Source organism: Vipera berus, assembly GCF_964194415.1.
Source record: "Vipera berus genome assembly, chromosome: 3".
Lineage (NCBI taxonomy): Eukaryota > Metazoa > Chordata > Lepidosauria > Squamata > Viperidae > Vipera > Vipera berus.
The window spans coordinates 54,896,855-54,952,081 of record NC_138204.1 but is presented as its reverse complement, the minus strand read 5'-3'; the positions used below and the strand labels follow the sequence as shown (position 1 = coordinate 54,952,081).

Below are 55,227 nucleotides of genomic sequence, written 5' to 3'. Positions count from 1 at the left end.
GAATAAGTAAGAGCCATATTTCTGGAGAACAAAGGGAAGTAGTTGACTGGCATCGACTACCATCTTTAGGAAATTTGAAGATGAAGATGCTCCATCACTAGAAGTTTTCAAGAAAAGATTGGACAGCAATTTGTCTGAGATGGAATGAGGACTCCTGTCTTGGGCAGAGGATTGGACTAGAAGACCTCCAAGGTGCCTTCCAGCCCTATGATTCTATGAAGAGGAGACCCCAGTCAAGTCTATCCTCTATGCTATTCATTAACACATTACTTTTATTACTTTGGTTGTTACTGTTGTTTTTATATATGCTTTCATAAAACCTCTGAAAAAGTGAGTCTATAGCCTATTCTGCTGAGTTCCTTCCCCAAGCTCTGGAAATCATTCTGCATAGAGAGTACATCCTTTTGGGACAGATTGTTAGTGCCAAGATGTACAATGGCATCCACACCACAGTCCTTGGTGGCATTCTTGACTATTTTAAAAATACGCTTCTTGTCCCTACTGGCAGTAGCACCTGGAAGACACCTAACCTCTTTTGAAACCTCTGTATCCTTTCCTAAATTTACATTCCTTATAATTGAATCGTCAACCAGAAGGTGGCTTCTCTTTTTGGATGCCTTTCTCTTCTTGCAAGACTGATGTGTAATACCTGATTCGCACTTCTCCCTGTCAAAAACAAGTTCTTTGTCTCGGACCACAGTCCCCTGCTTATTTGAGTTATCATCACAACTACTTTGACCTGTTTCCTTAATGTCCCTATTAAGGTCAGCAAGGGCACTGTATCTGTTATGCAGGGACACAGCTCTCACCCTGCCAGATTCCATGGTTGTCCACACTGCCCTTCTCCTGCAGGATCTTTGTGGTAGAGGGGGCTGATAGCGTGGAGGCTCAATAGAGTAGAAGGGCTGAACTGGACACCTAATTTCTGCCTGAAGAGCACAGATTACAGACCCTAGATAAATAATCTGTCCTTGTAGAAATTGAAATGCCAGAGCATCAGACCCATTCTTCATATATCCATGCTTAAGCCCATCACGTAATCTGAATTTGCTCTGTCCTAACTGTGCTGATGAGCTGGGAATAGAAGATAGTTCAAATCTCATAAGGCCCAGAGCTCATAAGAAAAGGAGGGGCAGCATATGTAGATTAATTATCAAAGAGGTTAAATAAAAAGACCATCAGAGAGGACTCTGGGAAGAAGCCTGGAAATAGAAGTGATAGATGGCATCAAAGGATCACCTGCTGTAAAAAAAATCTCAAGCAGATAATATGATTCAAATATGATTTATAGAGGGATGCTAGCCAGTAAAAGTTTAAAAAGATAGAAGTAGTTCTAGTATTTAGAAATAAAAAGGTGCATACATTCTAAGTTCACACATAACTTAAATTTGTACCATCGGTTGCTAAGAGATTCATGTTTAAAATATTGTAGGTTTGAGTTTTAAGAGAGGGGAAAAGCTCATTTTGTACTTCATTAGGTTGAGTAAGGGAGGGGGAAATAGCTACACAAGAATGCAAAACAGAGAGATTAAGGAGGAAAAGTGAAATTGCTTGATTGTTCTGATAAAACATGGCTGGAATTGCTTCATACTAATAATTTCCTTTTAAAATAGTAGAGTGAAAAAACTGGAAAACCAAGATGTCTTTCAGTCAGATGATACAGTGATGATATCTTATTTCTAGATATTTCTTGAGAAACTATGTTTGGGAAGGAGTAAATAACAAATAAAGTCTATTCAGAAGAAACCTAAGCAAATTCTGTGCTGTATCCTATCCTAGAAGTAGTGCAAACAGAAAGCTTAAGCAGGATAGCTGAGAATAGTTGCAGTGATAAGAATCGTTTTAATAAGTTAGTAACCAGCTATCAAATGAAGAAATTCGGTCAATGTGCAAAACATAGTCCATTAGTTCAAGGAAACCAAATTTAGGAGCTGAATAATTGGTTGTTTATAGTAATACTACTAGACAGATACAAAAATTATTTCAGTACTAACCTGCTACCAAGGCAGTGATATCACAAGGTTTATCTTCAGACACAGCTATGGCTTACTAGGGGTTAAAAAAAGTTTGTCAGGAAAAATAATTGGCTTTTCTGTGTAAATGTACATGAGTATTTCTGGCCTCCTTACTTATTGCCACAGGAATTGACTTGTACACTTGCAAGGCCTTGGCAAAGCCTCCATATGTGGGTTGGAATCAGCTGATGGGACATAACAGATGACAACTCTGGCATTGTTTCAAAGCAGAACCCTGATCTAAATTTTCTTGCAGGTGGTAAATTCTTTTTATTAGTTTGTAGTATAAAATATAAAAATACAAAAGAAAATTGTAGGAAAAATAGGGGAGGGAAAGGGAAGGGAAAAGTGTAGGAAAAAAGGGAAGAAGAAAGAAAAGCCATTGACTTCCAACTCCCTTTGGTGCAGTAAAATAAGATAATAACATCAAACATCAACTTTTTACTTTTACATAATAGTATAAACTATCCATTTCTATAACAACAAACCTATCTAATCAGTGAAACTGCAAAACAAAGTTTATCCCATTGTAATAATTCATTCCAATAAGGCACATAGTTATTTTGAAACAGTTTTGCATTTGTATTTGTCACTATAAACCCCAAGTATTTCACCTTTTTCTCAACCTTAAAACCAGACTTTTCAGTCAATGTATCAGACTCCTGAGAGGTCATATTCTGAATAAGCCTTGTTGTTTTCTGTTCGTTTATTTTAAAACCTGCTAAAGCTCAAATTCATTTAATTTCCTCATCAAATTTGGTTCTTGCAAAAGTATAACGAAGTCATCAGCAAATGTCCTTAATTTATAAACTTACTTTTTGATACTTATACCTACTATTTGTCTAATATCTCTAATTAAAGACTTCCAACACCAATATAAAAACAAGGGACATAAGGGGCCTCCTTGTCTCATACCCTTTTGAATTTCACATGAATTGGTTAGATCTCCATTAATGTTTGCTTGCTGTGATATATAAACTGCTTTAATCCCTTGAATAAAATTCTCCCCAAAGTCCAAATGATTCTATAATATATATCTGTAGCTAGTGGGGAAAAAACCACTCAAATTCCTCAGTTTGGACAGGGTATAATACCGGATTCTAAATGGGGCTGGTAATGCAAAAGAAAGTTGATAGACAAAGTAAAGGAAATAGTCAGTGTAAATAAAACTAAATATTTCTCCATCAGCTTGTCCTGAAATAGCCCAAGGAAAATGTATAATTAAGTTGGTAAAAAGTAGTTTACTAACGGTGGTTCTGAAGGGTTGGGTGCTGTGATTCAGGGTTTCGTTGCGTTTGAATAGGTGTGGGTCATTTATCATCCCTTGGAAGCATGACTTAATTATTTGAAGTAGAATTTGTTTCAAAATTTGAAACAAAATTTGTTAAGAAAAACTTATTTATGAAAAAGATGTTTGACACAATTTTTGCATGGAACAGAAGAAAAGGTTTGATAAGGAAGAAGAGATCCACATAACAATGTCCAAAGCATACGTCTGAATTTTCAGCAGCTACTAATTCTTCTACTGAACATTCAGATTGCAGAGCGGGAAGGGAGAGCCAACAAAGAAATGAATCTACATTTCTGCAAAAACATAACAGTGGGGGAAAAACTGCTTTACATGCATGCATTGTTTTTTCCATTTTTTTTAACTTTCCTAAACAGCTGTTCCATTCCTATTCAGCTTTAACAGTTAATTGGTGTAATTACAATGGAGTAAAAGGGAGTGTTCTGTATATTCTACTATTTCCTCCCTCATTTGCTGTTCCAAGTACTTATAAATGTAATAGAAAAAGAGATACTCAGGCAGTATTTCTCAACCTTGAAGACGTGTAGACTTCAGCTCCCAGGATTCTCCTCTCAAATTGCCAATACTGAGAAACACTGCACCTTTCAGTAAACATCACACAATGGCAACTACACTTATTGTATATCATGACAATGAATAGATAGGCTTTTACTAAAATAGGGATTTGGAGATTTCTGGATTATCACTACTACCTCCTGCCTTTATTATAAAAATCTGAAAGTATGATAATGACTCAGTAATACAAGAAATCTTTTCCACCACAAATCCAAATTAGTCTTTTCTGTCCTGGTATCCTAAGAAGATGCATTTAATTTCATTTCCCATTATATGTATGCATTAATACTAGTGAGTAGAGCCATTTTCATATAATAAGGCATGTTGATCAGACCTTAAACCAGCTACATCTTTTCAATCTGGGGGAAACAAACTGCTTTTTCAGATGCTATCCTCTTGCTCCTACACTCTTCAAAACAACTCTTGGATACTGAATTTGAACCTTTGTCCAGCTCTTATCATTTACCTCTTAATGGCAAAGACATTTTTGGAATGTCAGTATCAGGAATCCTGGACGTTATAGAGCAGGGTTGAGTAAGTTGCATTCTTAAGCTGAATAGGATCCTGGCTCATTTTCCCTGTTTCCTTTTAAAATTCTGCCATTAAAATTTAAGTGAAATCACAGTTTTTCTAAACTATAATATTTCCCCCTTTAAAGAGTTAAAGTAGATGATATATTATAGCAGCCATTTCCCAACCCTTCAGCTTTGGAGGGAAAAAAGCTGTAAACATTGCTCCTTTCCACTCTAATAACATCATCCCTGTGGCTCAGGGAACCTAAAAATAATAATAATAAAATAATGTATTCAAAGTTACCTACCCATGGGAACTTCCTCAGAAATATGGCAGACTAAAAACTTTATGCAGAGCTGACAATTGCAGCTAAAAACAATGAGTTGACGAGTGAATCAACACTTTTGATGCTTTCTGGAGAAAGAGAAGATATGAGATAACCAGATGGTTGCTTCTTACAAGGAGACTGCAAACTAGCAGTCTCTAAGAGGGTGGGAAGATTGGAAGAGAAAGGAATATGTCATATTTGCTCCAGCTGTAGTTAGAGCCTTTAAAGCAGGGGTCCCCAACCTTGGCAACTTTAAGACCTGTGGACCTCAACTCCCAGAATTCCCCAGCCAGTCAGCTAGCTAGGGAATTCTGGGAGTTGAAGTCTACAGGTCTTAAAGTTGCCAAGGTTGGGGACCCCTGCTTTAAAGAACACTAAATTCTCACTTCCTTTGCTAACCACATAGTACAGGGGTGTCAAACTCAATTTCATTGAGGGCTGCATCAGCATTGTGGTTGCCCTCAGAGGGCTGGGTGGGTATGGTGGGCGTGGCTAGAGTGCGTATGACCTACTGGGTGGGCATGGCCGACTCTACATCGTTTGCATCAAGGGTGCCTATGGGGGCCTGGGCAGGAGTGGGACAGATCTGAGGGTCTCTGGCAGGAGGAGGGTCTCTGGGCCAGGGCCAAAGCAGTGGGGGCCGTTCCCTCACTGTTTCCAGGATGGCTTTGTGGGCCACATGAAACCACTTTGCGGGCCGGATCTGGCCCCCGGGCCTTGTGTTTGACACGTCTGACATAGTATGTTAAGCAAATCACATGATCCTTAAGTGATTCCATTCTCCTAATGGTATTTTCTGCTGGAAACTGGCAAAAAAAATGCTGGAAACCAGCAAAAAAGTTACAAATTGCATTCATGCAACTGTGAGACTGGTGTAAATGCAACACAATGTTTTTTGGTGCCAGAAGTGCTTTAAGAGCCATAAAGAAGCGTTTATGTTGTAAATCAAGGCTACTTGTATCTTTATAAGCTTTAAGAATTTAAAATAAATAATAAAAAACAAGACAAGGTTTTGGCTATACAGGCTGTCCTCAACTTACGACCACAATTGGGCCCAAAGTTTCTGTTGTTAAGTGAGACATTTGTTAAGTGAATTTTGCCTCATTTTTATGACCTTTCTTGCCTCAGTTGTGAAGTGAATCACTGCAGTTGACAAGTTAGTAACTTGGTTGTTAAGTGAATCTGGCTTCCCCATTGACTTTGCTTGTCAGAAGATTGCAAAGGGGGAATCACGTGACTCTGGGACACTGCAACTGTCATAAAGATGAACCAGTTGCCAAGCATCTGAATTTTGATCACATGATCATGGGGATGCTGGAAAGGTTGTAACTGTGAAAAATCAGTTACACTGCCATTGTAACTTTGAATGGTCACTAAATGACATGTTGTAAATCGAGGATTACCTGTAGATAGTTTTAAATGGATTAAGGGCTCACAAAACATTGGATTATTTGATTTTGAATATTAAAACTTTCAAATTAATTTTAACAAATAAATGCAATTATCAGTTATTTTTGATATTGGAGTCATAACAAGATAAGCAATTTATAATAGCTTTCAGAGACGTTTTTGAGGAATTGCACCAAAACATTGAAACAACAATGTTGATTGTATTGTGTGTTCTTATGAATTGTCTGTTCCCAGAAGAAGCAGTTGCAGAAAAAACATTCCTGGCTGAGGAATTCTGGGAGTTGAAGTCCACAACTCATAAAAGGGCCAAGTTTGAAGACCCCTGGTCCAAAGTAATAGTTCAAAAAACCCGGATCTTTGTTCTCTTTAAAAGAGAAATTATTTTCCTTCTCATGTTAAATTTTACTCTTGTTCATACTAGGTTACTGGGATTACTTTAAGTCTTCTAAATGTGGATTTGCTTACAGTTAAGGGCTGAAAGTTGATGAGTTTTACATTTGCTAGCTAATACTTTAGTTTGTATTATTTTTTATTAGTCCAACTAAAACTTTTAATAACAAGCCTTTAAAAATGTTATTTACCCATGAAAAATAATTTGAATTAGTTTAACCTTGTGAACTCTCAAGCTTCCTCCTTCCGTTATACATTCAAGGTGGACAGTGTTTAATATTTATTTATTATGTATATGTAGGGGTGTGGGTCTATACATATGTTGTATATAGTATGTTTAGGTGTGTGTCATGTATGTGTTCACTTTGAGAGCGGACAACTAAATTTCATTTTTGATGTGTGCCGTTGTGCCCACAGTAAAAAATAACAATAAAGGTTACCTTACCTTACCTTACCTTACCTTACCTTACCTTACCTTACCTTACCTTACCTTACCTTATCTTATCTTTAAATTGTAGGCACCAGGAGGAGCTAACAAATGCCTGTCTATTTTCCTGGTAACCTATTTCCCAAGTTCTAATGATTCTGGGGAACAATTTGAGGCATAGAAGTCTTCAGTTTGAAAGGAATTCCCTGATTATAGTACAGTCAGTTCAGGATCCTTTTTGTTTCTAAGCAAGTGGATGTGGTAAAACTTCATAAATAAAAATTTCTGGAATTCTTTACAGTACTTTACTTACTGATGGCTTCATCTGATCTAACAATCTCTATCAATCATCCCCTTCTCCAAATCCTACTGGAACTCATAGATTTCCTCACTTAGAAAGCTGTCAGAAGAGAGTCAATAGTCAATTTTTAGGTATATTACGTATCTTGGTCTGGTTAACATGTTTACTATCAAAAATTTATTAGTTTATCAAAATATAAAATACAGGAATACAAAGAAAAATGAAAATAATGGTAAAATAAGAGAGGATATATATATTCACTTTAAGAATTTTCTATCTATATTAAGACATGGCTCCTACTCCGATTTTTCTTTGCTTTATCATGGGTCCACCATAAATGGTAAAAAAAAACCTTTACATTTACATTCCCAACATTAATTTGAAATACCTTTATACATTCTTATCCAGTCTTAAATACCAATGATACATCATCTTATGAAATTTTTCTTTTAAGTTATAATTTAGTGTACATTTTAAACCTTTCATGCACATATTCTCCCATTGTTCAAACATTACTTTAGTCATATATCCAAAGTTCTTTCCCACTGAATGATACAATGCTTTACATACTCATTCTCCAAATTCAAATGCAATAACAATTTATAAATCTTAGCAATAATATGTTCATCAGTACTACACAGTAGGATATCCAATTCGTTTTTTACAAAATCAAATCCATAACTCCTTTTGTCTAGTTTAAATCTTTTCTTCAACTGTAAATATGTAAGCCAATGGCAAACATCTCCTCCTAATTCTAACTCCTCTTTATATTTCAGGATAAGGTCACCATAATTGAAATATGTTATTTGGCCATAAGTCCACCAGTCTGACTTTGTTACTATTTCTTTTCTAAAAAAGGCTTCCTGAGGACACACCCAAAAAGGAAGGCAGACCCGCTCAGAATGGAGTTCCGGCACCTTTTTTGGATGGAACCTTGTAGAGTAGGCAAGGCGGGTTGTATGGCATGTGTGAGTTCCGGCACCTTTTTCTTTTACAAAAAAAGCACTGGTAAAATGTATACTTTTACTAAAGCCAAGTGGTTACAGTGTAGGAAAAGCCAGATCTGAAAGTCCCTGCACAAAGCTGGTAAGTTTTCCGTCTCCCAGGCCCTCCCCCTTGGTCAGTTTGCTAGTGTCCAATAAAGTTCAAATTAGCTGTTTTGATAATAGTTCTAAAGTTTGGTGCCTCTTTGGTGGGCGTTCACATTCCTTTCCCATGCCCGTGACCTTGGATCATTCAACTATTGTCCCTGGTTGGCACTTCTGGTTCTTGTCATCCCCTCTTCCCATCTTTTATGGTAGGTTGCCATCAAAGTGAACCAGAGCTGAAGCGGTGTGATGGCAGATCTGCCAGATCTGTCAATCTGTCAATCAGATTCCATAATTATAGTCAGTCTCAATAAAAGTAGCTTTAGTTTTCCTGTGGAGTTGTTTTCCTGATATCAATTAGTTAGTGGGGCTGACAAAACTGATCATTATGGATAGATGTTATTCCTTGGAGAATTGGGTTCTGGAAGGAATTGCACTGTTTGCCAACTGCCCAACCTTTTCAGTAATATTGTCCAAGGAATTTTGCAGTAACATGAGTCTGCCCTTTCTTGTATGGTGTGCATTGTAATCACAATGCCCTTGACTGGGTCCCACACTTCTTAAGGCCTTTTTTCTTCAGTATAGTGGAGCACTTTAGACATGTTCTCCCTTGGAGTGAGGGGCCTCTCTCTTACACAGAAAATACCTTTAATGTTTGATTTTCAAAAGCCCCACATTTTGGAACAATCCATTCAAGGTTACTCTCTTCCACTCTAAGGAAAGTTGACAAGTTAGATTCTTGTAGGATCTCCTAAACTAACAGCATCCAACTGTACACTGTGCCCAGCACAGTATGTATGATAAGCTGTCGATATCTCCAAGAGGCAAACGCATAAGAAAGTCCCAATCACCTGGGCTATATTTATTGCCATTGTTGAAAGTTAAGTCCTCATGCCTCCTCAGCCGTTGCATCAATTCCTGCATAAGTGAAGTTCTCAAATAATGCCATGTTCACATATGCCTGGCAAAGGAGAAACAGAATCATATTAAAGGCTACTCCGTAGGGAGATTTCTTCTCATCCTTGGTTTGAAATTACATTTTCCTCTTAGTTTTGATTACATACTAAAGGATAATAGAAACTCACTATTTAGCCTTACATTGAAATAGTGCTAAAAGTAAACTCTATACCATGCCTTGGGACAATCGCTTGATATAATCCTACTGGTTTATATCTCTAAGGACTACCTGTATCCCATCATTCTGAAGTAAATTGAGAGATACAGTTGACACTGTGTCTTATTTTAAATGAAGCCATGAAAATAGTGCCTTGACTATTCTACTGGTAACATTGGGCAATGATATATGATTATAAACACTCTAGAGCTCACAGTAATTGTTTAGATCACAGTAGGACAATCTTTTGATATCAGTACCTTTCTAGCTTCTAGCATGCGAATGAGCTGCACTGAGATCTGAGCAAATGGTGGACGTTCGTATGGCCGGTCCCGCCAGCATTGACGCATTAATTCATACCTGCAGGAGGAAGTGACAAATTAAAAACAATAATGACAAAACATTGAGGGTAGAGGAAATGCCAGGATGGTCTACTCTGAAAAGCTAGTCTGTTTTCACTTCTCTTAAGCTTTTCTACCAGAATGAAACCATGAGAACATGTGAAAACCAAGTCCTAGTCTGCCAGTTACCAGCAATGGAATATGGTTAAATATGTAATATAATTAGAAGATAAGAGAATGAAATCTGCAGAAAGTGGACGTTTGAACAAGGCTTCCACTTACACTTCATCATCACAATTGAGAGGCTTCTCCATGCGGTATCCTTGTGGCAGCTTTTCATAAAGCTCAGCACATGTCATGCCACAATATGGTGTCCCTCCTAGCAAGAGGAAAGACAGATCATATGCCATTCTACCCATTTGGGGATATAGTGCACATGTATAGCAGCCTTTAATTTCCAGGACAAAGCTGGTATCTTAATACTGCCATCTCTTCCAGCACTGTCCATTTCTACATTAGAACCATCTTATCTTTTGTCTCCACCCACTTAAAAGTGTAGCATGTTTGAAAATATCAAAGCAACAAGCATGAGAGAGGATGCTAGATAGGAACTTATGTACACTTTGTCTTCTCCCTCAAGAGAATCCTCAGATTGTCCACACTTTGTGCTTGCTTCAACCATGAATGTTTTAATCTAATTACTTCATCTTGCTGAGACAAAATGAAAGAAGTTTGTTTTTTTTGCCACAGAGAAATATGAGGAAGCGGAACTTATAAGAAGAACAAGCTGTACAAAGCAGTGTGGGGCCCAAGTAGGATGGAGACTATGGAAGGACAATTGAGGGAACAAAGTCCAGCCTGTTCCCACTAGATAGGAACTTACCCAGGCTCACAATTTCCCACAAAAGGATCCCAAAAGACCACCTGAAACAGAAAGATAAGTTAGGATGTGGGCTGTGGACCTTTAGAACATTTAGCCTACTAATAGAATGTGTTTTGGGGTTTTTTTTTACATTTATTTTGGTTTTGGTTCCTTACTTAATCTACAAAGGAAAAGAAAATATTAAAAACTCAGTATCTTCTGTTTACCAATTGTAAGTCATTTTACATGTCTTTCAACATCTAAAAACTTGCTGGATGTCAGCCCCTATACGTTCTAGCTCAGACATGTCAAACACAAGGCCCGGGGGCTGGATCCGGCCCGCGAAGTGGTTTCATGTGGCCCGCGAAGCCATCCTGGAAACAGTGAGGGAACGGCCCCCACTGCCTTGGCCCTGGCCCAGAGACCCTCCTCCTGCCAGAGACCCTCAGATCTGTCCCACTCCTGCCCAGGCCCCCATAGGTACCCTCGATGCGAACGATGTAGAGCTGGCCATGCCCACCCAGTAGGCCTTAAGCACTTTAGCCATGCCCACCCAGTAGGCCACACCCACCCAGGCCACACCCACCCAGCCCCCTGAGGGCAACTGCAATGCTGATGCGGCCCTCAATGAAATTGAGTTTGACACCCCTGTTCTAGCTAGTATGAACAATCTTCCTAGAGGACAGCTACGTAGTTAGAAATGCTTGAATCAAACATTGGCCACAGCGTACCTTACTTATTATGTCAGCTGAGAAAAGGATCAAAAGACTTTGTGGAAGATGGAGCAGTGCCTACTACTTGAAATGTGAGGTGAACCCTGTTCCCAAAGGATAGGATACTCACACATCACTCTTAGTTGTGTATACACTGTAATTCAAGGATTCAATGGCCATCCAACGAACTGGTAAACGTCCCTGCAACATTTTTTGAAAAATAAGAAGCAGGGGAAGGAGAGACAACAAAGAAAAAGATGTGGAACACTGTTTTCTTCAAAATAGAAAAGAAGCATGGGCAATGTGGGAGAGTGTTTCTCAAGGAATATTCTAGTTATTCTAATTCCCACTTTGCTGTGATTCTCTACCGAACTCACCATTGTCTTCTTTACATAAACTTCTTCTCCTCGGGACAAACCAAAATCAGCAATCTTGGAGGTCAGGTTTTCACCAACCAGTATATTTCTGGCAGCTAGGTCTCGATGAATAAACTAGGAAAGAGGCAACAATAATAATTCATATAGCTATTGGCAAAGAACACCATTGTTTTATAGGCAATGACAACAGTCACATGTTCTCCTGTGAATGGACTGGAATTCCTTGGTGCATCTCAAACCTAACATTTCTCAAGGATTTCTTTGAAAATGCTCGACCATCCGTGATTCAAAATTCTAGCTCATTCAGTTCTAATTCATACTAATTAGGACAATACCCAGTTGCTTCTACCGGTAGCTCTCCAAATTCCCAATAATTCTTTCTGAAAACACTTGCACTATTCTAGTCCTGTGAAGTCATTCTCCAGAATAGTCACAGTTCTACCATTTTGTGTTTGTGAAACACAGCAGAAACAGGAACTGGACACACAAATAACTGATCAGCAAGTCCAGAGACTCGGGCTGCTTGGCATACAGACCTGTTTTTCACTCAGATACTGCATGCCTTTGGCTACATCAGATGCAAACTGCAAGAGCTGCTGGGATGTAAGTGTTGAGGCCGTTCCATGCTCTCTGGCAAAGGCAGGATCTGTCTCCAGCACTCGGCTTTTGCGTAGGAAGTCTAGCAAATTCCCATAGGGTGCATATTCAATAGCGATGTATAGGTAACCTAGAAGTTTAGGCCAAAGTCTGTCAAACTGTGTCATCTCAGTACCTCATCACTTGTAATTATTATAATACGTGTATTATTGATCCTTTTATCAATGTTTCCTAGTATAATAGGAATATACTTTGACCTCCGCCCAAAGGTTTGTTGATTGAGCCACCTACTGCAATCATGACTGGTTTTCCTGACAACTAGCTCATTTAAACAAAGTTTCTGCACTCCATTCTAATCATATGTTTCAATGAATTAGGAAGAGAACAAAAAGTGATCCAACCACTAAATGGTGCCAAGTGAAACACGATCTCTTTCTATAGAATTGATTATTTGTGTGCAGTGGTGTACAGATTCAAAATAACAGTGAATAGGGCAGGTGGAGAAGAATGAAGCCCTTCCAACTGTTTGTCTCTTCCTCTTTTCTCCCTCCACCCAGACAGGAAATGTTTGAAGAGTATAATTTTTGCAAAACTATTGCCTGGAAGGGGTTGAAACTTCTGCACCTAAGGTATTCACCGTTTTCTTACTTGGAATATGTAAACAACATAAATAGTATGCATAACGTTTACAAAATTATGTCATATTTTGCATTTAGAACAGTATTTATGTCCAGTTCACCTTCCTTTTATGCTTTTAGAGCAGAGATGTGCAGATTCTAACTGTTCATGTGCTGCTCCCTGGTGGTCAAAATCTTTGTGATTATTTCAGCTTCCGTTCACTTAAAAATTTACTGAAATAAAAAAGTTTGGACATGGATGCTGTACATCAGACATGTCAAACACAAGGCCCGGGGGAGGGGGGGCAGATCCGGCCCGCAAAGTGGTTTCATGTGGCCCGCGAAGCCATCCTGGAAACAGTGAGGGAATGGCCCCCACTGCCTTGGCCCTGGCCCAGAGACCCTCCTTCTGCCAGAGACCCTCAGATCTGTCCCACTCCTGCCCAGGCCCCCATAGGCACCCTTGATGCGAACCATGTAGAGCTGGCCATGCCCACCCAGTAGGCCATATGCACTCTAGCCACGCCCACCCAGTAGGCCACGCCCACCCAGGCCATACCCACCTGGCCCCTTGAGGGCAACCACAATGCTGATGCGGCCCTCAATGAAATTGAGTTTGACACCCCTGCTGTACATAGATAGGTTTGCTCTAACATAGTTCATTGTATACATTAAAATGCATTTGCTGTTTTAATGCCGTTCCCCCAGTATGGAGAGACAGCTTGGACAATCTTTGCTGGTCTATCAATTCTATGCAGCAGGACCTGTGTGGATTGTATTTGCTTCAGGAGACACATCCTTCTGCCTGGTCATATCAGTTAAATATTGAGCAGTACCATTCTGGGCCAATCAGTTGATGTTCCTCAGGTACCATTTTGTTCGTACAGATGTTGTCTATATTGTAACAACATTTAGGAAGGTCCTACTTAAAAACCACCCTCATGTAAGGTGAGAGGGATGCAGATTAGAAGGCTGGCTTCCGTGATTCAGGTTCTGGGGAAAGAATGTGGACTGAAGACATCTCTGAAAGAGCAGTGTTGATGACCATGGCAAAAATGTGAAATCATTTTTCTTTCCCCTCCTCTTTTCTGCACTTTTTAATTTGCTGTTTTTATTCTTTTGGATTTTCAGTCTATATTATTTTTTATCTGTTTAGTTGTAAGGTTTAATAAAATTACCATAAAAAAGAGATGAAGAGAGAAAGAAATGTTAATGGCCATGTAAGAGATTACTAAAAAAATATATCATTATTTTGGTCTCTTCAGCCATAGATAGCATTTGTGGAACGATACTTCAACCGTTATGCTGTAGTTTAGGAGGAAAAAAAAACCAGACAAATGGAAATAATGGTAAGTAATCTTGTGCTCTTATTTTTTTTTTTTCTTAATCTAAGTCAAGGGTGGAGAACCATGGCCCTTTTATGACTTGTGAACTTCAACTGCCAGCATGGCTGGCTCAGGAATTCTAGAAGTTGAAGCCCGCAAGTCATAAAAGGGCCATGGTTCCCCACCTCTGATCTAAGTCCAGAGATTATTTTGTCTTGAGTCACTGGCACTCACCCTTGTTCTCACAGGCTCCCAGCAAGTTGATGATGTTGGGATGATGCCCCAACTTGCAAAGAACTTCAAGTTCGCCAGCAAAATCCCGATGATCATTCTCAGAGGCAAATTCTGAAATATAGACGAGGATGTCCATTTTGTCCAATTCAGTTAGGAAAGCTAGCTAGCATGAGGATTATAACAGAGGGCCTGTTTGGTAGGAGAGATTTTCAGCTCATAGCCCCTGGCGTCTTCAGGTGTGAATAGTCACAACTATTCCTCCTGTCCAGTGGTGTGATTCAAATATGTGAACAACCGGTTCTCTGTGTGGATGCCACTTCTGGAAGTCCATTCTGGGCCTAGCTACTGGTTCTGCCGAAGTGGTGTGAACCGGCTGAATCCCACCACTGCTCCTGTCTCAGACTCAGCAGAAAATATGTGTGCATAAATTGTACTACTCTCATGGCTCACTGCGGAGCTTACTCAATAAAGATGCCTGTAAGTGGTGCTTTAGGGTAACTCATAGTTTAAGGTAGAACAAGTTAAGAAAAGATATTGGTGGATTTCCTGCCAATTGGAAAAAAAAATCAGCAATTGCTGTTAACAATATAGGTTGGAGATGAGAAAGAAGGAAGATTCTAACCAGAAGGTTTGGACATCTATCTAAACTTGATCAACAAGTGGGTGGAAGCATCATAGTAAACCAGGAGAGGAGCTTTCTTGATTTACTAGAAAGACGCCCCATCCTACAAATTAATGTCCTTAATTTGTTAGACTTACTGGCATTAAGGATGGGAAGATGAGTCTTTTCCTGCCAGATTTCTGACCACATTGGTAAGTTCTGGACAACTAGAGATCTGGCAGAGGAAAAAAAAACCTGACCACTGCCATTCCTCTTAAGCCTTGGTAACTTGCTAAACAGCTTGTTGGGCTGGGAAAGTTGGCAGGAGAAGTGGGGAGAAATGACTTTTTCTTGCCAGGTTTCGAATCCCAAAATTCCATGCTGCACAATCAGAAATGTGGCAGATATAGGGAAAAAGCTCAGTTTGAAAGAGGCAGGCTTTTCCACTGATACATGCAGAATAGCTCTGCAAATTTGCACTTGCTAGAGGGGAGCAGGTGTGTCTATAGCAGTCCTGGGCAGATCCCAGCTCCTGGCCACATCATCAACTGCATCATCAATGAGGCTCTTAAAATTATTTTTACTGTACTACAGATCCGTGGGAGAAGAGAGAAAACATTGTACCGCTGAATTTAAGCTGCCTTTGTTAGGCTGGGGATGAAATAAAGGCTGTCAGAATACGTCCTTCAAAAACAACTAGCAATGCATCTTTGTGTCATGATTTGCAGGCTGTGAAAATGAGCCCACTCCATATCGGAATTGTCAGGACTGAGCTAGATCAACATATTTGTTATCCGATTTGGTATGAAGCAGCTGCATATATTGTCTTAGGACTAGTTACATGATACATAAAATACATATTACGTAAAATTCCTTTGATATTTCTTCACCTAATGTACAATTAAATCTAGATCATAATAAGGGGAGAGGATATCCTTATGATTTTCCCATCCCCTAGTTTATAACTATTACACACATCCAACATTTTCTTATTTTTTACAACTCTGCTGTTTTCCAGGTGAAGTTAATCTAGAAGACATTCTTTCAATGAACCATTTTTATACTGAGTATTTTCCACCTTCTTTTAATTTCAGCTATGGAGGTTGGGCTAGAACATAATCTTTGGAGTGCTATGAAAATAGAAAAGTTTTGGCAATATTAGTTACAATCATTCAGGGGAACAAAGACTTGCTGCATCCATGTGCTACATCTACATGTCTAAATTTTACGATGCAATATATGAAATCAGCTGCGATTGAATGGCTTCCTAAGCTTCTCTTTCTGTAAGAGCAAAGCATCAAATGTATTTCCATACTACTGTCAGTTTTTGAGGAAGGCCAGATCAGGAAACAGACACTTCCTGAACCACTGGATCTCCATTGTTATGGGGTAGTGTTTCTCAACTTTGACAACTTCAAGATGTATGGATTTCAACCTCCAGCATACTGGCTGGAGAATTCTAGGAGCTGAAATTCACACATCTTAAAGTTGTGAAGACTGTTGTTATATAGGGTATAATAATAGGATCTTGAAAGTCTTGCACAATGTTCCTCTTTCCCTCCTATAGCAGAGACTCAGAAGATGGTGGCTGTTCTTAGGTGGCAGAGTCTAAAGGTTAAAGCATTTGAAAAAGGCTGAAGTTTTGATCTTTTACTATCCAGCTATCTTTCAGGAAGGTAGTAAATATTGATTTATTTTATAGGGTCTTTCAAAACTAATAGGTAGTCAGCTTTTTAGGCATAAATAAATTAATCTTGTGTTCTCAGGGAATTCTGAGGTAATTGATTCTTAATAGTGTTATGGTAATTGTTCTGTTTTGCTCGTTTTATCTTCACCTTTTTATAATTAAGAATCCCTTTGTGAAGGAGTTTAAAGATGGTTAATAAGTAAATGAATAATTAAGTAACTAAATAATTCTCTAGTTTCCTACATAGATTTACATTTGAGGTGAGGAATAGAATAGAATAGAATAGAATAGAATAGAATAGAATAGAATAGAATAGAATAGAATAGAATAGAATAGAATAGAATAGAATAGAATAGAATAGAATCAGGGCTTTTTTTGTCATAGAACGCTCAGAACGGAGTTCCAGCACCTTTTTTGGATGGAACCTTGTAGGGTAGGCAAGGCGGGTTGTAAAACATGTGTGAGTTCCGGCACCTTTTTCTTTTACAAAAAAAGCACAGAATAGAATAGAATAGAATAGAATAGAATAGAATAGAATAGAATAGAATAGAATAGAATAGAATAGAATAGAATAGAATAGAATAGAATAGAATAGAATAGAATAGAATAGAATAGAATAGAATGACGGAATTGGAAGGAATCTGGGAGGTCTTCTAGTCCAGCCACCTGTTCAGGCAGAAAACCTTGTACCATTTCAGTCAAATAAGGAATTGTTATGAAACTAGTTTCATCCATTTAACTATGTGATGCCAATACATTTTAAATATCCATGATTTTATAGCCTCAGATACCCTTTAATTTGTCCTCTGAGCAAAGCGCGCTTGGCTTCCTCTTGCATTGTATAGGAATAATTTGTATTTATATTGTTGTTATTAACATTTCTCCATTGACTGCCAGCTAAAAGGTCAGGAATCAGAGCTGGTGGTCTAATCATTCAACCAGTCTGCTAGAGAGGGAAGGGTTATCCAAATAGCCTTAATAGTCATCTCACCTTTCAGCATCTTGATGGCAGCATTCATTCTCAGGCCATCTTTCTTGATCATGGCTCGGATGACTTGTCCAAAGTTTCCTTCCCCTATCATGTCCTCAAACTTGATGTCTTCCCACTCCAGGATGGGATAGCTGAGTGGCTCAGGCTGTGGTTTGGGCCTGCGGGTCAAGGTCAGGGTGCCTGAGTTGAATTGCAGAATAGTTTCTTCTCCCTGTGAGAGGATTTGGGGAGAGAATGGTTGCAGGTAACCCTGTGGACCAGACAGGTCAGCAGCATGGGGACACAAGTACCAGAGGATGTTGATGGAAAGGAGTCAAGATCATTGGAGAAGTGAAGGCGAATGGGCCAGGGACAACAGCACTTACTGAGCCAGACTGGTAGGTAAAGGTGCGGCGGCGATGAAAACAATTCTTCTTGATGAGGAAAAGGGCCAGGAGAGCAAATAATATGGTCAGGCAGGTGACAGAGACAGAGCCCACAATGGCTAATATCAATTTCTGGTCCATGATAGACGGAGGCAAGTTTTTACTTTCTAGGGTAGGCACTTGGCTCAGGGCTCCTGTGGGACAGAAATTAAATGACTGGATTTGTGAACACACCCAACAAACAGTACAATAAAGATGGCTTTTTGCTACTTGTGGGTTCTTAAGCTGTTCTGCCTCCAGGCTAAATTTGCCAAGATCATTGCCAGTGCTTGTTTGGAAAATCTTGGCCAAAGCATGCTAGATGTATGTGAAACTTTCTCTGCCAATATTCTCCCACTTCCAATTTTTCATTGCACCAACCAACCAAATAAGCTTTTGGCCCACTCACCATCACCCAGGATTTCAGCTTTCGCAGGCTGGCTCCACTCGCCCAGTACGTAAGACTTGGCTCGCACCCGAAACTGGTAGATTGTGCTGGCATTAAGCCCTGTGATAATCTTTGTGGTATCCCTGCCATTCTCTGTGTCTATCCAGTGCGGATCACTGCTGCCTCCCAGCTGCTGCACCTCTACAATGTATTTGTTGATGCCCCCATTAGAGTATTCAGGAGCTAGCCAGGATAGCCTGATGGAGTTATCAGAGAGGGGGTTCACCATGAGAGAGCGTGGTGATGAGGGTCCTGAGAGAGGAGGCAAATAGCACAGCTGTTAGCTCTGCAATCGATCTTTTTGGCCAGGAATATATGCCCATGCTGTGCCACAATCATCTGGGCACTTGGGACCCTTCTATTAGGGTAACATAGCACAGGGGTCTTCAAACTTGGTCCTTTTATGACTTGTGGACTTCAACTCCCAGAATTCCTCAGCCAGGCGTGCAAGTCATAAAAGGGCCAAGTTTGAAGACCCCTGGCTTAGCATACAGATAGTCCTCGACTTACAACATTCGTTTAGTGCGTTCGAAGTTACAACAACACTGAAAAAGGTGCTTATGACCGTTTTTTCACACTTATGACCTTTGACACTTGTGAACTTTGCAGGGTCACATTATCAAAATTTGAGCACTTGGCAACTGGCCGGTATTTATGACAGTTGTGCTGTCCTGGGGTCATGTAATCACCATTTGTAATCTTCCCAACTGGCTTCCGAAAAGCAAAGTCAATGGGGGAAGACGGATTCACTTAACAACTGCAGTGATTTGCTTAACAACTGTGGCAAAAAGGTAATAAAGTAGGGCAAAAATCACTTAACAATTGCCTTGCTTAGTAATAGAAATTTCGGCTCAATTGTGGTCATAAATTGAGGACTACCTGCATAAGGAACAGTCTGTTTCGTTTAAGAATTCACTTTTGTGGTTGAATCTCCAATCCAGCACATTTTCTTGCCATTGTTAAACATTACTAAAAATCCACAGAATAATTTTCAGATCAGATCCAAAGATAATAGAAAAGCTATCTACAGTGTCTAAGCTGGCTGAGATATGTCATCTATCCATTTACTTTTAAAGGCCTGGTGTGTTTCTGAAAGCTCTGGGCCCTTTGCAATGTAGTGACTTTTCCCAGCAATTCTTGAAATCGCCATGGAACCAGGCGACATTGTTCTAGTCTTTGAGGAGCCAGAGTTGCTGTAAGAACATCAGGCTTTCGAAAAGTGTTTAAAAAGATATAAAATGTAAGTATAGAGAATAAATGCAATCTTTATATGTTCTTATTACAGACTATTACAGATTATATACTCTAGGTCAGCGTTTCCCAACCTTAGGAACTTGAAGATGCGTGGACTTCAACTCCCAGAATTCCCCAGCCAGCTATGCTGGCTGGGGAATTCTGGGAGTTGAAGTCCACGCATCTTCAAGTTCCTAAGGTTGGGAAACGCTGCTCTAGGTGACTTTCGTTCAATGATCCAATCGTGGAACCGCTGCAGATTCTACACAGAATTCACCTCCTTCTGAGCCAGGGGCTCTGGGGCTCAAACGGATTTAACTAGCCGGGTTGTCATCATGCTGGAATACAATGAGTAGCTACTTCATGATACCCTCAGCTTCCCATAGCAAAACAGGAAATTCAAAGAAATCACTGCAGGAGAAGAGGTCTCTTGTGTTGTACGACAGGTGGCTTAAAAAAAAGCAACCCAAATTCCTTCCCACTGCTGATTGAGATGGACGATAAATAGATGGAGAGATGGAGAGACAGGCAGACAGACTGACAAAGATCAGTGAGAAAGAATTTGGATTTTTTAGGCCATCTGTCATACAACACAAGACTAGTCAAAGTCTGGCATATTTTAAAACTCTGACCTGTGATATAATACTTATTGCGCAAGGGATCACTTGGATTATATTGCGTACCCCACTCTAAAGCCATCCTGTTCCTTTTGGAAGTGACAGATTTCTTACCTTTACTGTTGATCTTGAATGTGTGGAGATCAGATGGTGGTCCCAAGCTGGTACAGTGATAGACCATTACTTCTAGGCTATAGTCCTCCTTGAACTTTAGATTCGGAATATATGCTGACTGGACAATCATGGATGTAACATTTTCTTGATGAACAAGCTCTTTGGATGCATCATAGAGACGGACAAGAAATCCTGAACCCACATTGTCACTTTTGGGCAAATTCCAGTTTACACGTAGATTATTGCTCCCTTCAAAATATGAACCTTCAATTACAGGTTTTGCTGTTGGCTCTGTATGAAATAGAGAAATATATAAACCCATCAATCTGATTCCTTTCTCAAATAGCACAAAGGAGCAAGGAATTCTGGATTCCTCCATCTAGAACTTTGTGTAGAATTCCCTTCTCAATGGTTTTTTAATGCAGCACACAATTACACTTGCTATTTCTGCAATGTCAACAGTATATTAGCTGCTTTACCAAACTTCAGGAAGTCATTATTCCTACCCCAAAGATGGTCAAAGATAGCAACACTCAGCTGCAAGGCATTTTCTTTTCCAGCAATCAGAGAAGGTAATGCTAGCTGAGAAGAGAAGTGAGCAGTTCTCCTTGTATACACCAAAAATGCCATGTAAAGTAAGTGTCTTCTTTTCCTGACCCTTTCACTAATTTTGAGGGTGACATCTCGTCTCCTCTTACTCGAAATATCATATCCTGCAGATAAAACTAAATACAAGCAGATTTTCATTCCACAACTTAAAATGAAGAACATAGCAGAATTGGAGCAATTAGCCAGTTTTTGACTTTATTACAGTGACTTACTAAATTGCTCCATTTTTTCTACATTTTCTGAGTTGCAATTTTTTGGGCAATGTGGAACTGGTTTGCTATTGCCCTCTTCCAGATTTTTTGTTTTTTAAATTCCCAGGTTATCCTATTGATCAATCAAAATACCAATTCTATCAATAGAGACTGTTTGCAGTTCAAGGTTGAAATGAGGGTCCTTGGTGCTCTCTGGGCTTGGTTGTTTTCTTGCAGACGTTTCATTGATGATATTACTTAATTTGAGTAATGAAACATCTGCAAGAAAACAAATCAAGTCCAGAGAGTACCAAAGACCCCTCAAATACCAGTTGTATCTGATCCTGTAAAGCTTTTCAAAATTAGCCAGTTGGGGTAGGTGCCAAACTGCCAAACTGAAAATGCTAGCATGTTATAGGCATATATTTAAAAGATGGATTAAAGCAAATTCAAAGAGCTTGGATCGACGTTAAGAAAAAAAATTGGTTCCAAGCCAGAACAAATAGGGTCTTTTTTTATTCACAATCTGATTGCTCCTAAGAACACATTGTAGACAACATAAAATGCAAAATAAAGTCTACACCCATTGGTAAAAATGGACTTTTTCTCTTTGTCTTATATTTCTTCTTTGCTCTCTCTTTAATCTTTAATCTCATAATCTTTCTCCTTCTCCCCCACCCTAAAACTATAGATCTGAGAAACAATTACTAAGCACTTACCTTTGCAATCTGTGGCCATGATAGCATTTGGGCCTGCGACACCTTCTCCTCCCTCTCCAGGGCGCGTTAGCTGGACCTTAACAATGTAGGCTGTGACAGGTCGCAGGTTCATGAGCGTGATGTTCTGGATGTTATCAACTGCTGAACAGTATAGAAGCCATTAATTCAAGGGTTTCATATAAGGGTACTGTTTTTATCTATTTTCTGTTACAGAAAGCTCAATGGGCAGAACACTTTAACTGGGATCAACAGCTCTCTGCTCCACCTAACAATTTTCTGTTACAATCTACTGCAGAGAGAAACATCATTAGTTCTAGGTTCTCTGCAGTATTCCCTGAGGAATAATATATATTGTGGAGCTCTTGTTTATATTGCTAAATACAACTTGTAGTTTCAAGACTGGCTGGGCAGACACCCTAGGAATCTAGAACCTGGAATCTACTAGTTTTTTGTTGTTTTTTTGTCTGGATGGCTAAGAAGAAGTATAGCCAAATTAGATGTAGGATTAGATCCAAAGGAATATTTAATAGATACTTGTAGTGGAAAGAAAGGGTGAAAAAGTTATTTTATGATTCTTCCAGGCCACTCTAAGAAATGCTTTAGATGGCTGAGGAGCCATCCTCAGAATTAATGCAAAAAGCTGCTGGAGAAACAGATTAGCAATAATATTCTCCATATAGTTTTTCTACAGTGGAAAGGAACTTGTGCTGGTTCCAAGGAAACCTCAGGATGTTTTGATGTTTAGCAAATTGCTGCTTTGAATTGACATGAGACTACAGGCAGTCCTCAACTTACAACCATTGGGTTAGTGGCCATTTGAAGTTACCATGGCACTGAAGAAAGTGACTTACAACCATTTTTACACACTTATGACTGTTGCAGCATCCCCATGGTCACGTGATCCAAATTTGGATGCTTGGCAACTGGTTCACATTTATGACAGCTGCAGTGTCCCGGAGTCATGTGATCACCTTTTGCAACCTTTTGACAAGCAAAGTTAATGGCAAAGCCAAATGCACTTAACAGCCATGTTACTAACTTAACAACTACAGCGATTCACTTAACAACTATGACATGAAAGCTCATAAAATGGGGCAAAATTCACTTAACTGTCTCACTTAGCAACAGAAAGTTTGGGCTCAGTTGTGGTCATAAGTGGAGGATTGCCTGTATTTGCATGTTTGAGCTCTAAAGGGAAGCAGGATACTGAGATCCTACTCTTTACAGAAGATTCCTTTCTTCATTGAAAGCAATCTATGAAATCAAGGCCAGAAGAAATGCCCCATGTAAACATAAACATTTTTGCAATAGTGGCAAATGTAGCTCGGGTGTAGGATGTGGGTGAAGGTTCGTTCTCTGAGCTTGTGGGCTGGTTTCCAAACGTTTCGTTGCCAGGCTAGGTAACTTCTTCAAAGGAGTTTGATCCCCTAAATCAGGGGTATGCAACCTTGGCTCTTTTATGACTCGTGGACTTCAACTCCCAGAATTCCTGAGCCAGCTCTGGAAATTGTAGTCCACGAGTCATAAAAGAGCCAAGGTTGCCTACGCCTGCCCTCAACTCTGCTGAAGATGTTGCTTGCCTGGTAACGAAACTTTCGGAAACCAGCCCACAAGCTTAGAGAGCGAACCTTCGCCCACATAAGCAACCTTAGGGAATTGAAAATCTGTTTAATTGGAATAAAAAGAGATAAATAATAGAGGGAGGATTGGAAGGGATCTGAAAAGTCCAGTTCCAGCCAAGATATCGAGGATATGCCATAAAAAGTCACCTCATTCCAGATACAACAAATTCCTTACCTTCAATAGATGACCAGCTACTTCCCATTTGAGGTTTATATAGAACTTTGATGGAGATGAGGGGTCCATCACCTACAATAGGCCCCACGGGGGATATCACCAGCTGTTGGCTCTTCTTGGCCAGAAGTCTGGGAGGGTATAGCGGCACTGGAGGCACTAACGGAGAGAAAACAGTTCGCAAATTCATTACAAATGAGTACAAAGATTGCATCTCCTGCTTTGATGGGAAAATTTAATTTAATTTAATTTAATAATTTAATTTGTATACCGCCCTTCTCCCGAGGGACTCAGGGCGGTGAACAGGGCAATACATAGTAAAAAACCAAATACAAAAATTAAAAGCGATTAAACCATTATGCCCATAATAATTAATACATCTTAAAATTAGAGCTATTTATAAAAACCCAACCCCATCCCATCAGACCAGGCCAGCTTGTTCGAAAAAGAAGGTTTTAAGATCGCGCCGGAAGGAGCGAAGGTCGGGGGCCATCCGGAGCTCAACCGGTAAGCGGTTCCAAAGGTCTGGCGCGCCCACAGAGAACGCTCTCCCCCTGGGGGCCACCAATCGGCATTCTTTGATCGGCGGCACCCTAAGGAGGCCCTCTCTGTGGGAGCGCACTGGACGGAGGGAAGTTGACGCCGGCCGCAGGTGTTGCCGTAGGTAATCCGGACCCAAAATCACTTGCTCAAAAAAAATCTGGATCAATAATTTCTCAAATCACTGTTGCCCGGACTGTACTTGGCACAATCCTTCTAACAATCCTTACCTGGATTAAAAATCCAATAATATTTTCCTTCGTTGGGAACTAATACTTCAATAAAATAGCAACCTTTCCTTAACAACCACCCTTTGCCTGGACAGGTGTTAGTGGAAAGAAACTACAGATAGAGTTTCCTCTTAAATAGAGAACAATCAGAATAGGACTAAACTTAGAAACTCTGGAAATATTTCAGTTGTTTCTGTATCTCAGAAAAAAGAGGATGAGCTCTAACTGTGATGTGTCATTACCTGTCCTGCCTTCTCACCTTTCACAGTAACTTTGAACTTGCCACTGTCCTGACCCCCAGTGGTAGAGACACGACATTCCCAGAGGCCAGAGTCAGAAGAGACTACTTGTGACACTTGAAACTCACAGGTTGTCATGTCCTTTTCCATGATGGCTTTTGTGGGCTAAGGAGAGACAATAACACCATCGTATCTTGCCAAAATCTGCTAAAAGACATTTGTGAGAAAACAACCATATTGTTGAAGCCCCATTCAGACATGGGACATCCTGAAATACCAATGTAGAAAAAAATAATACAGTAGAAACTAGATGCATTCTGAGAACTTGATCATCTGATCCAGTTTTCATGAACTCATTTGGAATTAGCCATTTTTGCAATTCATGGCACAGCTATGACCGTAGGAGAGAGGGTGGTTCTGTTCATGCCAGAGAACAGGAGGGGTCACCAGTACCTGGTCAGAATTCAGAGACAGGAGATCTTCTCGTCCTTGGTCACTGTTTGCAGTACTCAGAGAAAAGTTTAGCTTAGCCAGACAAAATAGAGAAGGCGATAGACTTCACATGATTGTACAGTATCAGACAGAAAGTAAAGCACATAAATGGGCAAATTCTTACCATTATCACTGTTCCATCGGGCTTGCGTAGTTCAATGTTATCACGCACAGGAGGTGGATTGCCTGTTGCTATACAAGTAACTGTGATCTGGGAGCCTAGGTTAAACTCCAAGTGAGACACCAAGTTGATGATCTGGGGTATGCGGTCTTGGCAGAAAATATCATAATAAGGTTAAATCATTACAATTGCACTGAGAAAGCTTTTTAACATATCTTATGATGTTTATCCACTGTCTCCATTTACATCCAATGACATTTATTGGAGATATACCTTAATTAGAATAGAATAGAATAGAATAGAATAGAATAGAATAGAATAGAATAGAATAGAATAGAATAGAATAGAGTAGAGTAGAGTAGAGTAGAGTAGAGTAGAGTAGAGTAGAGTAGAGTAGAGTAGAGTAGAGTAGAGTAGAGTAGAGTAGAATATTGCTGGAAGGGACCTTTTCAGACAGGTGACTGTCTAGCCTCTTCTTAAAAATCTCCAGTGATGGAGCACCCACAATTTCTGGGGGTAAGCTATTCCACTGATTAATTGTCCTCACCGTCAGGGAGTTTCTCCTTAATTCCAGGTTATATAATGTGTGAATTATTACTCTTATTTTGAAATATATAAAAACAAATTAGCATCCACTAGGATTATGGCAATGGATAAAATGCACGCACGAACAAGAAAATGTCACGGATAGGTTCATAAAATCACTTAGAAGCAAATTTGATGCAAAAGGGAAATGCTTTATATTCACTAAACAGTGTGTCCTATGTGTACTTGTGTGAGGATATCTCTACATGTCTCTCACCAAGATCACAACTATTCATTAGTACTTCCTACTAGGAATGTATGTTTTGCTATTCATAAGCATGTGCCTTTCTAGAAGTGGGGAGAGAGAACTGATAAGTATTAAATGGGCAGGCTTAGTAAACCTTAGTAAACCTTAGTAAATATTTCTAAAATATTTAGAAATGCTGGTTGGGAGAATATAAAAAAAAGGCATGCTGAAGACGGAATGGGACAACTTGCTGCAGCCAACTTGCTGTGTGACAGCTTGCCACAGGGCAATTGAACAATTCAATTTAATTATTTTTTAAAAAATAAAAAATTTTTTAATTTTTGTCATTCACATTTCATTCTATGACTCCTCTTCCACCCTTTCTTTAATGATTGTATTCCACCATTTTTTTTTATATCTTGTCCTGCCGCGAATTGTCCCATGGCAAGTTGGCTGAGGCAAGTTGGCCACAGCAAATTGCCATAGACCCTGCTGGAGATGGCTGGAGAGAAGAAAAAGGGAAAAAAAGAAAGGAAAGGAAAAAGGGCACTTAAAACAGTCCATCAAGACCTACGACAGTCAAAGAAAGAAGCAGAAGCCACTCTGTGGAATCCATGAGGGCTGGAAGAAGGCTGGCAAAAATGATCCAGATATTCATGTTATCGGGTTTCCTGCCTGAGTAGGGGGTTGGACTAGAAGACCTCTAAGGTCACTTCCAACTCTGTTATTCTGTTATTCACTCAAAGGAAAATTTCACTGGCAGAAGAGTGAAGTCTGAGATAGAGGAATGGAGTCATCTCAACAGGAGAACATGAGTGACAGCTGTACCTACTGAGAGAAACTGGACCCACAGCATTTGCTTCCTGAGAAAAGCAAAACAAGACTTTCTGGGGAAATAAAGAGGCAGCAGGGCAGGAAGAAGAGAGAGTAAAAGTAACAGAAATCTAGGAACTAGGCTGTAAAAGCAATGCAAGTCAAGTCAGTCTTAACAGTTAATTCAATGAGGAGTAAAAACAGGATGGGTGAAATGGATTTACAGTCAGAGTGGAGAAAGTTTCAAGGCTAAAAGCTATAAGAAATCAAAAGTATGAAAGGGTTTGAAGTGAAATAAGAAATAAGAAAACAAATAAACATTCTTTTTCAGTATGTGAATGTCTGATATATTTATATATAGTAAAAGGTAAAGGTTCCCCGCACATGTGTGCTAGTCGTTTGCAACTCTAGGGGCTCATCTCTGTTTGAAAGCCGAAGAGCCAGCGCTTGTCCGAGGACATCTCCGTGGTCATGTGGCCGGCATGACTAGACGCCAAAGGCACACAGAACGCTGTTACCTTCCCACCGTAGTGGTCCCTATTTTTCTACTTGCATTTTTACGTGCTTTTGAACTGTTAGGTTGGCAGAAGCTGGGACGAGTAACAGGCGCTCACTCTGTTACGCGGCACTCGGGATTCGACCCGCCAAACTGCCGACCTTCTGATCGACAAGCTCAGCGTCCTAACCCACTGAGCCACCGCGTCCATTTTTATATTTATATATAATTGTATATAATTAGTATTTTTCACTAAAAATCTAATATCCTGCCTGATGTCCACCATAAATTATAAAAGAACCAACCAGTTGAATCTGCAGCAAAGGGTACAAAACAGGGCTGGCAACTTTAAGACTTGTAGACTTCAACTCCCAGAATTCCTCAGCTAGGCATGCTGGCCGGAGAATTCTGAGAGTTGAAGTCCACAAGTTTTAAAGTTGCCAAGTTTGAAGACCCCTGGTCCCAAAGGTCAAGTTGGTAGCCCTGATCATGTAATCAAACCCCACATTTTCTTATGTGTATAGCTGTCATCCTTTTTTTTTTAAACACCTCCTCCCTCTTCCCTGAAACCTAAATCATTTTGGGAAGATCTCAGGTATTCATTCATGTTCTTATCACTCTTGTTTTACCTGACTTTTCACAATGCTGTCCATGCCAACCAGATGAACAGATACAGCCGCTGAATCGATTGCAGGTGCCTCCATTCTGGCAGTTACACTCCAGGGTACAGTCAGGACCGTATTTGCCAAGGGAACAAGCTGTGGAAAGAACAGAGGGATCAGGACCTCAACAATTCTACCCATTTTAAAGACCGGGTTTATTGGTCAAAGATAACATGACCGATTACATTTATTTTAGTTAGAGCATTTATTAATCTTCCTCCTCCTGTTGGATAACAGATGCATGAGTATATTTTACATGTAGTTTATCCCCTTGTTTAACCAATGCAGTGTAACAAGAAAGGAGGATTTACAATAGGCTTCCTTTCTCCCTAAACATAATTTTTGAAAGGACACTTTTAATTTCCTACCTGGATTTTTTTCATACAATTTTCAATGCTGCCAAACACAGTGAGTAGTGTCTTTTTCTGGTTTTAAACTATTACAGAAGCCTGTCAATATGTACACGTTTCTGGGAAGAAGAAAGTGTCAACTTTATCAATGTAGTATTCCTTCACTATTGCTCTTTACTCTCTGTAAAACTGAAACATTCAAGGGAAATCCTTGTCAATTCCTTTTAGAGTACTGTACTGTATATGGAGAACTTGCCAAGACTGGGGGCAATATGGATTGCATAGAAATAGTTGTTGCTTAAAGACCCTCATTCAATGACTGTTTGAAGATACGATAGTGCTGAATGACTGTGCTTCTAGTTGTGGCCATTTCAGCAACCCTGTGGTAATGTTGTCAGAAGAATAATTTGGGGTTCCAACTCGAACTGGGGCTGCGCAAGAATAAATAAAAATGAGATTCAGACAGTTGTGAGGAAAGAAGAAATATTTATTCCTAAAAGCAAAGCAGTTTGCATTTATGGCCAAGCTGCAGAGAAATGAGGTACAGCAGCAAATTTTTATAGTGGGAGCCACGTGCTGACTCTAGGGTGACACATGAGGCATGTATGTGTGTGTGTGTCTCTCTCTGTGTGTAGGCATGTTTATTCTTATGAACATGCAGTTCCTCTGGGAGACCTAATTTAATTAACTCTGTGTTTGCAGTTCTTATCCTTTGATATGTGGATTAAGTCTGGGTAACGTATTTGAGAAAGTTTGCTAATTTTAGTTAATTAACTTAGTTTAGCTTGACTGTTAATTATCTAGTGGAGACACTGATTCTCAGACCATTGTGGATTCTGTTAATATTTTATTTTTATTTATTTATTTATTTACTTATTTACTTATTTATTTATTTATTTATTTATTTATTTATTTATTTATTTATTTATTTATTTATTTATTTATTTAATTTGTATACCGCCCTTCTCCCGAAGGACTCAGGGCAGTGAACAGGGCAATAAATACCGAAATACCGAAATACAAAAATTAAAAACAGATTAAACCCTAGTGCCCAATACAATAAATAAATTACATTAAAAACAATAATTAAAACCCAAACCCATCAGACCAGGCCAGCTTGTTCAAACAAATAGGTTTTCAGATCACGTTGGAAGGAGCAAAGGTCGGGAGCCATCCGGAGCTCAACTGGTAAACGGTTCCACAGGTCAGGCACACCCACAGAGAACGCCCTCCCCCTGGGGGCCACCAGTCGACATTCTCTGACCGGTGGCACCCTGAGGAGGCCCTCTCTGTGGGAGTGCACTGGGCGGAGGGAAGTTGATGCCGGCCGCAGGTGCTCCCTAAGGTACTCCGGACCCATGCCATGTAGGGCTTGTTCTGTACCAGCCTGCTACCGGCCCTGCAGAAAAGGCAGGGACAACCCCTTTACAAACGGCAAGAAGCTGGAATTATGCCTGCCAAATTTATAGCTACAAAAACAAACAAGACACGAACCAAGAAACAGGAGCTTTAAGAAACAGAAACTATCCAAGCGGTTGCCTTCTGCAAACCAGCCCTCCCACACATTCCCCTTATATAGAGTTCAGGGCGTGGCTTCTCTCTGCCTCCTTCCGAGAAGCCCCATTGCCTTCCTCTGTTTACTCCTAATTGACTGCCTCCTGCGTCGGGCGTCCTTGAACAGGGCCAGCTGTGGGTCATCTTCATCCACGCTGTCAGGCTCACACAGCTGGGTCTCCGTGGTGACCAAGTGGGAGGGGCCTGGCTGAGGGCTCTCATCAGCAAGATCTTCAACCCCCTCAGCAAGGTCTTCAACACCCCCCTCCTCCTCCTCTGAGTCGTCCGACCCAACTGCCGAACCCACAGGCTGACCCTGAATCACAACAGGGCTTTGTAGGTGATTACCAGGGAAGATGGAAACAGTATAAAGAATAAAATGTATTTGGATATAAAATTTCTCACAACATGATTATGATCTGGGTGTTTGGTGACCAACTTGCAATTATAATGTCAGCACCCTGTGATCACGTGATTGCCATTTCTGATTTTCACTGCTGGCTTTTGCTGAGCAAAGTCAATGGGGAAGCTGGCAGGAGGCTGCAAATGACAACTCTGTGATGTTGCACTTAACAACAGTGTGGGATTTGCATAACCATGGTCGCCAGAGCTGCGGGAACTAGTGGCACTAAGTGGCACAATCATGTGATATCCTGCTTTATGACTGTGTTGCTTAATGACAGAAATTACAGTTCCAATCACCACGATTAAATGAAGATGATGTGTATAGACAGACAAAATGTCTCCTTTTCATGCAGGAGGAAGAAGAGGGATTAGGTGGAGAGCCTTGGTGGAGCAGTGGGCTGTTGTTGTTGTTAGTTGCGAAGTCGTGTCCGACCCATCGCGACCCTATGGACAATGTTCCTCCAGGCCTTCCTGTCCTCTACCATCTTCTGGGCTAATGCCTCCTTAAGTAACACCAGCTGCCTGCAATTAGTGCAGGTTCGCATCCCACCAGGCTCAAGGTTGACTCAGCCTTCCATCCTTCCGAGGTAGGTAAAATGAGGACCCAGATTGTTGGGGGCAATAAGCTGACTTTGTAATAATGCCGCTTGGGGTGTGTGTGAAAGCCTTAATAAGCAGGCATATACATAGAATGAAGGCTACTGCTAAGCTTGTAAGCCGCCCTGAGTCTTCGGAGAAGGGCGGGATATAAATGGAATTAAAATAAAAATAAATAAAATAAAGGTGGCATATATGCTATCAAACTCATAATGTCTGAAAAATAAAATCCAAAACCATGACAATATTTTCATTAGCCTGATTTTTTTTAAAAAAATAACCTTATTGAATTTCCAAAACTAATATAATACAGAAACAAATAAAGAAAATGTAGAAAAAAAGAAAAGCAAGAAAAAGATTAAAAAGTGTAACAGAAAAACTAAAAATATACGAAAAAGACATATAAAAAAAGAACTTCCAATTTTCTTCAATATAGATACAAATATATAATAAATTCACCTCTGACCGTAAGTTTCCATAACCCTTATCCTAAGTTTAAACATTACCCTGATCTTGTTACTTCACCAGTTGATGTGGTTGTGGAGGATAGTGAAAGAAATTGTGATTGGTCAAGATCGATATCCGTCACTATCTAAATATAGTCACAGATTGGTACAAGCCAACTCTTAGAATTTATCAACGCAAAAGTATTTACTTGGTACAAAATTGAAGGGTGTCATAATATTCTTAGCAGTAAAAGGCACAACTTTCTGATAATTGGCAATGTGTGAACTTAATGATTCAGGTTGAAAATGGTTTCAAGGAGACCAAAAAATGCTTTGCACTGTTATTTTGTGTTTCAGTCAGTGAAGAACAAAACAATCTCTAGTATCCAAAATATGCAGTTTTTGGTATTGGGGTAATGTGAGCAGGGATGGACAACCTAATGCTTTCCAAATATTTTGGATTTCAGTTCCCATTAGCCCCAGCCTAATGGCGGAGATGGATTTCTGGAAATTTATTTATTTATTATTTATTTATTAATTGAGTTTCTATACCGCCCTTCTCCCGAAGGACTCAGGGCGGTGTACAGGGCAATAAAAGCATTACATACAAAAGTTAAAATAAAATTTAATTAATTAAGCCCTAACAATAAATAATTAAAAATACCCCAAACCCTTAAATTGTAGTCCAAATCACTAGGATTGTATCAAGTTGCTTAACCTTGACTTAGATTCCCTCTCAAAACACAAACAACAGTATAGGAGAGATCATTGCCAAGGAATGAGAAAACGTAGCATCAGAAACAGGCGGGCAGTCAGGATAGGGTTACTTTTAAAACATTTTTTTTCCACTCACTTCCTGCTTACAAGTATCTTTCTTTTTTTCTGACTCTGTGGGGGCCAGGCAGGAGAGAAACTATTTTGAAGAAACAAAAGGAGGAAGCCATTCTCTTCTGGCTATGAGCCAAATGTAGCCCCAACAGAGAAAGCAACCAAAGCTGAATAAAGCTTCTGCACCATCCTGTGTCTGGGATGAAGCAGAAACTCTTTTTACTTCTTTTCCATATCCAGATTTTCCAGGGAACATGTAATTGTTCTGTTGATAGTGACAATGAAATCAAAAGTGTACATGCATTAAACATAATAGCACCTTTTGTTTTTGTCAGGTATAATTCTTGTGTTCTCCTCAGTGCTTTTTTTGTAAAAGAAAAAGGTGCCGGAACTCACATATGTCATACAACCTACCTTGCCTACCCTACAAGGTTCCATCCAAAAAAGGTGCCGGAACTCCGTTCTGGGCGTTCTATGAGAAAAAAAGCCCTGGTTCTCCTGAGTCACTTGAGTTAGAATGAGTTTATTATAAAAATGACCTGTTTTACCTGAATATAAAACAATGTATTGTTTTACCTTAACTTACTGAGAAAAATCAAGTTCTAGTACCTGAACATTTACCTGTAAGTGGTAAAATATTAGCTTTCTGTAAGTTTTCTACATATTATTCTCAAAGCATTTCAAATAATGGGTTCTTTATTAAGATTCTAAAGTATAATAAACTGGGTGCCCTTAGTCCTGATGCTATTTAGTAAGTCAGCAAAACTGAAAAGTGTAAGTGTAATATCTTTGATATTTTGGGGAAATCCCCTGGATAAAAAAAGGGTCAGCCCCTATTATTCTCAATACAACAAAGAAATTAATACAGTAATGGTTTCACTGATTTATTTGGGAGTTTTTGTATAGTGGTCCCATGCTTCCCTCTTGCCTTATGAAAAGTCAGTCAGTTCTTTACTTCCCTTCCTCATTCCATCCATTTGACCATGGTTACTACCCGGGGAAGTATGGCAGTATCACCATGCTGCAATAAATCAATTGCAAGTAGACATACTGTACCTGAGTTGCATTGTACTCCACTCCACCCAGCGGCACAGGAACAGCCATATGGGTCAGGCAGACAGAAGGATAAGCCTCTGCAGCCCTGCTCACTAGGACACCTCTCTTGGCAGTTTCGCCCAAACTGGCCTTCCCTACATGCTGCAAAAGCAAGAAGATTCCTGTCAGAGAACTTCTTTCACTTCAACAATGATTATTAGTATACTCCTGTTCCCATATGTCACAACTATATCTTTGCTCACAGGACACTCATTAATCACTCTGCAGAGTTTCAGGGAGGCTATAAATTGCATACCGGTAGTTTTCTACCTATAATTAATAATTGAAAAAGGCATATGTAAGTATGTAGAAATCCCTGTAGGATGCCAGAGCATGGCCATGGAACTGGCATTCCACAATTAGATTACAGTAGTGGGACTATTTGGCCCTCGGCTTTTCTCTTCTTTGCTTGGTAAATGACAAAAAGAAAAACCTAAAGATGAATAACTTCCAAATGAAGTTTCCTTGGCAGAGTTACAGATATGGTTTGCCATTGCCTTCTTCTGGGATTTTTTTTTAAAAAAATTACTAGACAACCCATGCCCTGTTGGGTCATTATTTCAGAGATATTTCTTTCCTAAACAGAGAAACAGAAGGACCACAGGTGGGCAAAAAAGCAGTGGGAGCAGGAGTGACTTCCAACTTCCTGGTGGCTTTCAAATCGAGTTGTGGGAAGATTTCCCATCCTTGTGAAAAGCTGCAGAAAGCATTGAAACCTCCGTCCCTCCCTCTTCCCTCCCTCCCTCCCTCCCTCCCTCCCTCCCTTCTTTCCTTCCTTCCTTCCTTCCTTCCTTCCTTCCTTCCTTCCTTCCTTCCTTCCTTCCTTCCTTCCTTCCTTATTGCATATACATACAGTGATATACATTAGACACACAGATATACATACACATTATGGTACTCTTTCTCTCTGTATATGTATTGTGTGTGTGTGTGTGTTCAGCAAGTAATGCAGGCCCAATTGGTTGGAAATATGCAGAAGTGGCCTGCATATTTGGATAGACAATGGCTATAATGATAATGAGTGTGTGTGTGTGTGTGTGTGTGTGTGTATGTGTACACATACACCCATGTACACACATAGGCAGACATACATACACATGCATCTATATATCCTTCTCTTGCAATTCCCTCCCTTGTTTTTCCCCAACTGCAGTCAGCCCAGGAGGGAATAAGAACAGAGGAGATCAGGGTATTCTATGATATCACTGATTCAGATTTTCTACAATCTGCAAAATGTCCCCTCCCCCCAAAAAAAGACAGGAAGTCACTCAATTTTCGGCTCCTCATCAATTTTACAGTGAAGATCCTTCAAAGATGGCCACTTCCTTTGACTGAGCCATTGGTGATTATGTGCTGTTGATGCAAAAAGGAGTGTTTATCCAGATGTGATTGCAGACTGGTTTCACTGAGACACATTTTATCAAGGATGCTGTATGTAGGATCCTATTCCTTTTTTTGTATACCACAGGGCAGTACACAAATCTAATGGCAAATTGTAGTCATTTGGGGTCATTTAAAACTTAAGAGTAGATGCATTAATCTTGGTACATATATTTTTGGATTTCATACCTTCTTAAGCCTGGAAAAAAAGGGGGGAACAGACAGAAAACTTCCAGTCCTGGTCCCCTCTATTGTATTTAATCACCAGATATATTCCTTGCAGCCCATGAAAGCTACTATAATACAGTAAAGAAGTTTCTGATTTTCAAGTTCAGTTCATGGCTCAGGAAGATCCATTTCTACTAGAACAACGACAGGTTGCTTCTAACCTTTTTCACAGCGGGTACCCATGAATCCTGGAGGGCAGATACATTCTCCCACAGTGTGATGGCAGATGCCTCCATTCAGACAATCAGGACAGTCTTTGTCACAAAATGAGCCCCATTTCTTGGCTGCACAACCTGGAGAGTCAGGAAGAATAATGATATGAAGTTTCCAGACAACACCAGAGAGGAAAAGCTACAGTAGAATCACTCACAACGTTCAAGTATAATTTCATACATTGTGTGCTGTCTCTGTCAACAACCTCAGGAAATGACTTGTGTGTTAAAAACAGGCCTTCAGTTCAGCCTAACAATCAGTTTTATTCACTTTTCTTTACATCAGTGTTTCCTAAATGAATGTCCTTCACTGACCATTCTATTTGGGAATTTTATGATCTTTCTTGCCACAGTTTTTAAGTGAATCACTGCAGTTGTTCGGTTAATAACATGGTTGTAAAGTAAATCTGGCTTCCCCATTGACTTTGCTTGTCAGAAGGGGATCACATGACCCCAGGATACTGCAACCATCATAAATATGAACCAGTTGCCAAGCACCAAGTTTTGATCATGTGACCTGTTGCGTAGAAAAGGGCATTTCTGTAGGTGAAGGTGATCAAACCATTAAATTGTTCCTTCTGAACAATTAGTAAAAAGAGAAAAGCATTTTTCTTTTTAGGGATACCCATTTGAGAATATTTTTTCTTAGTCTGGAAAACTTCTGAGGTTTAATATTATGCTGTCAACATTCTTGATTGAAAGAGAGATTGACTTGTATAGTTCAAAGTATTTCTTGAGAAGTAGGTGGAGAGATGCATTTTTAAGTAGAGGCATTCTTCTCTTCAAGAAGAGGCAGCCACAATAATATGTCAGGGAACATTAAATGGTTGCATTAGGTATGCACAGTCTCACCTCGCACAATCAGTCTGAAGAAGGCACTTGACAAAGGGCTGTCCTCTATAAATGTGGCACTGTAAATCCCACCGTCAGCCATGGTAACAGATGACAGGACCAGAATGGACTTATTCTCCTTTAGCTCTCCCTGGTGCATCGTATCATAGTAAGTCCCTGCACAGGAAAAAAATAAGAAACAAGCAAGTAAAATAGAAAAAGCCAAAGCGGATGAAGAAAGAAATACTACCGAAATAGAGATTCATCTTTTGGAATGTGATTTGAATGCAAAGGTGTGAAGGGGTCATGCAGTTGGATGTTTGCCATTAGGAAAGCAGGTAGAATAGTAGAGGAACTAAGCAAGTCCAAGGTGTTATGTATGCAGGCACCTGCATAGCAACAGCCACCAGGGGGCGTTGGCCTGAACGGTTTTGGCAGGAAACCTAGTTTCGGCGGGAAACCTAGGGCCAACCCCATTGGCTGTCTGCCTACCTGGCTGGGTATTTAAGGAGGCCAGGTAACCCTCGTTCTCCAGTACGCTACCCCCCACACAATAAAGAGCTGAACACGTACTCCGGCTGGCGTCTCTTCCTTGCGTCGGACCCACTACATTGCACAAGGCTCCCATTTTGAAGCCAATAAATAGATCCATGTGTGGATGACCATTCATAATGGATCAATGGTTTCTACAGCATAGAGGTTTTTATAAAGTGTGGTCTGGGAACTCCTGGGGGGGGTGTCCCTGAAACCCTTTCAGGCAGTGGCGTAGCGTGGGGGGTGCAGGGGGGGCCAGCAGCACCGGGTGCAACATCTGGGGGGGGCACGCTCGCACTCGCAGCTCTCTGCCCCTGCCTGGCTCACTCACTCTCTCTCACTGCAGTGCTGGCTGTGCGAATCCGATCCAAGCCGCCGGGTTGCCGCCCACTGTGGAGGGGGGGGGTGCCAGACGTGCGGTGCGGTGTGGAGAGAGAGCGAGGGACTATCTGGGGGAGGGACAGTGCAGTGGCCGGGTGCTTGCCCCGGGTGCTGACAACCCACGCTACGCCACTGCTTTCAGGGGCTCCATGAAGTGAAATAAACATTTTAACATTTATCAGTTTTAATTCCTAAAACAGTAAATATCACTAGATATAACCTCCACAAACCAAAAGTCGTTGGGATCTTGAATCATTATTAAGAATATAAAAGGGTTCAGAGATTAAAATGCTTAAGAATCCCTCCTCTAGTGGATACCTAGTTTTTTTCTATATCAACAGAGAAAGTTAAGCTTTAATAGTGTTTTTCCCCCCAAGAAAGAGTTGGATGTCTTGGAAAAAGGGCAGATCTGATCACAGACATGCAGTTAGATGATGGGAGTACTTGCCATTCCTTTTCCACCAGATATCTGTTTTCTTCCCGTTCTTTATCCTGGCAACAAGTAGGGCTGATTGGGAAAGACTGATTGTGTGGGTCACTTTCTCTGGGACCAGGTTGGCTGAAATGTTGAACAGAAAAAAGGAATTGGGTTACAGAATTATACCTTGAAATATTTTCTCTTCCTTGTTCATTAGAGGAACATGATCTTGATATCTGAAAGAAGACCTCAGATAACTATAGAGGGCACTTACAGTATATCTGGGTTTTCTACCACTTATCAGAGCACATACTGCTTGATGGAACATATAAATGACTAGATACGTTGCCAGGAAGAGGGGAACATACAGAAAATGTATACTCCACAGTGTGGGATGAAGATACAATACTCATTCTGGGGGACTTTTTCCCCCTATTTGTGATGTCTTCCTTTGGTGAAGCTACAGGCTAAAGCAAGAAGTTGGGTGAGGAGCACAGGCAAAGATAACCCAGAAAAACATTTTGCTCAGATCAAACAGCCCAACCACATTACCATTTCAATGTATCTGTTTGTTGCAAGAGCCTAATCCTTTTCATGATGCAACCATCAAATCAGCAGCAAGATAGGGTAAAGCAAAAATACTTTGCTTCTGTGCTGACTGTGCTTCTGCTATGAAGAAACATATGTTACTGCATCCTATTGCTTGGAAACTCTTCACAAAATGCAGAATGAATTTATTCCTTTGGGGACTAGTTCCATTGTGGTAAAGGTAAAGGTAAAGGTACCCCGCACATGCGTGCTAGTCGTTTCTGACTCTAGGGACCGGTGCTCATCTCCGTTTCAAAGCCGAAGAGCCAGCGCTTGTCCGAGGACATCTCCGTGGTCATGTGGCCGGCATGACTAGACGCCAAAGGCGCACGGAACGCTGTTACCTTCCCACCGTAGTGGTCCCTATTTTTCTACTTGCATTTTTATGTGCTTTCGAACTGCTAGGTTGGCAGAAGCTGGGACGAGTAACAGGCGCTCACTCTGCTACGCGGCACTCGGGATTCGACCCGCCAAACTGCCGATCTTCTGATCGACAGGCTCAGCGTCCTAACCCACTGAGCCACCGCGTCCCTTTCCATTGTGGTACCTGAATAATAATAATAATAATAATAATAATAATAATAATAATAATAATAATAATAATAATAATAATAATAATAATAATAATAATAAACCTTTATTGTCAAAGTACAACATGTGTACATTGAGATTAGCTGAGCCTCCCCCCGTGCTCTCTCCCCCCCAACACACAGTGACAACAAACCCTCCATCCCACCACACTATGTGAACCAACTACACCACACACCGGCCTCCCAAGTCAATTCTGCATAAGATTATGTCCCATTTAAAAGCCTAACAACCCACGGGTAAAAGCTATTTTTCAGCCTGTTGGTACGGCTGGCTATATTCCTATATCTCCTACCGGATGGTAGGAGAGTAAAGAGATACCGTCCAGGGTGTGAGTCATCCCTGAGAATCTTCCTCACTCTTCCAAGGCAACGAGCCCTGGCGATGTCATCCAGTGGTGTCAGGGAACAGCCCACAATGTCTTGTGCTGTGCTCACCACCCTCTGTAATACTTTCCTATCCGCGGCTGTCAGACCAGCATACCAAACCACAATACCATACGAGAGGACGCTCTCTATAGTAGACCGGTAAAAGAGGGTCATTAGCTGTTCTTCTACCCTGTTCTTCTGTAAGACCCTAAGAAAGTGAAGCCTCTGTTGGGCCTTTCTAGCCACCTGAGTTGTGTTAACTTTCCAGGTCAGATCTTCACAGAGGTAGACTCCCAGAAATTTAAAGGAGGAAACTTTGGAAGTAGCCCATAGATAGGTAATTCAATATATGAACAAGCAAAATGGTGACAATCCCACTCCCAGTAATGAGAGCAAAAACAGAAAATCTGTAATGCCCTCACTGATAATAGCATCAGCAATAGACATCTGTAAGACCCTGGCTGTATTTCCTTGTTTAAGCCAATATTTTGTACAACACAGAACTCATGCTTTTCATGAGTGCTAAGCCTGCATCTATAATGGGCCCATGGAAAACTTTACTTTTCCAAAAGCACCAGTTGGGCAACTGCCTTTACAGAAACCAGATGTCCAGGTTCTTCTGCGTGCCAGGAAGACAGTCTCCAGTATTGTGGAATCATAGCATAGCATGAAGTTGGAAAGAACTAGAGGTTTCATCTAGTTTAACCCTCTGTAAAGTGTAGGAGAACTATTTTTTCTTTGGGAAGAGTTATTCTTGCTGCTGCCTAAAATAGTTAGCTACAGCTGAACGGATTGTAGCCCCTGCCAATGTCAACAGCTACATGGTCGGTGAGTTGGTCCACAGCAAAAACTGGGTTGAAAAAAGGGGAGAAATGTTACTTTAAAACTGGAAAGCTAAAAGTGATGGCTAAAGTTGTCTCAATGTAGGCTACGAGTGAGATGAAGGAAATATCATGAGGATGTGGTACATAAAAAGGGTTAACCAGCATGTTTGTGCCAATGTGGAAGGAAGATAAGAATCGTAGGCATCCTTGACAAGCCACAATGGAATCAAAATAGTAACACCTATGCCAAGATGACATAATACAAATGAGATGGATATATAATTTGCGTCACAAACTCTAATGAATTTATCAGTATTGCATCATTCACATGATAACATCATGATGCAGTTCTACATAAACACACACACACACAAACACAAATACACATTGTGGATATCTATGAAAAGATGAATACTAAGGCTCTTCTGGTTTCAGTCTTGTTAGATAAGCTTATCATTGTTATTAAGTAAGTTATAAAGGAAAATCATTTACTACTGCTGTGAATCTGAAACTGAAATGTTTAACCAATCCTGAGAAAAAAGGATCAGAAACGGCTAAAAGTGAGATTGCTGTAAGGCTTCAAGTCCTTCATACATGATACTTAGTTGATTTCTCAAGAAATATTAAATCAATCAAAATTATTGGTTTATACAAAATTTAACCACATCCAACGAAATATTGAATTTGTCATTGGTTTTACTGTCAGTTTCTACAGGTTTTATGAGATTGCAGCATCCACCCAGAACAAATAAGTGTTTTCACTATCCATTTATATTTTACTTTATATTGCTTGCACAATAGTAAAAGACATTTGAGTTTGACCATAACATTCATTTTTATTTGCATAGTTTTTGGTTTATTTTCTATGTCTAACATTGTGCTTATTTAATTCTTTTCTTAATTATATCCTTTTTAAGTTGTCTGTTTGCTGTGGTTCTGTCAATATTTGCTTTTGCATTACTACTGTGACCTCTGCAATACTTCTATTAGATCTGACATTTCATATGTCATTATGGGAAGAAAGAGATCAAACAGGCATTGAAGGACAACAAAAAGGTGCAATTTAAGATTGAGTGGATTTGAAATAAGAAATGAAGAATTATAATCATTCAGTCATAGGGATGTTCTGATTTTGACTAACAGTGTAACAGAGCAAAAATATTTGAGTTAGCCTCTTGTTTGTACAATTTACGCTTCAGAGAAGCTTATAAAAAGTTTAGTAGAAATAAAACAACTAATTATAAAAGATTTTTGAGAACATTAAAGTCTGAAAACAGAAAAGAATAGGGCTTAGTAAACCTCTGAGAGATAACATTACACCATCTAGAGCACGGATGTCAAACTCGCCACATCACGTGATGTGTCGTGACATATTGCGACTTTTTTTGCATTGCCAGAGCTGGGGTGGGCGCGGCCTCTGCATGATGCAACTGGCCCACAGGCCGGCAGTTTGACACCCCTGATCTAAAGGCTAACAGAGAGATTTCTTTATTGTTAAAAAAAGTTGGGTTTTAAAATCTGTGAAGTGCAGAAGTACACACACAGAGACACACACACACACACTCACAAAATCCATACTGTTGTACATTTATATCCCAACTTTTAGGACCTCATGGTGGCATATATAGCGTTTCTCTCAGTTGCCCTTTAACTATAGCCCAGTACCAGTTTAAAATCTCCACCACTACACCACATTGGCTTAGAGCATCAATGCTATTGGTTATTAGTTCCTTACTGACTGACAAGATTGAGTAGCCCAGAATATAGCAAATAGGATAATGGATTCAGTTGGATGAAGTCAAATTCTGATTTGTAGATTTGTAGATTTTGGTCTTTAGATAACCACATATCAGTATGATGTTACATGTATCATTCTATCACACTTACCATTAATGTCGTTGTGTACATAAACAACTCTAGTTTGCTCTGACTGTGTCTTCCCCAGGCAGTATGTGATGCCCACCAGGCCTGCTCGAGAAAAACCTCGCATATGCACTTCCTTGCTGCTGTTCTTGTATATCTGGAACTTGGATGTGGTCTTGATCATGGCATTGTCTCTGTCAATCTGGAGGCTGATGTTCCGCTCGCCTGTCACACAGGACAGGTAGAAGTTGTTGTGTGAAGGACTCAGAAAATTGGCCACCAGAGAGATATCCAGAATTGCGCCTGGATCAAAAGAACCAAAGCAGCCATCTTATCGACATGGACAGCAGATAATTATAAGCATGATTCAAATGATTCAATGCTAAATCTTGCCTTGATTATGTTACATAGTCTGATTCTTGCCTCTCTCCTAGAAAAGGGAAAGTCAGAGGAGGAAAGCCTCAGACTCAGAGAATGAATTAGAGCTCATGGAACTCATACAGCGCAAGTAAACAAGAATAAAGAAAAATGCTAAACAAATAGCACTAACAGAAGCTGATATTAATTGGTCCTCTGGTTTTTCGAAGTGGGTGAGGCTTTTCAATACTCATAGCCACTTAGGTTTATAAAAATAACCAATAATAAACAGACCAATAGAATAACTCAGTGTTATTACTATCATTATCATGCAAATGCTATTTCTCAGTTATAAACTGCTAAGCTTGTAAGCCGCCCTGAGTCTTCGGAGAAGGGCGGGATATAAATGGAATTAAAATAAAATAAATAAATAAAATAAACAGGGAGTAAGCCTCACACTCACTGGTACTGATGATGTTATCTAGTCAAGTAATGAAATGTCTGTAAGCTCAGGGAACACCAAGGACTCTGTAGTTGATTATATTCTGGTTTTATTTTTCTTGGCATCCATTCTCAGTCACCTTTTCTGCACTATACTGGGAAAATTTTCTGGTTTTTTTTTTCTCCATAGTCCCTGCTCTTATCTGGTTTATTTTCATATTTGATCTTTCCTTTTCTGACTGTTTCCTCCAAACTAACTTTGGTCCCATTGTGTTTTTGGAAAATTATTATATATATTTTCTGGCCAATTTTTGTTATACTTGGAAAGTATAAAAAGAATCCTCAGCCTTAATTATGAAATTATACGGGGGAGTCATGACAAGGATTGTAAAACTCTCTATGCATCTTGAAGAGTTATTCATATGCATTTCTGTGAGATACAGCTCCTTTTCATAATATATTACTGCGATCACTATTTGGGGTCCTGCTCCCAGCTCAGTTTTTAAATCCCTATGGTGGGCAGCACTCTGCTGTCAAAACTAATTTCAAGAGTTCCATTACTTCTTTGCAATCTTTGTTCCTTTGGTTGTGTTGATTTTGTGTTGTTTCTTTGTTTCTAAGTAGTTTAAAAAAATGTATAGTGTCCTGGATTGCTGGGAGTTGGATGGCTTATACATTTCAATAATAGTTATATTATATACGTTATATACATTAATTACAATAATTGTTGAATGAATTTTTAATTATTGAATATGGACAATGGTATTCTGTATCCTTGTACATTTTATTTTGGTTACCAAACGATTGGAAAAATAAAAGTCTGTTGGATAAGTATTTTCCTAGCACAGAGGAATCTAATTCGCTATTTATTTACACCCAGATCACAGTGCAGCTTAGATCACTAATGTACAAATTTATTCCTGTATTTGTTGTGACTTGGAAAGGAAACTGAGAATAGCAGACCTGACAGTCAAAGTTAATAACTTTTGATCTTTTATGAATGTGACAAAATTCCATAAAGTCACTCTCTCACAAAATTACATACATCAAAATACATGCTTGTAATTAGCATGTGTGAAATTCATCTACGTATCAATTGTGTGCTATTTTGAACATGGAAATCTAGAAAATTATTTCAAGTTTTATTGCTAGACATGTGAAAATTTTGGATAACCATCTCTGCATGTGAAATGATTCCCCTTTTGGAAAGATTTCTCCTGAAGGCTTACCGTACTTTCAATTAAGTGTTATATGACATTCTGATATTATTTCTCATAAAAAATATTAACTTTTGTCTGATGTTCTGCAGATGAGAATGCTGAAGTTCATTTTCTCCCATGCTGGTCAGTTAAACTGCTTTGTAATAAAGAAAATAAGTTATGACCCCTTTATATTTTTTGTTCATACAACATTGCCAACAACACATGATGTGAATTGGGAACATGGCACAAACTCTTTCCCTCTCCCTCTCTCTCCCTCTTCAATTCTTCAAGCTTCTATTTTTTCTTATTAGTAAGAAATTGGTAAGAAAAATCTATTAAAATGTTTAAATCCCAAATCCAGCTACTAGTTTCCTGATGAGTCCTGATGATAAAATAATCCATCTTGAGGCCTAAAGTTTTGGGTGAGCCCCAGAACTACCCCTAAAAACTGCCACTATGTTTTAAAACTAAATGTGATAGAAGGCATCTTTCATAAAATACATAGAAACTGATTATATCAGTTATACTTGGTATTAAAATTTCAATAAAAATCAAGACAGATTTAGTTTTTGGTCTGCTCACTTCTTAATATGAGTCACAATCTTGTTGTGGAATTTTATAGTTTGAGTACCAAGGTACTCAAAGACTGTATATGTGGCTCAAGAAAAATAGAATATCTCTGGACTGGCTAAGTAAGACTGAGTGTCTTCCAAACTGAAAAACTGCTGATTATGCCTTTAATAGTGCCTGCAACATCTAGATAAAAAAATAAAAGCAACACAACAAAAGAGGACATAAAGTGATTTGTCTGTTTCACTGCATCTTTCAAAATTACTCATCTGTGATTATCTTTTCCAAGTAACACATTTTATTAAGGGGCATAAACCTTTGCAAGTGATGAAATGAGCCACGTGCCTTTTAACAAAATCTATTAATCCAAAAACGTCCTTCCAGATGCCTTCTGATTTTTTGCCGCCATAAGCTAACATGGGTCTCCTAGACTGTGTACACTGTTGATTATTTTCACTGTAACTCCCCAGCTTTCAGAGTAGATTGGCAGATGCTATTGATCTATCTAACTGTGAATTAAAAAGAAGAAAATGCACACATGAATAGTTCTACCTAGAAATACTATTCTTCAAAGAAGAATCAGAAAGATCTGTTCTTTGTGCCTCTGGCTTCAAGGAGTTTGGTGGAGGTTAAATTCTTTATTTTCTCCACTAGTTCTAGAATCATTTTGGTTGCCTTCTCTTTCATTCTAATACCAAAGTAAAGTTGTTGGGTACTACTTTCAATATGAACTCCAGTGATGATATTTTTTCTCCACTGGAAGAGATTAATGTCTCATAGTGTCTGCGGATTGGCCTTTGGGACGCCATTCCAAATATTTTTCTATTATTCAGATTTGCTTTCTTGTTTGTTTTTTTAAACAATATTTTTAGAATCCTATACTGTTTGGATTTTATAACATGGGCTTTAGTCTGAATTGATTTGTTTTAATTTTTGCATTACATTTTATTCGTTTTTTATTTCATGATTTATTTATTTTTAACCCCAGCTTGTGAGCTACCCAGTTCTTTGGTAGAATATTTGTGTAGAAGTGTGGATGATAGTAAGGTATAGTTAGTTAAGATTAGGTAAGGAAAATGGTTTGTTTTTTTTCATTTAATTTGAATAGCTGCCCATCTCAAACTAATGACTCTGGTGATGGTGCTAGTGAACCATCATAGAAATAATTAAAACAGATTTTACCTGTCAGGTGCAAGAAGAAGCTGAGAAGACCAATTGTATCCAATCTCATTTTCAGGAAAGGACTCAGTGTCAGGAGAATTGAAACATCACTATTTCAGAAGAAGAAGAGGTATTAAGAATTATTTCTATTATATCTCACTCGCCATATGTATCTTTTAAGCTTGTTGTTCTTGAATCCTCTATCCTTTACCCAAGGTAAATCAGTTACAAGGAAATTGTCTCTAGATCAAGCAGAATAAATGTATACTTCTTCGGTTTGAAGGAACTCAGCAGAAGGTGTTATCATGCAGAGTATTTCAGGAAAAACTCCACCTAGGTAACCACAGAAGTTGGATATTTTTTTTTGTTCCAGGAACTTTGTTCATTCAAGAGTTCACATTGGCACCCAAAGGCCTGTCCACCCGTATTAGCTTGCTGTTCATTGCCACATGTAGCTGCAGAGTGAATATAATCCTGTTGCTTCTTCCATGCTGGCTTGGAAGCCTAACTGGAGAGTCTCAGCATGGCCACAAAAGAAAACTGGGCAGGACAGGAAATGGATTAAAAGTGGAAATGGACTGAGTACAACATGAGCTGCTGGGGCTCTCTCAGGAAAAAAAAATTGGCTGGGTTCAGGCAGGCAGGATGGAGGAATGCCTAGAGGCCCTTACAGACAGCTCAGCTCTGACATGAAATCCTGTTTCTCATACAGCATTTCCTGCTCTCCACCCATTGTTCCATGTTTATCTCGGGATCCTGCCACAGAAGAGAACAGTATGATAGGAAGTCATTCGGCTAAGATACCAACTAAGAGAGGTGTGACAAATCTCTAGTTTGTGGAATGGCACAATTATGTCACCTAAAGCATCTGAATCAGTTGACCCTGTCCTAAGCAGCATGTATAAATGGAATTCCACTTTTCCAAAAAAGAAAAAGAAAGTCTGCTATGTAATCCATTCATTTAAAGGCACAACCGATGAAAACTAGACCATGCCTTTATTATTCACTCAAGAATAATGGGGGGTTGGGGGGGAGGCGGTTGGGTTTTATATCTGATTTGCTGTTTAGACCAAGATATCAAACATGAAGAATTGGGCAAAGCAACAATCAATTTCTCCAAGGGAGCTGGTTTTCACTTTTCTCTACATTCTATTAAAATGGAGATAGGAAGGAAGGAAGGAAGGAAGGAAGGAAGGAAGGAAGGAAGGAAGGAAGGAAGGAAGGAAGGACCATCTTCTCTTCATTGTACTTTGAACTTGTGCTGAAATTCTGCGTCTCAGGAAAGCAGGTAATATGTAATCAATTTAGTTAGGCTGACTGCACTGAAGCTTTGGTTATTGCACTTGCAGAAACTCCACCTTAATCTTCCTTCAGTAAGCCCCTGTTTCAGTGTCCCTCTTTTTTGATCATCGCACCCCACCAGAGGAAAAGTCCAGTCTTCCACATTTCCCCCCAGTCTCATTTCATTTCTGAGATGCATGGAAAGGAGCAGGGCATGTTAAAGGGACCAGGCTGTTAATGAAAAATTAAACTATAGCCAAAACTTACATGGAACACTGCTATCATGTCACCACTACTCCTTCTTTTCACTAGCCTAGACATATCACTTATCCCATATCACTTGGAACTCTTTCCTTAGAAACTTGGTCTCAAATACACAGTTCTTACTCCCTACTCCTAATTTACTTCATAGAGTAATCGACTGGAGGTCAAACGAAAAATATTTAATAGCAGTTTGAAAATATTATATTGCTCTTGGGTAGAAGGAAGACTAATTGTTGTAATGCTCTTTTGAGCCTTCTGGGCTGCATATAAAAAGTGTACATTTTAATTACCACATAAATGAAAAATCATCCTCCATATAAGGAAAGGAAACTGCCACACTGAATTTCAGCCCATTAATTATCCAAGTCAGAACTTGGAAACTTTTTGAAAATACAACCATCTTTGTTTAACTGCTGTTTGACAATAGCTGCTGCTCTCTTTGGAAGAATGATAGAAAACCAAATGCCTTTATTAGCCCTATAGTTGATATAATAGGTTCAGTTCATCTGAATATATTAGCAATTTCTGCTGTGTCCCAATCAACAATCTTTGGTGAATGAAATTCTTTTTAAATAACTTATAAACCACAGCATCAATGAAAAATTAACTAAAAGTAGGTCAAGAGTACAGACTTCTTTAACATGTCTTCTAGAAGAACAGGATTAGAAACGGGTCTGCTGCATTTCATCCTATTTTAAGATTGGTATTTTTCTACTTCTTATAGATAAGAACAAACAGACAACAATCACTTGTTGAACCTCTGTAATTCCCCCCATTTCTCAAGGTGTGATCAAATACCTGTTTAAAATCAACAAATGCACCTTGTTTTGCTTCATTTTTATTCATCAAGTAAGTGGTACAGAAATCTATTCCCCTTTGTACTTTTGCTAGCTCTGAAATCTTGCCTGTTCATTCGCAACAATGATTTGTTTATTTTAAAATGTGTAGGCTGCCTGACTTTAAATGATTTTATGTAGCTCACCAGTAAAGACGCTTTTAAAAAGTATCCAACAAAAATAAAGAATAAAAGATAGAAATATGAGAGAAACTGGACTGGATTGGACTGGGGAAAAATAATCCAAGAGATCCTCACTCATCCTCATTAAAAGCTTGAGAGAAAAGCCAGGTCTTCAAGCCCCTTCCAAACACTAGAAGGGAAGGGGGCATATGGATCCCACTGTGGAGGGCAGACACTGCTGCAAGAAGACACATTTGTATAGTGCCAATTGATCATACTGTTTAATTGATCCAATCCTGGTGGTTCAAATCAGCTGAGCAGACCCTAAGGGGGACTGACAGTCCCTCAAACACCTAGGCCCTTTGCTTTGGAGGGATTTATTTGTAACAAGAAGTATCTTTTCCTAATTCCACTACTGTAATCTGAAAGTTTCTGTATAGGTGTCTAGTCTAGAACTGCAGCTTGATAAATGACTTGGTTTGCTATAGTCAGGAAAATCTGTCTCATCTTAAAAGTTAGAGCAATTATTGCCAAACTCCAGTCTTTAAGAATCTGTTATTTATATGGGTAAATAATGAAATCAAAATTGGTGCCAGCCACTCCAAGTTATTTTGGGAGGGAGGAGGCAGGACACAGGAGGGAGAAGCCAAATATTTCTGATCAAGTTGGAAAATTCTAACTTTGACATATGTGTTCAGCACAGCAGCAGTCACGGAGTTAGCAGTGGGAGACTTCACGTTCAGTTAATCTGATATTATTGGAGCTGAATATATCCAAGGCAGCTCTATGAGGTCTAATATAATCGAGCGATTGAGTTAGTGTTGCCAACCTGAAGTTAAACACTAATTAGCACATGTTGAAACACTGATTTTTATATTAGCTAATGTCTCCTAGATTTGGCAACATGTTGCCTGGAGTCAGGACTGCTGGCTTCCCCAGGGTTTGCCTCCTTGTTTTCACCTCCCTACTGTTGGTCTGTGAGAGTTCGTGTTTTATTAGACATAAATAACACTAAGCGCAGGGTGGGGCTAGACAGAGAACAATAGAAGTCGCCTGTTTGGGTAAACACACTCTGGATGAAGTTTAGCATAACTGGCAAAACATCTTTCCTGAGTCATTTCCCACCCTTCTATGTAACACTGGATCCCACATATTTCTTCAGTACAACACTGTAAATACACCAACATCATCTATGCATTTTAGTTCTCATAATTTCTGGAACTACACGGCTTTTCAAATTCTGTACACCTTTCCCTGTTACCAAGTTTACGTGTTATCCGTCAATCTGTGAGCTGCCAAAAAATTACACCAAGCATGAAATTGCTAATTGCTTTGTTGCCTTTGCTGCAAATCACTGCAAGCACTTAACTTCTTTTCAAAGTAATGGATAGCAGTAATGGATAACAGAACCTAACACATTTTATAGACTTTGAGGCATTCCTCAGAAAGTGTTGAAATAAGGAGGAAAATACTATCAGTACAACTATGGATAATCTATGCTCATCTCACTCGTGGGTGGGGACAATTGAAGGTAATGTTATGGAAAGTTAAAAAGAATTTTTTTTCTCAGGTCTGTGTTCATTGGCATGCAGCTGTGGTTGGATGCAGGTCAGAAAGGACTGTAGAGTGAAATAAATGTAAGAAAGTGCCTGAATCACGTAAGTATTCAAAATCAGGTCAAAGAATTTTTAAACAAGTGACACAGCCTCATATTACACTGCTTTAGTTACAGGTTAAGTTAGACTGACGTCAAAGAAGCTTCTGAGTAGTGAAACCCTACACCTAAGATTAGCTTAAAGAATACAGGTAATCCTCAACTTATAACCACAAATGAGCCCAAAATTTACGTTGCTGAGACAGTTGTTAAGTGAATTTGCCCCATTTTATAACCTTTCTTGCCACAGTTGTTAAGTGAATCAGTACAGTTGTGAAGTTAGTAACAGGATTGTTAAATGAATCTGGCTTCTCCATTGATTTTGTTTGTCAGAAGGTCGCAAAAGACGATCACATGACTCCGGGACACTGCAACCGTCATAAATATCAGTCAGTTGCCAAGTGTCCAAATTTTGAACACATAACCTTGGGGATGCTGCAATGGTCATAAGTGTGAAAAACGTCATAAGTCACTTTTTTCAGTGTGGTTGGTAATTTTGAATGGTCACTAAATGAACTGTTGTAAGTCGAGGGCTATCTGTATGGCTATGGCTTAGAGAGTTCACACAACTATGTAAATCGCAAGAGGCTGGGTAGCCTGGCACAATCTGAAACCACACATTATCTCTGTAAAATCAAAAGTAAGCAGGGTCAGGAAGAGGAAATCCATTCATTGTTTCCGACTATTGACGTGCAACTCAGGAAACTGGGTGCCCTTGTGAAGCACAGAGTGGGTGAATTGCCATAGCTTGGGCTCCCTCTCACAAATGCCCAGACTGCCAGCAGCCTGCAAAGGAATCCTGCAGGAGCTGTCCCACATCCACACTCATCGCATCATAGGCATATAGAAATAAACAGTGTGTAAATAATCAGAGAGCAACAGAGAGGTCTCTGGGTCTGATTATAGGACACACTACAGCACATATAAATGTGAGTTCGCAGAAATTGCTTTTATTTCCTGGATGATATTTTACCTAACTAATTGATGGGTGCCAATGGGAGCTCCATGACTTATCAGCCCTGGACTAGAGAAGATAGATATTTTCATGAGGGATATGATGGTTAAAAAACTAAAACATCCCCTTCTCCGACTCTCAGTTCTGCTAAAATACCTAGGTAGTTGTTTTTTCCCAATAGTATAAAAATGGGCATTAGTAATGCTGCTCTTATGCATATGAAAAGGCCTTAGTCACCACTTGGAATGAGAGGGCTGTGTTGGCCTTGGGCAGCCTCCCCCTGTTTGAGGATCCCACAGGGCTCCTTGGTTTTCAGACCTCGTCTAAGAGTCATATCAACAGACGGAATGACTGGAACACAGCAGGAGAAAATAAAGTGCAAGATTCTCCATACAGCCTATAGGAAGTACTACATCGTGGTGCTAAAAGTGGCAAAGTATTATTATTTTTATGTAGAGTGCTAGGTAATGGCCCTGTTCAAGGTGACCTGGTCCGTTTTAGGAAAGACAGGCTCAGAGGAACATTTGGCAAGGTTGCTGTGCAAGTAATTTTGAGGTATCTGACAGATAAAGATGCTCAGGTTTATTCTGAGTCGCACCATCTCTTAAGTAACTAAGTCACGGTTCACTTGGTATTTTGAGGGGAATTTGAATCTCAAGGAAGTATACAGGGTCTCCAGAGCTATGATTATGGCCACCTGATTATTAAATCTATATTCTTCCTGGTTGAATAAGATCTCTAACACATGAATTTGGTCCAAGCAGTAATAAATTCATCCTTGAATGAGTGGGAGGTTGTGTTGGATCTTAAAAAGGTACTTGTGAGCCTTTTCTCGATAAACTATTGCTGAACCAATGTGATAATTTTCAACTCATCCCCATCTTCCTTTAAAAAAAAAAGATGTAGAAAAGACAGTCAGACTGCAACTTTAGAGGGCCAATGAGGAATTATCTGTTCCCCTTTTATTAGATTTCAGATCTGGCCATAGCAGTGTGACAGTATTGATTGTACTTGTGGATGACTCCTGTTGGTCCAGGATGGGAATAATGCATCCATCCTGACGCTTCTTGATCTCTTAGTAATTTTGATATCATCAATCATAGTATCCTTTTGGCCCAGCTGAGGGAGTTAGGAGTGTATTGGATTTTCCAGCAGTGTTCCATACAAAAATGGTACACAGCTGGTGATCCATCTGGATTCCTAATTCCTGGAAGAAAGGCAAGTGAGAGTTGTGGCTGGAAGGTAATTTGCACATATTCATCTTGTGCACTAATTGAATCTGTTTCTGGATTGGGCAGGGTGCATCACTCATGCTTGTAGATATCTCTAGTCTGGATTCTTACAATGTGATCTATATGCAGTTCCTTTTAAGGTCATTCAAAAGCTTCAACTAGTCCAGAATCTAGCAGCATGAGTAGCTATGGGTACACTTTTGTATTCTTATGTATCACTACTACAGCAAGAACTGTGCTGATTACCAATGGGCATCTGAGTGCAATTCAAAGTGCTGATGATCACCTATAAAACCCCTCATGGCCCAGTGCTTGGATATTTGAGGGATTGTCTGTCTTTGCCCATTCTGTAAGCTCTAACAGCATTGGCATGTTCCATATCCCAATAGTTTCACTTTATGTGATTCAGAAGGCATGCCTTCTCCCTCATAGCACCTGCCTTTATGCAGCAGCCTCCCTGCCTCCAAGGTTGATTGGCTCTGACCCTGCTGCTGGACTTTATAAAGGCCCTGAAGACCCGTCTTCTTCTAGGGGTTGGCCCAGTTGAAACTATATATAATATGCTGTATATTGCTTTATAAATTTATTATTTTCCTTTGTATTTGATATTCTCAATCCATATTGACTAACCAAGTTGCTTGGTGAGTGGATCATGATATAAATGAATGAACAAATGACTCGACTTATCTCTGACTCTAAATTAAAGTTGCTTATAACAGAATAACAGAATTATAGAGTTGCAAATGACCTTGGAGGTCTTCAAGGGTCCTCAACCCCCCCCATCCATGGACTGGCACCGGTCCATGGCATGCCAAAAACTGGGCTGTGCAAACAAGCGAAGCTGAGGATGCAGGCAGCACACGAAACCACGTCCCCCCGGTCCACGGAAAACCTCTCTCCATGAAACCAGTCCCTGATGTCCAAATGGTTGGGGGGCGCTGTTGTAGTCCAACCACTGCTCAGGCAGGAAACCTTACACTATTTCAGGCAAATGGTTGTCCAATATCTTCTTAAAAATTTCCAGTGGTGGAGCACCCACAACTTCTGGAGGCAAGTCGTTCCACTGATTAATTGTTCTAATCATCAGGAAATTTCTCCTTAGTTCTAGGTTGGTTTTCTCTTTGATCAGTTTCTTAGTACAACTTAAGTTTTATTCCTAAGCAAGGGACATTTCTTGCTTTCCTGGCCTGATAAATGAAATGGATCTTTTTTTTCTTTTTCTTTTAGATTTTTTAATTGTTTTAAATATGAAAAGAAAGAAAAAGGGAAAACTCAAGTAACAATAAAGAAAAAAATATTAATAGACATATAGAAAACAGTCCAGTTTTTAAACACAGTATTAAACTTTGATCATGTCCAGTAATATTGGCCAGAGATTTCATTATATTGAAACACACCAAAATTCATAAGCAGAGCACAAACACAATCAATAATGCATTGTGAGTTTGGGGTAGTGCTATCTTTCCACAATAATCAATTAATCCTCTTTGCTCTACCTATCACATGATAAATTCAAAATGTATTGATAAATTCCAAATTTCTGATATAAAATTTATTATATGTACACTCTTTAAATCCACTCCTTTCCCCAAAAGGATTTTATAAATTTTGTTGTTGTTGTTAGCTGCAAAGTCGTGTCCAACCCATCATGACCCTATGGACAATGTTCCTCCAGGCCTTCCTGTCCTCTACCATCTTCTGGAGTCCATTTAAGCTCACGCCTACTGCTTCAGTGACTTCATCCAGCCACCTCATTCTCTGTCGTCCCCTTCTTCTCTTGCCCTCAATCTTTCCCAGCATTAGACTCTTCTCCAGTGAGTCCTTCCTTCTCATTAGGTGGCCAAAGTATTTGAGTTTTAGCTTCAGGATCTGGCCTTCTAAAGAGCGGTCAGGGTTGATCTCCTCTAGGACTGACCCGTTTGATCGCCTTGCAGTCCAAGGGACTCGCAGGAGTCTTCTCCAGCACCATAGTTCAAAGGCCTCAATTCTTTGGCGCTCAGCCTTTTTTATGGTCCAACTTTCACTGCCATACATTGCAACTAGGAAGACCATAGCCTTGACTATACACACTTTTGTTGACAGGGTGATGTCTCTGCTTTTTAGTGTGCTGTCTAGATTTGCCATGGCTTTCCTCCCGAGGAGCAAGCATCTTGGCTTTAATTTCTTTATAAATTAAAGTGAGCCAAATCTATACTAGACTTGTTTCATCATTTTATACATTCTACATATAATAACATTGGTACTCAGAAATTTTCTATAAAATCTCCGAGGTCCCTAATAACCTGAAAAATGTTTCATTAATTTCATCTTCAAATTATAAGAACAGCAATTTTGATACTCTTAATCATTTATTTGTAAGTACAGATACGACATTTTCACATGGGTGTTTCAAGTGTTATTTTTTTCATTCAAATTTCTGCTTCCAGGGAATATGAAACCATTGTTTGTTTAACTAGTCTTCTTCAATCTTTCACTTTCCAGATGTGTTTGATGGACATGCTGGATCAGGACAGGGGAAGTTATAGTCCAACGTACTTGGAGGGCAACAATTTTTTGGAAACTGATTCCTTGTGCTATTTATTTTCCACATTTTATACCACATTTGAAATATTTACATGTACAACATCCAGAAAATGTTGCATGTACTGTACATGTTCTACAAGTAAAGGGATACTGATAACTGTCAATGCTAAAAAACATCAAGATGCTGGGATTTGCAATTATTCCTCAAGGATCCCTCCTTTCTTTTCCTGTTTACTTTTATGTAAATATGGAGACAGTTGTCTCGAAAATGGAGCTTTGAAGAACCTAACTGCAGTCTGATAATAGCCCTGGTGAATGCAGGAACTGACCTCTCCTTGACCTAATTCCCCAATAGGACTCAGCAGGAGCCTTGTGTTTTTTCATCAGAATTGGCATTAATACTATCTGAATACAGAACTACAGAGCACTGATGAGCAGGAATTGCTTCAGGGTATTTAGAAGACTACTATAAATATAGCAGGGCAAAACCTGAAATAATTTACTGTACCAAGTATCAATCCTTTGTAACACCAAAGCTTAACTGCTGAGATGGAAGACTGATTTGGAAATTTATGCTCCAAATTAGGACAAGTCATTTATTAAACAACTTACAACTTACAACTTCTTATGAAAATTGGTGTTTGATGGGGTTTGTAATGGTGTGATCTCTCACAAAGGGACAGAACATCTGAGAAAAATATTAAAATCATTCAAGACAAACTTTTTCTTTGATTTGATGGACAATTTAGGACTGGTTGATGTATGGAGACAGAAAGATGGAAATTAACAGGGTATACTTGCTTTTCTGAAAGACAGAGACCTTTTTCAAGAATGGACATTATTTTGAATT

General features: G+C 39.6%; 1 protein-coding gene and 2 long non-coding RNA genes across 3 annotated transcripts; 2 read left to right on the top strand and 1 right to left on the bottom strand.

Annotated features, from left to right (window-relative positions):
• Positions 1 to 7,457: 7,457 nt before the first annotated feature.
• On the bottom strand, positions 7,458 to 46,008 carry TIE1 (tyrosine kinase with immunoglobulin like and EGF like domains 1). Its single transcript, XM_081325983.1, has 23 exons — positions 45,532 to 46,008; positions 41,804 to 42,082; positions 37,579 to 37,689; positions 36,237 to 36,392; positions 35,334 to 35,465; positions 33,526 to 33,666; positions 28,257 to 28,385; positions 25,550 to 25,695; positions 24,954 to 25,098; positions 23,928 to 24,083; positions 22,131 to 22,271; positions 20,612 to 20,902; positions 18,609 to 18,899; positions 18,161 to 18,354; positions 17,796 to 18,006; positions 14,517 to 14,627; positions 12,280 to 12,470; positions 11,744 to 11,857; positions 11,497 to 11,567; positions 10,675 to 10,715; positions 10,074 to 10,170; positions 9,711 to 9,810; positions 7,458 to 9,297 (listed from the first exon to the last, which is right to left on the bottom strand). Exons 1-23 carry the CDS (start codon positions 45,578 to 45,580, stop codon positions 9,226 to 9,228), a joined length of 3,369 nt encoding a protein of 1,122 aa, XP_081182109.1. The 5' UTR covers positions 45,581 to 46,008; the 3' UTR covers positions 7,458 to 9,225.
• On the top strand, positions 8,202 to 13,729 carry LOC308665309. The gene is made up of 3 exons (XR_014025858.1): positions 8,202 to 8,216; positions 12,898 to 12,969; positions 13,666 to 13,729. It is a non-coding gene; the product is annotated as an uncharacterized lncRNA (long non-coding RNA).
• Positions 13,777 to 15,729, top strand: LOC308665308. Its single transcript, XR_014025857.1, has 3 exons — positions 13,777 to 13,824; positions 14,223 to 14,306; positions 15,712 to 15,729. It is a non-coding gene; the product is annotated as an uncharacterized lncRNA (long non-coding RNA).
• Positions 46,009 to 55,227: the final 9,219 nt, after the last annotated feature.

Coding starts and splice junctions, on each gene's coding strand:
- TIE1 (XM_081325983.1), bottom strand. CDS start 45,580: ATGAGATTGGATACAATTGGTCTTCTCAGCTTCTTCTTGCACCTGACA. Junction 18,007..18,160: donor TTACCTACCAGTCTGGCTCA/GTAAGTGCTGTT, acceptor ATCCTCTCACAG/GGAGAAGAAACTATTCTGCA. Junction 10,171..10,674: donor GTGGGAAATTGTGAGCCTGG/GTAAGTTCCTAT, acceptor TCCTCTTGCTAG/GAGGGACACCATATTGTGGC.